Source organism: Alosa pseudoharengus, unplaced genomic scaffold, assembly GCF_046254945.1.
Source record: "Alosa pseudoharengus isolate Yale_2024_CS ecotype anadromous, Long Island Sound unplaced genomic scaffold, YU_APseudo_1.1 YU_APseudo_1.1_scf_2, whole genome shotgun sequence".
Classification (NCBI taxonomy): Eukaryota; Metazoa; Chordata; class Actinopteri; order Clupeiformes; family Clupeidae; genus Alosa; species Alosa pseudoharengus.
Window position 1 is genome coordinate 42,464,326 of NW_027468663.1, and position 63,399 is coordinate 42,527,724.

The 63,399-nt window shown below is 42.4% G+C and overlaps 3 protein-coding genes across 12 annotated transcripts; 2 read left to right on the plus strand and 1 right to left on the minus strand.

Moving 5' to 3' along the window:
• Window positions 1–7,525: 7,525 nt before the first annotated feature.
• LOC143134562 (forkhead box protein L2-like) lies at window positions 7,526–9,483 on the plus strand. 2 transcript variants are annotated; one of them, XM_076295030.1, is made up of 2 exons: window positions 7,526–7,738; window positions 7,891–9,483. In XM_076295030.1, the coding sequence occupies exon 2, from the start codon at window positions 7,893–7,895 to the stop codon at window positions 8,784–8,786; it is 894 nt and encodes a 297-aa protein (XP_076151145.1). In that variant the 5' UTR covers window positions 7,526–7,738; window positions 7,891–7,892; the 3' UTR covers window positions 8,787–9,483. The 2 variants fall into 2 exon arrangements, with proteins under 2 accessions (XP_076151145.1, XP_076151144.1); XM_076295029.1 differs by having other exon boundaries at window positions 7,527–7,738; window positions 7,888–9,483.
• Window positions 9,484–27,628: 18,145 nt separating this feature from the next.
• per2 (period circadian clock 2) lies at window positions 27,629–53,006 on the plus strand. 9 transcript variants are annotated; one of them, XM_076295031.1, is made up of 24 exons: window positions 27,629–27,782; window positions 34,384–34,868; window positions 38,827–38,925; window positions 39,297–39,454; window positions 39,872–39,993; window positions 40,107–40,308; window positions 40,734–40,785; window positions 41,609–41,751; window positions 41,856–41,934; window positions 42,079–42,185; window positions 42,430–42,583; window positions 42,772–42,880; window positions 43,188–43,337; window positions 43,798–43,891; window positions 44,007–44,181; window positions 44,512–44,636; window positions 44,950–45,153; window positions 45,272–45,529; window positions 46,007–47,058; window positions 48,084–48,245; window positions 49,354–49,546; window positions 49,868–50,096; window positions 51,216–51,366; window positions 51,508–53,006. In XM_076295031.1, exons 2-24 carry the CDS (start codon window positions 34,501–34,503, stop codon window positions 51,673–51,675), a joined length of 4,554 nt encoding a protein of 1,517 aa, XP_076151146.1. In that variant the 5' UTR covers window positions 27,629–27,782; window positions 34,384–34,500; the 3' UTR covers window positions 51,676–53,006. The 9 variants fall into 9 exon arrangements, with proteins under 9 accessions (XP_076151146.1, XP_076151151.1, XP_076151148.1 ...); XM_076295036.1 differs by having other exon boundaries at window positions 49,868–50,015; XM_076295033.1 differs by having other exon boundaries at window positions 44,953–45,153.
• A 1,488-nt stretch (window positions 53,007–54,494) lies between these two features.
• hes6 (hes family bHLH transcription factor 6) lies at window positions 54,495–56,773 on the minus strand. The gene is made up of 4 exons (XM_076296009.1): window positions 55,863–56,773; window positions 55,687–55,773; window positions 55,470–55,551; window positions 54,495–55,378 (listed from the first exon to the last, which is right to left on the minus strand). The coding sequence occupies exons 1-4, from the start codon at window positions 55,932–55,934 to the stop codon at window positions 54,945–54,947; spliced, it is 675 nt and encodes a 224-aa protein (XP_076152124.1). The 5' UTR covers window positions 55,935–56,773; the 3' UTR covers window positions 54,495–54,944.
• Between the last annotated feature and the right edge of the window lie 6,626 nt (window positions 56,774–63,399).

The following is a 63,399-nucleotide window of genomic DNA, read 5'->3' on the forward strand; positions in this document are numbered from 1 at the left end:
ACACGAGGAGCCCCTTAGCTCTGCCACAGAAAGGCCGGACACAGGAAGCCTCCCGCCTCTGCTGCATGGAGCTTCTCTCTCATGTTACACTCCCCTGTGATCCCCAAATCCTCACACAAAAAACACTGCTGAAGCAAGGGTGACAGAGGGGAGTTTTTCATTCAATCTTGCCTATCAACAGCATCTATCGATCTATTGATCTATCTATCGATCTATTGATCTATCTTTCAGTCTAACTATCAGTCTATCTATCGGACTGTCTAATGGTCTGTTGGCCGGTCTGTCGGTTTCTCTCTCTGCCTGTCTGTCTGCCTACCTGTCTGTTCGCCTGCGTATCTGCCCAACAGTCTGTTTATTTACTCACTGTGTAAATATGGTTGATATACCTCATCAATATGTATGAAAGAGTTTTCATCCAATCATGAGGTGATTTAATTGAAGTGTGTGAGCATACCGCTCTGTTCCTCGTCAGTTCTGCTTTGAGCAGAAGCAGCGAGGTGACAGCTAATGGTCACGACTGAGAACGAGGAGTGCTGAATGTTACTCTAAAACCCTTAAAAGAGACGTTAACCGTTGACGAATCAGATGAAGTTCTCCCCACTGTTTTACTATCTATTCATATTCGCCACTGGTTGGCATGAGGTTAAGTCCCCCTGCATAAATGCAAATTACAATTGTCTGTTCCACTGAATTGAGACACTTATTACCGCTGGGCACTGAAAAAGCTTCAAAAGTATACAGAATTAATACTCACTACTATTAGTGTACAGAACCTGTCATGTTAATAATAATCTTTACCTTTGTATGCTGTTGCAGTCTGATATCAAGGACCAATGCAAATCCAGGGAATCTTTTGGTAGAAAAGACTAAACCAATAAGATGAGACATATTCTGCCTTATAGTGTAGTGTGGCATGATGTAATGTATAAGAAAATGTCAGTTTCTTCTTCAGTTTCTACTGATACATTTTCTACTGATACATTTTCAGCTCCTCAGGGCCATATGTTCACATATTTTTCATTAAAATATGCATGATACTTACATGTGATATTTCAAAAGCTGGAGTCAGGTGTTTTAGGTGCTCAAAGTTTGAGGTTTGATAAAAAATAAAAAAAACCTACTTCTGGGAAAGTTAGAGAATTGTCTGTTGACTCTGTTGTTGAAACTTCTATATTTTAAATCAGAAATGTCATACTTCCTGTTATTTCAATACTTTTGGAAAATAACACAACTCTCATGAAGGTTCTGTGTTAAGTACAGTAATTGTCTTTAAATGTACTCAATTAGACTTATTTTCTACAAACTTTATTATTATCGTTTTTGTATGACAAGTGTTTTCTTTTGTACATGTTCTTAAGTACTAACATTGATTAGATATTAATCAGATTGAGGTTTTTTTTATTTACTTTAAGGTCATTACTGTTATTATATATTTTTACATTTATTTAAATATATTTAATTAAATGTACACTGTAAAAAATAACACTGCATCTTACTGCAGTAACACAAGTATACTTTACTTACTATAGGCTGACCTATTGTTCTTACTAGAGTAACATTAGTAATGTGCCGAACTAGCATCAATGGGGTCTAAAACTTCAGATACACGAGTAAGCTTCACAACTCAGACCTGAGTAAACTGGACTCACGCAGTGCACACGCGCACAGTCAGCACAGGGAGCATTCTGGATTCCACAGCCAACGGTCGGCAGTGTTACGGTGTGGCTGACTTTTGGGATGGGAGTGTAACGCAGCTTCACCAGTGACTGACTTGCTCTGTCTGGTAAGTTTACAGTATGTATTAATGTGTCAAATATTTACAGTATAGGTTGAACTAACAGCATTTGTGCAAAACTGTACATTCGGTTTCATTAACAGCTGGGGTAATGTTAAGTTCAACTTGCTAAGTGGCCGATATATGCGCTAACGTTAGCTGCTAACAGTTTGCAGTTAACTGATAGCAGCTATGCGAGTTAACACTGCCTCAGACCATGCAGAGCAGAAAACAAATATTCTAGGTATTCAAGCCCTTTGATATTTTTTTGTTATCGAAGTTATGAGGAAGTGGTGGCGCCTGGGGTCTAGAACTAGGCTGTATAAATTTGCCAATAGCAGTTGTCTTCATGAGCTCTCTTAATGAAGTGTAGTTCTAACGTTAGCCATTTCTCATGAGAAACGCTTGCTAGCATGCTAAGTTGATTCAAAACGTGTAAAGATTAAACTGTGAACTGTTATGGTTTACGTCGATATTCCTACAGTATTGATAAAACAATTAGGATAGTTGGACTCATAACCTTACTGACTGAGAAAATTAGCCATGGTCTTTATCTAAAATCTTTCGTTGTGATTTAGCAAGAGGACTTAGGTTGCAGTGTGTGGAATTTGAACGAATGTGCCGTTATTGAGGTGCAAAATGGCGTCATATAATTCCAACGTATGATCAGAGAATGTCTGGTATGATTGACATTTTAAATTATATTGTGATAAATGTACTAGGCCTGAAGCAATAGAGAAAATTAAGTTGCCAAATCATAATATTTTTAGCTTAACAGTATTAATTAGGTCTCTGGAGAAATAATTTAAATTAACATTTAATGTGATAAACTGAATCAGCTGTTTTAGTTAAACATGGCCAATAGATGCATATTGATAATAATTTTGCCCTTTTTTTCTTTTTGCAGTTGGAAAACTGAAAATGCAGAGCAATGAACTGGACATGTAAGTTGTGCTTGTTTGGATGTGAAGTCAAAGGTCAGTTGCTCAAACACTACAGATTGAAACATGGAGGTTACACCAGAATACGACCGAAAAAAACTGCATAGGGTGGTGAAAACTGGCCAACGCATCACCGGTTCCTCACTCCCCTCCATCAAGGCCATCCAGGGCAAGTGATGCTTGCGTAAGGCGCGCAGCATCATCATCAAAGTCTGTTCTCACCTCAACCAGAGACTGTTCACCCCACTCCCCTCTGGGAGGCGTTACAGGTCTCTCTGCACCCGAACCAGCAGGTTCAGAGGAAGCTTCTTCCCTGCGGCTGTCACCCTACTGAACTCTAGCTCTGCATCCTGGTGACAACCAACCAACTAAGCCCCCGCCCGATGCCTCCTTGCCTGTGCCTGTTGAGGTGTCCACCATGACCATGGAAACCTTGACGGGGGGCACCCACCCCCCGCGGACAATTGCACTACCCTATCCCACCCATAGTGTTCTATTTATTTACAAATGTACATACTGTAATTACACTTATACATGGCATTTTCTACTGCTCTTCATACTATTCATCCTGCACATACACGTATTCTTACTACTGTTATAATGTTACTGTTTCTGCACTACAGTACTGTTACCACACTGCACATAGCTGTATACTGTACATATATGTCTATATGGTTTATATATCTATATGGTTTATTCTGCTAATACACTGCACATATTTATACCTAATTTATATTACTCTAAACCACCTTCTGTAAACCAACTGTATACTACTGTTTACACCGCATATTTCTTATCCTATCTATGCACCACCTGTCTTTGTTTATCACATTGCATTTTTCTGCTTTTTTTGCACTTCTAGTTAGACGCAAACTGCATTCTGTTGTCTTTGTACTTGTACTCTGCAAAATGACAATAAAGTTATCTAATCTAATAGTGGCAACTATTTGTGTATATTCTGCAAGTAAACTTTACAATCCAACATAAAGTACCCTTTACAACTCAAAGTAAGGGTAACTCATTTAACAGTAGTTAATACAACTTTGTTTCAAGTAAGCTTTATTCGAGGGCATGAAGTAAACTTTACTAGTTGGAAGTAAGTAACCAGAACTTTAAAGTCTTAAGTAAGGATAACTTCTTCTAAGTAAGCATTACTTGTAGATATCAAGTAAACATAACTTGGAAGAGAAAAGTTTTGTTTACTTAACTTATTTAAGGCAACGAGTTTCCACCCTTTTTTCAAGTAACCATTACTTATTATTTTTTACAGTGTAATATTTATAATAATGGTGCAATCAATTTAATTTAATTACAATCTGTGCACTTTTTGTTAGTAACATTACAAATATTTTGGTTATTAAAATGACTGGTTATTGTGTGTTTTGATTTACTTTCATCACACACACAAACGTCTGTAAATGTGTAGTCTATGGTAGAGCCTAACCGGCCCTGTGACTGCTGCCTCCAGCCTGGCGTCCCGTGTGATGCAGTGACAGGGTAGTGAGCGGTGACGCGGGGCTCCTCCTCATCAAAGGCTGCGGTGTCCACCGTAGAGCTTCACCTGCTCCTCTCGCGAAACAAAAGAGTGCAGGCTAGCCAAAAATAGCCGTGGTGAGAACACTTCCTCCACAGCTCCAATAGTGGCCATCAAAGGCTTGTTTGTACGGCCCCAGATCCCTTGGTTGCTGGTCTCTGATAAGGATCACACCTTACACCCCCCCTCGCATCTCTGCTGCTCTTGTGCTCTTGGAAATTCATTAAATCGCCAAACACTATTTCTCATTCTGCTTCTCCATGACCGACCTCACTTCCTGCCTTTTTTGAATAAAATAACTGACACTGTCGTTGCTTCTCCATTTTCCTGCAGCTCCAGAACACGACAAGGTGTGCTGGTCTCTGAGCAGGCAAACTTGTTTTGATCCCTTTCAAACGCCAAATTCCATTTATTGGGTTCATCAATAGGTCTTCCATTACCTCACGGTAAACACTTCATCCCACATCACAGATATCAGGTGGGTTCCACAGTACTCTATCAGGAAAAAAAACGAATCGTATTCGCCAAATGTAACAGTGTTATATAATGGACATGACATGAGCACAAAAGCCTAAATAACACCTCCCTGACTACCAAAAGAGATGCCGCATATAGCACTACTGATTCCACCCGATGGTTGTGCTGCAACGCTCACTGGGTCTGGGTGCAATGCATTATAATAATTTGACAGGGGAGTTGTTAGGAAAATGCCTTAGAACTTCCCATAAGTTTCCTCAAGGTGATAAGAAAAGTAAACACGGCCTCTGTGCTTTAGACAAAAAGCCCGGCCACCTTCAGGAAGAGCTGTGGGGCTCTGCGGGCTTTGTAATTTAAGGCAGGGGTCAGCGTGGGGCTTACAAAGTGAGGAAGCCCCCCCACCCCCAGCCCGCACCCCCACCCCACTCTTTCAGCAGAGGGGGACAGGTCAGCTCCTACTTAAATAAAGGTTGAGTCAGGAGGCCTCGCTCCTAAGCACGCCGACCGGCCCATGTGGACATGCATGACCTGCTCGAGGGTGAAAGTTTAACTGTTTGATGATTTCAATCTCCTGTACAAGCACCTGAAGGCTGATGATGCCTGATGTGATGCTTAAGAGATTGACTTCATCACAGGCAAACAACAGGGCCACCGTCAAGTTCAGATGAACTGTTAGAGTAGGGCTTTAGGAGTAGCCTAACAGTTTGAAGGTATTTGTGTTTTTATTTTAAATGATCTTTTTTCAGTCTTGATGCTTAGTTTTATGCTGCAAACGTAGATACTGTAAGCCTATGGATTGCCCAAACAGTATCATTCCATTTGCTGATAAAATCTATGATTTTATCTGGAATCATGTTTTAAGGCTTGGTGGCAAAGGTCATATCTGGACTGAATCTCGTCCGTCTTACTTTAAGATCCCCTTTTAAATATTAAGGCAAGTCAGTGTGGAAGCGCTCACCAAATAATTGAAGGCTACTTGTTTGGTTTTACATGAAATACTGACCAGTTAACCAACAGGCATGGTGCGGAATCTAAATAAATTTAAAGAAAAACGAAATAAAATTGAAACGGATTTGCTTGCGGTAAGCCACAATATATCCTGAGACTTGATGTTTTGTAAAAGTAATTTAGCTTTATGGATAATAGGCTATTGTAAGGTGCAACAACGTGTATAATTGGAGTGCGTGGAGAGCTGGTATAAACAGGCTACATATGCAAGTCATGCCAGATCAACAGGTTGTAATGTAGGCTAATGACACTCATAAAACAAATCTGCATATTGTTGCCTATGTGCGTGTAGAGTGTCTTGACTAGTCCTGCTCCAAATAAAGCGCATATTCGCGGTCCTGGTGACCTGGTGCGCGGATCCCTCCGCATTCTTACCCTTCAAACCATAAACATCCTCATTTCAAAGTGGAAGGCAGGAAGTTTGTAAAGACAGGAATTTAAATCTGTGATGCCCGCGTTCATTTGAGAACATTCTGAGCCCCAATATTCGTCTAATGTTTATCCGGCGTATAGAGAGTATTTTTCCAGCTTTTTATTTTAAAATTACTTCATACTACACATTTCTGTGCCTTTATATGGCTAGTATAATTACAAAATGTATCGCATCTCAAAGCCTATTCCTTACTGAGCGCATAAGCCATATCTGTAGGCTATGTCCTAATTAATCAGATGATCCAATAATTTAGCGTAAAACCTTTTCAAAATATACTGTTGCAAATGACTTATCATACAAATTAAATTTAACGGAGAACTAACACGGACTGCCACCGAGTTAAATGCAGAAGTAAAATGTTGAATTATTAATATATGTTTTTCTATTTCCTATTATTTTTGTTTTTATTGTTGTTGTTATTACTGTTATAATTATATGTGTGAACAACTCGTGAGGCATTCCATTAATTTCATTTTCAATCGACTAATTCTCAAATAATAATTATCAATTTGCCCTCACTGAACCGAACCTTACCTAGCTTAATATTAGGTACACAAATAAAAAGGTCATTAAAACTAAAAGTGCGATTCTTTTAAAGACTCCCAGTGATGGAATTTTAAGTAGTGGTTCCTTATCCTTGCCTTATACAGTTTTCTGGAGCAGCTGGGTAATAGCTTGGACGCGCGCGGCAGGTCGGCGGTGAGGCGTTGACACACATAACAATGCTGTTGCACCTGCGTGGGCTGGGGAAAAATGCCCTGCTGAAAACCCGGGGGGACAGCATGGGTGGCCAACGAAACTCTACTCCTTCGTACCTTTCTGTTTCTAATGGCACTGTAGGTTATGGAATTGCAATTAATCTGTCTGGCGAAAAAAACAAGAACAGCTTTAATGAAGGCATTCACAACAACAATTAAGAGCCCATGCAACGTTGAGCCATTCGTGTAAATGTTTACACTCTGGCGCAGCGATAATTTCAATGTTTTAGTCGAACTGCAATTGTTGTTTATTAAATAAAACGTCTAAACCATATCGCCCATTTAAAAAATGGCTTGTCTGCTGACGTTTTCAGTCTATCACCTTGGTTGTTGCAATAAATGCCAAGATAGGCTATTTTGTCCATAAATATCACCAAACGTTAAAACACACCTACCTCAGAGTGAACTCCGAAATGACAAGGAAAATTATATTTTGTATTGAGAAGTAATTGCTGAAATATTTCGGGGCAATTTCACATTGGTCTGGGGAACTACTCTACCCTCTCCTCGCAGAGCGACAGAAATGACGAAAGCGGAACAAAGCATCACACAAATTAGTGCGCATATATCCACTGGATACTTGAGCGAAGCTGACGAAGGCGTCAGAGTGCCTCGGGAGAGGATAACTAAGTCGGACCTTAAAACTGGGAACTTTATGGACAACGTGCATTTCGGAGTTGCTAAAGACAGTCGAATGAGGGTCTTTTTTGGAGAGTACAGTGGGATCGTTGTTATATGCGTCTGTTTATGGTGGCGCACATAACCAGTTCGTAGAAAGGCATGCAAAAAGGAGACAAAAGCTCAAAATATAAGGTAGGTTGAGTAGATGTCTTCCTCCGCCACGCATTTTTGCTCACACATCCTCTGTCTTCACAACCACCTTATAGCTGTTACTTAACAGCTTGATGTATGTTTTTCTTTTTTGTTTGATGTTTTGTTTTGTATTGTTTGTTTTGTTTCAGAAGCGATGGCATCTTACCATAACCTAGAAGATGACGCAATGGCTTTGATGGTCCATGACACCAGCACGGTTAAAACCGAGGAGTTTATCAAAGAAGAACCGGCTCAAGAACAGAGTTCGGAGAAAGTGGACCCGTCCCAGAAGCCCCCATATTCCTACGTCGCCCTCATTGCAATGGCAATTCGGGACAGCTCGGAGAAACGGCTCACCTTATCTGGCATTTATCAGTACATCATAAACAAGTTCCCGTTTTATGAGAAGAACAAGAAAGGCTGGCAGAACAGCATTCGACACAACTTGAGCTTGAACGAGTGTTTCATCAAAGTGCCCCGGGAAGGCGGGGGCGAAAGAAAGGGGAATTACTGGACCCTAGACCCAGCTTGCGAGGACATGTTCGAGAAAGGAAATTACCGAAGGAGGCGACGGATGAAGCGGCCATTCAGGCCCCCTGCGGCTCACTTTCAACCTGGAAAATCTCTCTTTGGCGGGGATGGATACAGCTACCTGTCCCCTCCGAAGTACATCCAGTCTAGTTTCATGAACAACTCCTGGCCGCTCAGTCAGCCGCCTGCACCAATGTCCTACGCGTCTTGCCAGATGACAAGTGGCAATGTGAGTCCCATCAATGTCAAAGGGCTGTCAGCCCCTTCGTACAACCCTTATTCCCGAATGCAGGCTATGGGTTTACCAAACATGATGAACTCATACAACACAATGAGTCACCACCAGCATCCCCACCAAGCCCAGCAATTGAGCGCCGCCACTGGTGCGCCCTCTCCGGTCCCTTCCAACAACCCAGCGGGCCTGCAGTTTGCCTGTGCCCGTCAGCCTAGCGAGCTCTACTCGTACTGGGACCATGAGGCTAAGCACTCGTCGCTGCACTCTCGGATTGACATATAAACGGAGCCTCTTCGATGTAAATGAAATGCAAGAGGTGATGCTGGCGTGTTGAATCTTGATTTAAGTATTTATATGTGACCTCTGAAGTTGATCGATTTCTGAGGTTGGAAAAGCAATACTTGTCGAAATCAACATAGAACACAGTGGAAGTCTTAAGAAATGTACAACTTGCCAAGAAGAGTTCAAGTACAGGCTGAACGACAGAGAAGGCCCTTCTCGTCGGGTTGTCCTGCATTTGACAAAGGTCTGTTTTGTATCCTAATTACCCCCAAAAGCGAACAAAGGATCGATTTACCAGTCGCCAAAGCCAAAACTTTTACAGTTTTACGCAAACAGGGTACAAAACCTGAAACCGCACACCTTTGTAGAATTATCCCATGAGCAAATTGGTTTACACGAAGACGTTATGGTAATTGTCTGAATGTCAGTCTACCTCTAGGTTGTGTTTATAAAATTGCATATGTCTGGTCTGTAGCCGAATCCAGATCATTTGAGATTTTTGCCTGTTTGTTTAAAGTCAAGTTTGATGATAGAATACTTTTCAGTTTTGTTTTGTTAGAACCCTTTAGTTCGCGACTTACGTATTGATTTGCTTTTTTGTCAAGTCGAGTGTTGCTTTCTAAATTGTTGGGACCATGTTAAACCAGCACTTATTTTATAATTCGAAGTTCTTAATAAATGCGATTTTCAATCGGAATTCCTGTGGTATCCTTTTCCATTTACTTCACAAAATATTATTTTTAAATGCAGTGCTGTAGGACTGCAATTTTCATCTGTTGCGTAAAAATATTATTATTAGGCTATTGTTATTATTATTATTATTATTATTATTATTATTATTATGCTATTTTTATTATTGGTGTGTTTTGTTCTGTTTGTAACCCAGATATATTTTGAATAGACCGATAGCCATAGGCCTATTCGGCAAGCCTACAATTGCACAACACATATTACATTTTAAATTGAGATGTTTTAAAAGATAGGCTTTTTTATTTTTAAAACTTGGACCCATCTTCCAATTCACTGCTTATCGGCATTCTGCTCCAAAGTCAGCCATCATTATGTTGACCAATAACATCGGTCTTAGTAAATGTCACAGTTATCATACCACATACATTGGGCAGCCATGGCTTACTGGTTAGCACTTCGGACTTGTAACCGGAGGGTTGCCGGTTCGAACCCAGTAGGCACGGTTGATGTGCCTTCAAGGCACCCCCGAGCGTGCCAAGGCACCCCGAGCGTCGCCGTTGTTGCAGGCAGCTCACTGCGCCGGGATTAGTGTGTGCTGAGTGTGTTTCATTAATTCACGGATTGGGAGAAATGTAGAGACCAAATTTCCCTCACGGGATCAAAAGAGTATATGTACTTATATTTACAGAAATGCGCTTGCAGCTTAAAAAGTACATATGCTAGTCTGTGAATAAAAAATAAGACGTAGGCCTACGCGTGATTTGAAAGGTAGTGTGACCTGATTAGGTTTGTGAAATAATTTTAATCATAGCCTCAAATATTGATGAAACAGTAGAACCGACGTTTTGAGAAGTATCCTTTTCTAATGGGTTTTTGGCTTAAAGCTGGCTACCTATTTGCGCAGCCGTCGTCGTCCCTTGTCCAGGAAGTTGCTCTTCGAAGCTATAGAGGTGTTTTGACATGTTCAACTGGGTAATACGAAAATATACAATCAATCAATCAGTCTATTAGCTTTGGTTTGACTATCTAAATCTCTGTATTCCTGACGGTTTACTGAAAACAGAAAATAGTAGATTGACAGGTGAGCAACACGTAGACTAGTCACCTTTGGTTATTTTCAGTTCTGTTTTAGCGGCATGTATGCATGTTAGTCCAGCCTACACCTGATAAACACTGAATGGTAGGCCTACATTTTTTTGTACATCAAACACCTGATAACCCTTTCAACTCCAACGCAACTTAAACCACTTTTTAAAGATTCGAGATGTCCCCATGATAAAGGTTCATATTTTCTCATAAATCGTAGAGAATGGCTGAGTTGAAAATCTCACTGTTTTTCTTGTCTACGCAAGGAGTAAAATAAATAGGCTCGTAGCCTACTTTTTACACCATTTTTAAATCCAATAATTTTGTGTTCCGTAGGCTTATATAAACTACTGTCAACATCATGGCCGCGCATATAGCAAATATCGAGATGACACGTTTTGGCTTCTGTAAATGGTAAATGTGCTTAAAAAGGTGACTGCAAACTTAACCTGATGTGTGATAATGCCATACTGTTTTCCAAAAAAGACAGTCCTTCTAATAGCCTACTGAATTTCAAGTATCCTACAGCGTCATATTTCTGATCCTTTTTTTGAAATATTAATTGGCTAACTGTTTTTAGGGTGGCCCAGGGACTCGATTATTAATTACGTATTACATAACACTATATTATTTGAATATAACGGACTGAATCTAGTGTTAAAATGTCGATGCGCTCTAAAAAAATAGATACATTCTCAATTTCAGGAGTGTTTAATCTATCAACACATTTTCTACAGTGTTTCACCGTCCGACATAGATTTGGCACTGATAATGTGTAATACTACTTCTCTCTAACAACAAGAAAGTGCTCAGAGGAGAACAACTGTATTGTGGTAATCTACACTGAATGTAGCCCACAAATGAACCCAGTTAAAACAAACATTGTATTGAGAAAAGTTAAACAAAAAGAACATAACAAAAACAATAGTCTAAGAGGCTTACTTTACAATACATTGTTGACTAGTTTGATAAAAGAAAAAGTAACTTATGGATGATCTAGTTGTTTTTCCTTATATATGATAATATTCCATACACACATAGGCTATTATACTATATAAATCAGTATATTGTAGGTCTTTGTATTCCGCCACATTTATTGGAATAACTAAATCCTATATATATAAGCAAATATATTGGAGTTGATTTGAGAAACTCTTTGAAAATTGTATGCTCATAATTGAAAAATTGCATGTCATTTTTACATGTAATTTATGGAATAAATATGATTATACAATTATAATAATAATAATAATAATAATAATAATAATAATAATAATAAATGTATTATGTTTTATAGAAGAAGCAAATAAAGCTCATAGCCTGCCTCATGAAAATATGTGGGCTTATTCAGCGTGCTTGCTTACAAACATGGTGACACACAACATCTTTGTCACCTCTCGCTCTTTGTCTCTCTGTTCAAAACCTTGCTGTTTTTACCATTCATTGCATAGAGAAAAATGAAGAGGGAAAAATATGACCGTGTATAAGAGCATGTAGGACTATGCGAGCGTGTCAGTTGTGTGTCAGGAGCAGATAGCGGGTCCCTTGGGAGCCAGGCTGTGTTTATGGACTCAGACATTCTCAGCCAGTGCATGAGGTCTAAGCTAGACTGATGTGTCTCCACTTATGAAAGATGATGACTAGGTACTTTGGAGGTAAGGGCATGCTCCTCTCTTGCTGCCCAGCTCCTCTTGCCAGTCTGAGAGATTATTTACGTGTCATTTATTTTACTCTTGCAACACATGTTCACGCCAACCAAATGTTATGTTCACAGGAAGTAGGCCTTCTGTTTGAAAGTTTTCTGTCTTGGACTTATTCAACTTTTTTAGTACTTTTTGAGACACATTCTGGACTGTTTACTGCTGCGTTACCACTGAGCCTGGGTAGAACAGTAGGATTTCAGGTTTTATGGTAGCTAATGCAATAACCACAGCTTGCATCCATTATTCTTCACATATTGCAAAAATAGGTTTCATAACGGAAGGATAACAAGTAATTTTCTTGTGCTTGACAAACTAACAATGGTTAGGTCCCTGGTGCACATCTCCTCCATGATGAGCCTCTGATAATGGGGCCATCTCATGTCCATGATCATCTGGCTTTGCTTCAAGTTGATGCGCCACATTCAGCATGCGTGTGCAGGCTACAACAATGCAGACAATGGTGCGTGATATAACTGTTCTGTCTAGCTATTTAAATGCAGTGTGTTTGGTTAATACCATTGCCTCTTACAATTGAATTCTTGACATTTTTGTACTTGTTTCTAATTTGACATTCCCAGGAGCTTCGAGCCGGACTCGACCCTCTCCTCGTTCTCAGCGTGCTGTTTGAGTTGGACTTTGCACATTTCACCTCAGTCCCATTCAAATGAAAGAATAGGGGTCATCATTATTTATAACACAGTAAACACCAGTGGGGGCACGGGAGAAAGGCTGAGTTTTGAGAAATCCGGCCATTGTTGAGAACTTGCAAAGACATATACAAAAAAATCTCATTCAAATCAAACACGCTTGTTTCAACCAAAGAAATCAAGTCCACTAGCTCTGTGAAGCTGTAATCTTCTCTCTCTGTGGCAGAAGGCAGTACAGCCTTGTGCTAGGCGTATGTGTGTCTGCATACAAACATGTATCGTTTAAGACAAAGTTGAGAACCAGAAATCAGTTCTCTCCTTTAGACAATGAAAGATAGGAATATTCCAATGAGCATCCACCAGACAAACAAGCTGCACATAGGGAAGCAGAAATTATACATGCTGTCAATCAATCAATGATTCAACCAATCAGTCAAACAATCTGTCAATCTGTCTGTCAGTTAGTCAATCAATCAATCAATGCCAAGACCTGGGACCTGGTAATCTCCCCCTATCACTGTCCACTCTCTTTATCTCTCTGAGTTCTGCAACGGATTACTGCTGAGGCCGCTCCATATTTTGAGTTTACACTTCCTTATCCTCTTGCTGACTGCACCGTGCACATGGCTATGATTTGCATCCTCTTAACCTCCTCAGCCTCCCTCTCTTCTCGTCCTCCCTCCTCCTGCCCCCTCACGGTCCCGCCGCCAGGGGTAGCCCCGTGCGGCTCCAGATGAATGGCCGGGGTGAACAGCCAATGACAAGTGTCAGAAAGCATGTGCGGTGGGGCCGGGGCAGGCCGCGGGGCAGCGGGCAGCGGGAGGGTGAGCGTGAGCTAGCGCTGCGCGGTGTGCCGGAGCCAGGCTGTCTCTCTCTCATTTCAGCAGTGGGGTTCGGCCCCACAGCGGTGCTCTCGCTCTCTCTTGCACGCCACGCAGTGTACATTCTGTCCCCGTATTCCAGTGTCTCGATCTGACGGCAATTTGTCACAGATTCAGGCGACTCTTTAAGTTTGTTTCTTTTCTCTCTCGCTGTCTTTTTTTCCAAAACAAGTCAAATAACTTTGCGCGTCTGTCTTTTGACCTCACTTTGATGAAAAACAAAAATTCCAAGGATGCTAGTTCCCTCTGAAGTGCTGATTGCTTGTGGGGGTAATGGTTTGAATGTTAACACACACACACACACACACACACTAATATTGCATAACTGGGTGTGTGCTTCCATGTTTGTGTGAATGAAAAAGGGATGAGAGAGAGAGAGAGAGAGAGAGAGACTACAAACACAGTGCCTGAACACAGTGCAACTCGTCTAAAGAGCAACAGACAATGCGGAGAAAGTCTACATTAAAAATGTGGGGGAAAATCTATTTCACCTTAAAAGCTAAGTTGGACATATCAATGTTCATATTTAGATCTCCACTACAGATAAAGCCAAGCTACGCATGGGAAAACATTACTGCCTAACTTTAGGTAAATGTGGTTGGCATTAAATATTGAGAAAGGAGATGTAAGCACCCATTACTGGTCCCAATCACTGAGTAGGCTTTGCCAGAACAACCATGACATTTTCTAATGCCCCCAAGCAATGACCATGCCTGTGTTTATAACTATTATTACTTTTTTCATCTCTAACATTCACCCCCCGCACTCATCCATTTCCAATATCGGAGTCCAAATGTGACAAGCCATATCCTTGAGCCACACACGAGCAGTCTGGGATTCATCTCTCTTGAGCCTAATCAGTTCCAGAAAGCATCAGTCGCACGCTAATTCGCGGGACATTGTCAATACTACGGGTGCCATCTACTGGCAGAAATGGGTACTAGTACTCGCTGTGACGTTTGCGCAAAATTCTTTGCCACAATCAAGTCCAGAGGCGTACCCTCACTGTTAGCCTATATGCAAGCCAGGGGTACTTCAACTGTTTCAGGCAGGGCCGTAGTCACCATAGACATTGAGGGGGACGTGTCCCCCCCAATATTCAAATATGACCAAAATGTCCCCCCCAATATTCGGACATAGAAAAATAAAGAAAGAATAAAGCGCTATACTAGGCCTACAGGAAACCAACACGTATCTGAAATGTAATCAAACGTAAATAACGCACAAATTAGTGACAGAGTAGCCTACACACCTGAGTGGTTTGTCCTGGTGATTTTCCGTTTTTCGTTAGTGGCGTGTGCGCTATCAAAAAAAAGCTTCCATTTACTGCACCCTACTGCGGTGAGGTAGGGCTGTCAACAATATCGCAAAAGCTACCGGTACAATTTTCACAAAACTTCTTGGAAAGGTGTAGCACAGGCTGAGGAAATCCCATACATGTCTGGAGCCGATCAGACTGAAAGGGAACATTTTCCATATTGTAGCCTATTCTCGCAATGATAGAGAAAGTGAAACGTTTTATTTTAAATTATGAATTTGTGCAAGCCTGTGTCATTTCTTTCACGTCTTTCAACATAAATAATGCATTCATATGCTAGTAGTAATGCCAGAAATTACCGTTTATAGGCCTCTTAGAAATTATTGTTGCATCTTGCATATTATTTAGATGCGCACTCAATCGCGCATCCATGCAGGCAAAACGTGATCAAATGTGGCGACGTTTACAATACGTGATAGCCTACAGTTAATGTGAATCGCGAACAATAACCAAAGAAAGGAATTTGCACCTCCATTCACCAATTAAAGACTGTAGTAGGCCTAGTGTTTCAACATGTTGGCACAAAACGTCATTTCTGTCAGAAGCCAGTCTATAATGCATACAGGGGTAACATGAGGTGAGTCAGACAGAAGAGGGGCCTGTCTTAGTAGCCTATTCCTGAATCCTGTCCCTTTCAAACTACGTTAAAATTGTGTGATTAGCCGCCAGCATAATAAAATCTAAATTAAAAGACACAATCTTATTAGGCTCCAAACCTATGAGTCTAAGCCTTAGTTTAAAAAAATCTTCAGGTGTAAGTAATAAGTCAAAGAACCACTTGGAGTCACAGGTCCAGGGATGGACCAGTGAAGTTGCTTCTTCTCCACCCTTCTCTTTTCACAAAACTCACCAGAGGGGGGGGGGGGGGGGGGGTGCATCTGTGTCCAGGGGTTCATAATCCATCCATGCCATGCCTATGTCCGTCAAAAGTTTGGAATAACCTAATTGACTGACCTAACTAACGACTTGTTTGTGATTTTTAATAATATTTTTCCATGTTAGGAAATGTATTGAGATTCTGTTTGGGGGTCCCTCAGACCCCACCACAGATTTGGTCCCCCCCAATGTTGACATCATGACTACGGCCTTGGTTTCAGGCCTAGACTTTTTTGTGAAATCCAAGAGGCGTCTACTTACTTCCTTATGCGAAAAGCGTGACTGGTTTCTCAAACCTTAAAACATAAATGAAGATAATTTTATTTTAATTGAATTGAATTGAATTGAATTGAATTGAAATGTAGGCTAATAATCAAGCATTTATGTGTGCCTTTAGGGTATTAGGGTAACAGCCCCATATTCGTCACACATATTTTGTGACTCCGTTATGGACATATGCTGCTATCCATTTGGCTCGCAGAGGCATTTTGTAACCCAAGGTCACTGAATTATCGCTGTAAACATAAGCATCGACCAGACGGATATATTTGACTTTATGCCGTGTACAAATCTACCACTAGGTGGCAGACATATTCCACAAATGACAAAATAGCTCCTGAGAGTTACTATGCTGTGGATTGGAGAGGGAAATTAGACCTTACATTCTCTTTGCGTCTGCATGCAACGGTACACTGCCGTTTTAATATAAGATCCTCAACTCTGATAAACACATTTGATTTGTTTTAGTTCAGGCTAATTGAAGATGGGATAACTAAAAAGTCTTTCTAATCATTTACATTCAACCTACTTCCAGGCATAGGCTATGAAACAACATTCAGGAGAATGCTGCTCTTTAAACATACCGTTTCATGGCTTTGATAGATTAACAGGATACTCATAACTCATAACAAGCCACAGTGACTAAAGAAAAGTCAGTGTAGGCTACCAGTATTTAGCCTAACTGTCAATGAATTGGTTAATTACCTAATTGGGCCAAGCCAATTAGATCAACAGTGCTCCAAGCCTCAACCAGTTTACTGAATACCACTTAATGAACATCACCAGGACTTATTTTTTCCCCTTTTTTTATGATTTCTCTGATAGATGCCAATTATCAGTTTGTCAGAGAATCACTTTGGCGAAACATAAATAAAAAAACTTCTAAAAAAATCAGAAGGCTGATGAAAAATTATATTACAGATTTTTTTTAATTTCCTTTTTTTAAATGTGCCACAGTAATTATCCTGTTCAAAAATAGCTGGGCCTCTGACGCAGTTCACAACATACTCGCTAACTTGGTGGGCGAACGTCAGAAATTTCAGAAGCTGCCAAACACAACGTGTCACCATTTGCGTCAGATGGCACCACGCAATTCTCTTATGGATGGATGGATGGATGGATGGATGGATGGATGGATAGAGATAGATAGATAGATAGATAGATAGATAGATAGATAGATAGATAGATAGATAGATAGATAGATAGATACTTTATTGATCCCCAAGGGGAAATTCAAGAAGGATATGGCTTGTCAAATTTGGACTCCGATATTGGAAATGGATGAGTGCGGGGGGTGAATGTTAGAGATGAAAAAAGTAATAATAGTTATAAACACAGGCATGGTCATTGCTTGGGGGCAATTAGAAAATGTCATGGTTGTTCTGGCAAACTCAGTGATTGGGACCAGTAATGGGTGCTTACATGTCCTTTCTCAATATTTAATGCCATATTATTCACCCATTTTCTGTGCCAGGGTGGAACACATCACCTTTGAGGTGTGTGGCAGCTGGCAGTTTTGGGGCAGGATTAGTATGGTTACACTTACATGATGACGGTTATTGTCTCCCTGTGGCATTGCGCACTAACCTTCCAAATGCCAAGATCATATTTGGCATATTTATTGGTGCTAATTGGGTTGGTTTAATTTTACCATGTTTACCCAAGCTCTGTCCAATAACAACAAATACACGTGCGCGCACACACACAAAATAGAACCTATGAGATCACCCCATTTACACTTCCTGTCAGTGCATTTTCATTAGCCCATGTGCGACACAAGAGGTGGAAAGTGTTTTGCTGAGCACCTGTATGCATGCTAATCAATGACTGCTGAATGACTTGTCCAGGCAGGTGGAAAGGAACCCCCCTGAAGTGGCCAGGGTTCTGTGTGCATCCAAACAGGAGCAAAAGGCTGCTGGATGCGGGGGACAGCAGGTTGAATCACTTCCGATTGCTCACCACCTGTGGGAGTCACGAAGAGCGTTGTTTAGAAGCGTGTAATGATTGCCCTATGGGGGAAATACCGTCTAGCCAGTCATATGGCGTATCAGATATACTCTTAGTGCGCTCTGTGAATAACTGGCACAATGGTTAACCATAATGGTTAACAATTGTTCAGATTAAATTGTAAAATAGTGAAAGAGAAGGTGAGATATAGCTGCTTTTAGTATTCTGTTTAATGTATTAGGCACATTCAATTTAGCTGTACAAGAGATTATAATGTGACCAGACCAAAAACAGCATTAATAAAGGCACATGCAAGCACAAAAGATAATTACCAAATGTGCATTCTTTGTGTGTGTGTGTGTGTGTGTGTTTGTGTGTGATGAGAGAGATGTTTAGATATTTTGAACTGCCTTGTCTATGGAAATGCAACTGCAGCTCAATACTGAATATACCAGCAAGGCTCAAAGCTAAGTTTTCATTCCCATCTATCGTTCCAGGCCAAATTCACCAAAACAACCCAAAGAATGAATCACACTTTCTGTTTCCAGGCAACCCATGAGAGTCGTCCGTACAGTCCATCAACAACAAGTCAAGGTCTGACACAATTTTGTGTAAAAGAAAATAAGCAAACATGGCACTCCATCAGTGGCAGGCAAATGGCTTCTTCGCAATTGTATGGCAGTGACGTAAATTGGTGTAATCCATTTTCATTTCACAGAAATGTTCACTCTCACAGACAGCAGGTATTTGAAGGCTAACATATGTAAATGTCTCCTTTTGAAAAGACAAGTAGACACTTGTGAGATATGGGCTCTGTTATGATAAACAGAGTGGGAAAGGCTTACCAACTGGCCAGCCACCAGGATGCGTGTGGCTTCATGGCCTTGGCACTAATGTGACTCTTCTAAACAGGTTCTATTCACGCGCAGAGGTAGTGCCCCCCAACTATCCAGCCGTGGAGAGAGCAAAGCGGGCAGCAAAGTGAATACCTGTGATTAGGACAACAGAAAGAGGAAATGGAGCACTCACACCCAATGGTTCCTTCCTGACTAGGCAAGGCCAGCTGTGGCAGCGATGACGCTTCACTATAGTTGTCCTTGAGAGAGTTTTGAGCACAGGAAAAATATCTGGATGTGTTGGGGCAGTAGGACACATGTGCACCAACATACATATCGTCAACCCCTTTGGTCCACCTTGACACTCTTGGTACACTTTAGCTTGAATCTTCTTTAAAGGTGCTCTAAGCGATGTTACACAGTTTCTAAGCTAAAACATTTTTTGTCACATACAGCAAGCATCACCTCACCATCTGCTAGCTGCCTCTGCCCTGAGTACACTGTAAAAACAACACAGTCTCTGTGGACAGCCCAGGCTCCAGAAACGGCAACAAAAACAACCTGGTCCAGCCTGGACCATAAAAACATAACAAACTGTTCCAGCCTATCACCGATGAGATGCGCGTTTAGGAGAGTTTCAATTGCACGGGAAGGAGGAGGAGGGAGTAGCAAGCTAGCTCTCTGTTTTGTTTGAACATCAAAGTGACGTTACCCAACATAGAGCACCTTTAACCTTCAATAAGTGTATTTCTCAAAGAAGACCACACAAATGCTTATATCACTCAAAAGAAAATGATTACGTCAATTAATATTTCTGTCCGTGTCATCATTAAATTATATCCTGGAAGTATTGTCTTCTGAATTTTTTTTTATTGCATATTGTAAATATTGTAAGTAAAATATACATTCTTTTGAGTCTACCAAAACATTGACTAATGTGTTTTTTGTGGAGATTGTTTACAATTCTACCAATAGTCACTTACAATAGCACTCAAAACTAATGTGTTGAAAACAACTTGCGTTGTTTAACACATATCTGTGTCCAGATAGGAACATCACATCCGTTGTAATAGTGTGTGATTTGGCACGCTGCCTCTTATGAAACTCCTCATAGAGATCTCTGAGGATGATTTTACATAAGGTTGGTAAGCTTGTAAAGTCCAATGGTGAAAATAGATTGAGCACATTGTCCAGTTGTTCCTGATTTTTCCCTCACACACATCCATGCTGGAATGATGGCCTATGGTAGAGTGCTCATTGACTTTGTAAAGATATGAGGGTCTTGTGGCCTTTCAATCTCTTAAACTAATAGCAAAGATTAAGACCACTTTTAAATATACCCATGAGTCACAACAACTTTGCTTTCACAAAACGTTAAGGACAATGTACATCTTGATCTTCAACAATAAGCCAACCACTGATATATAATGGATAATTGAGGGAAGTAACAGGCTACTTTGGTCATGACTAAAGCAATGTGTTTTGCCATACAAATAAATCAGATCACTTTTACAACATTCACAGACACTTGTAATATACGTAGCTATACTAACTGTGCTATTAGATGTTTTAGCATCTGACTGAATTGAACATTGAAAATAACTGAATATTGTAGTATTAGACGTTCTCTGTAGACTTTAATTGAAAACAGTGAGTAGACACACTACAGTCCTAAGGAACTGGTTAGAATCAGAAACTCCTGTGTAAGACAATCCTCTGAGACAAAAAAAAAAATCCAATTAAGAAAGAAGAAGAAATGTAATCAAAGAAATCAAGACCTCTAGTTAAACACTGTCCCTCATGTGCGTGAGTTTTTACATGAGTGTGCACATGTGTTAAAAAGAACGAGAGGACAGAGAGAAAAAAGAGAGGGGGGAAAGCTGCTCCAAAGGATTTAAGGGTCAGTAACGTCATGCAGACGTCTGGGAACATGGGATTAATTACTATTGTTTGGTTGCGTGCTATCCTGCTCTACTCTTCTCTGCAAGTCATCTCATTTAATCTAAATGTAACTCATGATTTGTCGGGTTTACTTTCCATCACGAAACATCCTCTAGCCATTTTCCTAACACACTCTCTGGACAGAGACGGCCTGTCAAAGACATGTGAGAGACCGTCTGTAGGCCTCCTGTGTCTCTGATGGACAGCTGACTATTACACTGTACCGTAAACTAATCACATTTGAAGAAAAACATTCTAAATGTATAATGCTGAGGCAGCATCTAGTATTTTGAAGAGAGATTGTGCATTTATAACTTTTTAATTATTTATTTTTTCATACATAGAAGAAAGAACACTCCAGATATAGGTATGAGTCATTATGCCTTAGGCTATATGTATTGCCTTTGAAAGAGAAAGTCCAACAATAGGAAATGCATTGTCGCTCTAGCACATCAGGATGCGTGCCAAAGAGCGAGAGGAACACACCGCTCCTCTTTAAAGAGTAGTTAGCCTCAGCCCTCAGACATAACTCACTCCGGGCCCAACTCCAGTTAGTTTCCTCATGTCTACTTCTGTAAAAGCGTTCAATGATGTAATCCTGGATGTCCGACTGGAATTTGTGTCCCACCCTCTAGTCCAGCCCAGCCCATTATGACGTTTATAAACGCCTTTTAACCACTGATGTGACAGAAAGCACCGCCACTGAATACAAGAAGAGTCAGCATGAATGGCTGAGTATCTCTTAGCATAGCATAATCATGGTGATTCGAGACCGTTTGATTATTTGATTCTGATTATTGAAAACAGTCCAACAATTTGTAAAAAGATGTGTAGGCCTATGGAAGAGGACATATACTCAACTCTATGAAATGAGGAAATTGGTCTCTGTGCAGATAAAACACTAATGAAGACTACTGAAAGGATTTGAAAAGTAAGCAAGAAACATGTCAGGTGACTAGTACTTCATGAAGCTGGTTGTGATGATGCCAGTATAGTGCATAAAGCAGTCAATGGAGGCTATTTTAAAGAATCTAATAACACATATTTAGATTTTTAATAGAATAGTACAAAGCATGTGTCATGAATCCGATTTTTCAAATGACCATCCATCCATTGACTGTATACACTACTGGCATCATCATCACTTCCTGAGATGCTCATCTTGAATGCTTCCTAATTGAAATTGATAAATGAAAAGCAGCCAACAAGTGCATTGGAACTCTTTTAGGACTGCTAGGAAATGGTTGGTTGAGAGAATGACAAGAGTGGTAAATGCGGTCATCAAAACAGAAGTTGGCTGCTTTGAAGAGTCTAAAATATAACACTTAGATTTGTGTACACCTTTTCTGTTTACATGTAAACCCACGTGTTATTTCATAGTTCTGGGTTTTTAGTTTTGTTCAACAATGTAAAAATAGTCAGATAAAGAAAGAAGCCATAAATGATAAGGTGTGTCCAAACTTCTGACTGGCAAAAATATTCACCTATACTCATTTCTGCCCGAATGCATTTTCCCTTATCATGGCAGTTTGATATCAACATTTTCCTTCTCATTTTCTCTTCACAATGTAGGTCAACTATTCTCACTGTGTTTGCATGTGTGTGTCATTCCATTCAAGTCAGACATTGTTTATTCATGGATTTTATTGATGTGCTTCATACTATTCATTCATTAATCTTCACTCATTCTTATTCTGAATGTTGTGTATGAATATGTATGATTTGGAGTAATAACCCTTACCTATAATTGCCCTCGTCCTTGCTGAGTGTGATATTGTGATGACAGCCTAAATAGGCCAAATCAGTTGGGCTCTCAAGTGGCCAATGGCGCTTCCCACAGTCATAGAAAACAAAAAAGACTGTAAGTGTGTGGAGGTAGAGAGGGAGAGTGTCCATGAAACTCCATAAGCCCAGGGCCAGCTGGAGTAATGTTTGCACTGATGACGCGTCAGACTCTGGGGAAAGTACTCATCGCTGGCCAGTCCTATTTATGATGCGTCGCATATCAAACAGTAGTGGATGATCCCACTTAATTCAGTGAGTCATAAGGATTTCTGCCACGGCGAATTCGCCGGAGTGCTTCCGCCAGGTGGCTGCAACACGCCCACGTCCCCCTGGCTGTTTGTATGAAGCTGTAAGCATTTCCGGCCCAGTGAAGAGAGCCTGTGATCATAAGAAGATGCAACATCTCCTGCCACACATTTCCTCAGGAATAGAAGCAATGATCTCTCAGCTGAATACCTCAAGCAGAAACATAGTTGTCCCTGATTGTTTAACTTGCAAAAAACTCCATGAGCCATGAGTTACAATCACAGGATACAGAGCAATAAAATCATATATTGAAGTTAAAAGTGACACAGCATTGTAAATCCCTGTTGAGTTGTCCATTGTGCTTGCACATATACTGTCACCATATTTTGTGACAAATGTGTCACTATCTGTCTGTCTGACAAGGAAGAAACCTAACAATGTCTTCATTCAAATGAAAAAGCAGTGAAGATGGCAACAGTTATGACCATCTGCTATTGTGAAAAGGATTTTTTTGTGTCTGTAAGTGTGTGTGTGTGTGTGTGTGTAAGTGCATGCCTCTGACTTGATACTGCCAATTCCTACCCATCTGTCGCCTAGAAATGCAGAAATGAATGTGTCCTATGAAAATATTTCAGCTTGTTATCTGCCTATGCTGTTCTTCATTTGATTCTATCTTAACATTTTGGTCTTTAGATGTAAGTATGAGACAGTGGTGGAAACAATATTAGTGTGTTAGACATGACAAGAGAGTGAGTGACCAAAATGATCACTACTACATTGGCCATGTTGAGGTACTACGGATCTGATTTGTATTGCATTGTATTTGCACAAAGACATACAGTAGCATTTTGGATAAAGGAAGTCAGTCACATTTTATTCAACAAGAAATGTAGCCATATATGCTCATCAAATTCCGATATGACGATAGAATCCTTTTGTCTGTTTGCTATTTGTCATTCTCTACAAATGATTATGTCATGTTTTGGATGGTTTTGAATGATATAGGGTTAATCTACGTCAATTGAACCAGGGCCCATGCACTTAGGTCTCCAAAAAATCTGAAAAAATTACCAGGTGTACCTATGTTACCCAGGAGACACTATTAAAGCTATTAAGCTTGCATATTAGGCTATTAAGCTTGCATATGAACTGCAATAATGAAACTCACAGAAGAACCACTTGCCTTCAGTAAACTAGACGGTATTTCCAAAACATTTAAGGTAGGATCTTTTGCTAGTTGAAGTTGTAATCCTTGATGCTGATGAAAGACTTTTGATATTTGAACTCAACAGCCCATAATACACCTCTCCTGTCAGCACTCCGGAAGCAATGTTGGCACAAGTGCCTCTAGATGTTGATTGGTTGAAATGTTGTATTGCTTGCTCTGGGCCACTTTTGCAAAACTTACTGTCTGAGTTTTTTGAGAGCAGGGCACGTATACTGGACAGACAGCTGAATTTTTTACTGACATTCATGAAAGTGTATGGGACTATACCTTGAGGTCACATGTAAAGTGTATGGGACTATACCTTGAGGTCAGGTGTAAAGTGTATGGGACTATACCTTGAGGTCACATGTAAAGTGTATGGGACTATACCTTGAGGTCATGTGTAAAGTGTATGGGACTATACCTTGAGGTCACATGCAAAGTGTATGGGACTATACCTTGAGGTCACATGTAAAGTGTATGGGACTATACCTTGAGGTCATGTGTAAAGTGTATGGGACTATACCTTGAGGTCACATGTAAAGTGTATGGGACTATACCTTGAGGTCATGTGTAAAGTGTATGGGACTATACCTTGAGGTCATGTGTAAAGTGTATGGGACTATACCTTGAGGTCACATGTAAAGTGTATGGGACTATACCTTGAGGTCGGTATGGGACTACCTTGAGGTCACATGTAAAGTGAATGGGACTATACCTTGAGGTCAGGTGTAAAGTGTATGGGACTATACCTTGAGGTCATGTGTAAAGTGTATGGGACTATACCTTGAGGTCAGGTGTAAAGTGTATGGGACTATACCTTGAGGTCACATGTAAAGTGTATGGGACTATACCTTGAGGTCAGGTGTAAAGTGTATGGGACTATACCTTGGTAAAGTGTATGGGACTATACCTTGAGGTCAGGTGTAAAGTGTATGGGACTATACCTTGAGGTCATGTGTAAAGTGTATGGGACTATACCTTGAGGTCAGGTGTAAAGTGTATGGGACTATACCTTGAGGTCACATGTAAAGTGTATGGGACTATACCTTGAGGTCACGTGTATCCAAAGTTACTAGGTTATTAACAAACAACATTAGTGGGACAATATTTTTGTCCTAGTCTTCAGACCCTATTCTGCTGGCACTGAAATATAACTTTTAGTAATTCTCATGACAGGCAGACACAAGTCTTCTGATGTCACTGTAAAAATTGAAAAGGCTATTAATGTTGTTTTAATAGTTTTAATGTAATGGCAAGTGTAGCCCTCAGCCTCGTTATTCGCCTTATTCACCCGGCTGCCATAACGAGGCTGAGGGGTACACTTGCCATTACACCTCAGTCCAGCAGATGGTGGTGGTAATGCACTCTGTTTGCTAACTGCCAAAAAAAGCTCACCGATTAAAGAAGAAGGGTTCACTGGCCTGTTCTTCTTCAGTGAATTGTTTTTTAGCAGTTTGCAAACGGAGTGCATTACCACCACCATCTGCTGGACTGAGGTGTAATGGCAAGTGTACCCCTCAGACTCGTAATGGCCGCCGGGTGAATAGCCAGGTGAATAAGGCGAATAGCAGACACTTTCTAATGAGGAGACACAGCACTCAAAAAATCCTCCATAGAAATGCATGGGGTTAGTTTGTAACGCCAATATGGCAGTTGTCTACACATATCCCGCCCCTTCAGCGGCAAAAAAGTCGACATGTGAATACATAGTGCCAATCATGTGGTGTATTGTGAATACATCGTGCCAGTCATGTGTTGTGATCTCGCCGCTGGAGCAAGGTTGGTGTCGTGATGCCTTGCACGCGCGTATTTCTGCCGAAATAGATGCCCAATAAGTGGCCAAAAACCGTTACAATATGGCCGCCAAGTGGAGGGACTTGCCTAAAAGGGCTTTGCCTATTAATCTGTGAACGCTAGGGAGGCCTCTAACCTCATCTTCGTAGAACTTGACTCGCAAGGAAGCATTCTATCAAGGAAGCATGCTCGACTTTGGGAAATAGTCAAGGTGTTCCAGTAGGCTAGGTCTATCTCCCTGAAGGTGTGCGTGGCAAGGCTAAGTATTCCTCAAATCGCTAAAAAGGACACACATAAGGTTGATAAGGCCTACTTACATTACAGGAAAGGGCGGGATCTGCAGACAACTGCCACTTTTGCATTTTGAACTCACAGGAAGGGGCAGGATGTGCCAAATTGGTGTTTTGAACTAACCCCATACATTTTTATGGAGGCATCTTTGAGTGCTGTCTCTCTTCATAAGTCTATGGTAAAAGGCCCACCCCATTTGTTACCAACCATTCACAGCTCCAGGTGATTCTAATTAACACGACTTCAAGGTATTCATGGGTTTCATCCAGAGTGGTAGGTTACATCCCGTACCTTTCCACAGGTGTACAAAATCATGCACCTATTATGAATGCAGAGGTGCTTGGTTAATACACCTGTGGGGACCTGAAATGGCTAAATTAGTGATCATCTCACGTGTCAGTGGTAGGCCTACGCCACGACTTTCTGAAAACGGCCACCCACCTCGGCCTACAGTATCCTAACATGATCACAAATTAGAAAATGTTCAGCCACTAACGTCTTAGTTTCGTCTGCAATTCTAATTACATTTTTGGTCAAGCAAATCGTGTTCATATAGACTAGGTAGTCTGGCTTTGTACAATGATGTCGTGGCTTAGACCAACTTCACGTGATCCACTCACATTGACTGAGCTAAATAGCCTAACAATCTTTCAGCAACTTGTAATCGTGTCAGCTACCTTCAATAGTCTCTGGCAGTCTAGCCTGCAATTTTAGTTCATTCTGAAATGACGCAGTTTGAGTTGCTTGTTGTCTTCACAAGCCTATCTCCCACATTACATTAGGCTATGGTTTCAAATAGTGGTTTCTGCGCTAAATTACAGTGTCCGAAATATTCTGATAAAAAGCACAACAGTTAGTCCGTTGACCTGTAGCAAAGAAAATAGGAAATGTTCTACAGTAGGCTATGCCACCGATATTAGAGAACTTATTTGGCGCAGTCATCATACACATTGACTACACACACACTTGTATAACTGTTTAGATAACACTCGTTCGTATTTCGCCTCCCTGAACCAACCACCGTCCTCCACAGCCACGGTTTCATTCACTCGCAGCGGTCGCTACTACTGATTTGCCCACACGTCTCGCATGTCGTCACTGGACGTGGTTTTCCACGTGAGGCGTTTGACATACTTATGTAAAACGATTGACGGGTCTATAGACCAATAGTCTTTCAAATTGTCCATTCCCGCATATAATCTACCACTCTTAACCAATGAACACACTCTTAAGGAGGAGCGGTAGGCGGAGTTTGAATTGAGGTCATGCAGACCGCTTAGGATTCAGGGCAGAACCGTGAGTGAACATTGCACGTAGCCTACTGAGCGAGTGCAGTGTGTCAGTAGCCAAAGCCGACAACTGGATCGAGGAAATTCGGAAAGATATTGACTTTTTGAAGTTTTTGAATATCCTACTACAAGAGGAATCTTTTCAAGACACATAGGAAAACCTACGTGTTTGTTAAGGTAGGCCTATGTTTTTGCTCCTTATGCGTCTTGAAACCAGTTAAGTTCTCAGGATGATGATGTTGTATAACCTATTGACATCCATTCAGTGCAATGTGACTGTTATGAAATCATTGCTGCCTCGGAAAGAATCCATTCATATCTAGATCAACTTGACCTGTTATACTAGATCATATTCATGAAGAAGACGCGTGGAAATATTTTCTCGTTTCGTTTAATTTCAATTTGAAATCTGCGTTGCATAACTGTGCCACGGCTCAGGTCAAAGCCGGTCACTGGAGTAGAGCTAGTCATGCCCATGTTTTCGTCTAAAATTACTGTTGAGTTGACTAGGATGTCTCTTTAGTCGAGTGATGTGGACTTTACCATGAAGAGAGTTGTGACAGTGTCTTGTTTTCCAGTTTTTTGAGAATTCATGTGTACAAGGAACTCTATTGCACTGCCCCCTATTGTTGCAACATTTTATTGAAGGAGGTCAGAAAACAGCGAATCAATTAGGTTACAATGTGTCTTATGAATTCTTTCTCTCTCGTGATGGCATCTCACCTTGGTAGCCTACATTTTTCCTCTTCTTGAAGTAGGCCTAGAACGTCTTAGCCTTTATTATGGGCGAGCGAGGTAATAGACCTAGGCGTTGGCCAAACTCAGACAAAATGTATTAGCCTTCTACAGGTGAAAGGCCTCAGATATAGATAGATAGATAGATAGATACTTTATTGATCCCCAAGGGGAAATTCAAGGTCTCAGTAGCATACAGACATCACACACACACTAACAGCAGAAAAAAATAATTAAAAGTATATAATAAAAAATACAACTAAGCAATAAGGACAGTAGAAGATAAAGAATATACTAAAATACTAAATAACACTTAATCTAAATCAAATCTAAAAACAGTATCCACATAGTGGGTGATTAATCAAGAGGCGCTTGCAATGACTGAGGCAGGGACCGAGCCTGTGATTCTCTGTACATAGTAAGGTAAGGTGCACTGTGTGACTGAGTGTCATGGTGATGGTGCAAATGAGTAAGTCCAACAGTGCAACTATATGTATATCTAAAGATATGCATTTGTCTGCAATCCCCTTGAGTGGAGGTTTGTTGTATTCATATTTTGTTTTTGAGATTTTTCACATTTTCCCTTTGAAAAGGTCTTCTAAGTGACTAGCCTACTTCTCACATTTGCTATCATGCCGTTGGCCTACATTGGTTTTATGTTTGAGTATCTTCATCGCTTTTTATTGATTCTCTGGTTGTTAGTGCAGGCAAATTGTTGTTTGCTTCTATATGCCATGGGTCTACTCTAATCAGCCTCAATAGTAGCAGGTTATTAAAAGTGACCTAGAGGTGCTCCAAATACCTTAATCTGGTGTTAAGGCACTGAGAACACACCTCTGCTTGGACATTGTTCATTACATCCATTCTAAAACCTATGATATTTTAACTGAGACATCCAACATGACAGTTAACTTGTAAGGGCCTTACAGGAGGTATTGTTCTCGTTGCAGTAGGTCTTCAGATTTAATTATGTTATCTTTATCTTTAGTAGTTTGATTAGCAGTAGTGGAGGTTTACTACTTTAATAAATTAAAGAAAGCCATTAGAGTTTATCTAATAGCCCATGTTCCTCAGTTTAAGTGATCATAGTTGTAAATATTCAGGCTGTATTGACAGTGTTGAGCTGAACCATTTATTTATCACAACCAGCATCTGGAAGTATTCTATTTTGTATACTAATTTGCACTCATTTGACCGGATGCTATTGTTAGCTGCCTGGTTCAACTTTAGAGTTGAGTGTGTTTTAAAGACTTGCAAAGATGTATACTTATTTATAGTTTATTTACTGGTTGCTATGTGATGTGGGTGTTCTCAGAACATTCCATTCGACTGCATGGAGTGTAGGATGACGCACAATGGGCTGTCCTTAGGGAAATTGTTCTCTTTTTCTTTTTTTTCTTTTTTGGCTGAGCAGTCTCACCCGTTTTACTGGTGCATGACATCGCCTCTCATGAATGGGTGTTTTACAATAATGATTTCATAAAGCATGTTATATTCCAAAGGCATTGTGAGCTGGCGCTTCTTGCTAGTTCTAGTCTTACTTCCCGTCTGGCCGAGATTATTCATTTCAAACGTTTCTTTTTGCTACCACTGAGGTTAGCTTACAACAGTATGTGGAGAGGCTTCCCCCCAATGGAAATTAGACCTAAACGAGGAAGGGGATCCTGCAGATACACTATAGCCTTGGTTGGCATCTGGTGTTATTTGGGAAGTTTCCTATCAGCATGAATATTATCTCCATAAACCTGTCCACAAATGGAGTGTTCCATAGATGCAGAGCCACTGAGTTTCCTGGATAAAGGAGGTGAGAGATATATCTCTTCCACTTATCCACCTGCTAGTGCTCCACACCTTTCCAACCTGTTAGCCGACAGGAAAGTAGCAGTGTAGATAATGATGTTAAACACCTATGACATGGAAGACTATTATCTGATGTTTTTGTGTTATGGATTGCTTTTCTCCTCAGGGTCTCTGAAAGTGTTGTTGACTAGTTCTGTGGTGTCGTAATCACTGTCATAGTGATTAGTGCCGTAATCATGGCAAAAATGTCAATTGTTGTCGCTATATGAGACATAATAAACGGTAATGGTGCCTCATATATGGTAGGAAGTATGTGAATGGTCCAAACAATGGATACGCCAGCATAGCTGAATTAGCGTATTAGTTGTAGCTTACAGACTACTACTGTATATAGGCTATCAACAGGCCATGAAGTTGTATATCATGATATAAAAATTCCTGGTACTGAATGAATTGTTCATGATCTGGTGATGGGTCGCTGTCACTGTGAGATGGTTAATATGGGTCAGTTCAGTTGACTGTATTTACTGAATTTGAACCGAATTTTAAAAATGTGACTTAAATGTGAATAGAAAGAGAGCGGGTTTAGTAGGATTTGCTATTGTCTGGGAAACCCAAACAATCTGCAGATTGTGGGTGAAGAATCTGTGAAATGTTTCTCTAAAAAGACAAGTTCATGATGTATAATGAGGATTAAACAGTTGCTCAGCATGTTCTCCAGTATGTCCAAAATATTTGTACATATTTGCTTTAAACTTTCCTTCATTTGACACCCCTCTACTAGTTTCAAATTATGTAAGCCCTTACATAAAATCAGCCAGTGGTGAACAGTATTGCTCCGCATTCAATTACATAAATGCCTCCAACTTGATGCTGGGTTATAAAACAGCTTCAAGGGATGGTCTAACACATTACTTAATTCATACCAAACTGAACCCTAATTAATAGGCTTGTGTAAGTTAATTTGTTATTGTAATTTAGTCCGTTGTGGCACAGCTTGAGTCTTTGGGTGCTCACAGGGGCTCAAGTCTGACTTTATGTAACAACGGCAATTTAGTGTGGATGACACTTATAACACCAAGTGAGATGAACCATCTTGAAAGTTTAATATCTTGTTGTATATGTTCACTGTTAAATATACTATATAGCCTACTTTCTGTGTGCTGTTTCTTCGATTGGCTTTGAACTTTCCCTAGATCACATATTACTTTGCTTGCTGAGTGTGCCTACCTGCGACATTGTGCTTAGTCAGTGGTTTCCAGTGTGACTTTTGGCAGACTGCCATGATGTGGTCCCTTGAAAGACATTGACCTTGACTCACCACTCCACCTGTGCAATTCACTGCCTGTCTTGGTCAGAGGTCTTACCAGTGAAAATGCACCTGTGACCAGGATGTTTCTCAGTATGGCTCATTGAGTTTGTGCCAGACGAATGCATAGCCAGTGTCCCCAAAATACTATTTCACGGAAGTGTTTGTTTGTGTCTATTGAGAAAATGTCACCCCTACTTGCGTACAAGTATAACCTCTGATTGAGTTATGACAAGATGTTCTCATTTAACTTCTTAGTCACAATCATATTACCAAGTCATTATCACTCACAGCATCCCTGAAGGGACACATTTGGTCATGCTTGGCACCTGGCTCTGCATTTAAGGTTCCAGGATGGGTCCATTCAGATTTCACAAAGCAGAGAAGGCCAGGCTGACAGAACAGGAAGGACGTGTCTGTTGTCTCTGTCAGTGTGCCAATCCGTCTAAGATCTTTTTTTCCATCTCTGTGGCCAAGCAGGAGGTCTGGCTGGTGGCTCAAGGAGCTTGGGGAGAATGCGGTATTCTCTCTGCCTCTGCTACAATCTACATGACTTAAACATATGAAGGAAATTTGACAATGACAAGATAACAGAGATAAAATAGAAAATATCATTTGGCACAAGATCCCGTGTCAGTAGGTCACTATTAAGTCTAGTTCTGTCTGACTTTTTGTCAGTGTTAGTTTAGTTAGTGTTATTTATTTTTTTCTATTCATGTGTTATACTGTAGGCTATTTTAAGTGTTCTGTTGTCAAACATCAGGGCTGACCCATGGTAGGATACATCCTCAGTGATTATCCAACTGCACACTGAGCTGAGATCCTCTTTCCAAGTAGGCCTATATGTAGGCTGTGTGAAAGCAGTACCTGGCATACCGTGTGAGCATCCAGTGGTGCTGTAATCAATCAGCTTTGGTTTTCACTGCATTTGTCACTACCGTATACTATTTCTGAGCTATTGTCAGCTTTGACATGTCTTTATATATTAATAGGTCTATACATCCATAAGTACTTTATAAGTAATATGTATTTTTAATATTGATAATAAGTATGATCTTTCATATATCAAAAGAAGATGAAGAGCTTCTCCCAAATATAAACCACTGGTGGACACAAGCATGTGTGGACATTTTTTTTTTTTTTAAAGCACTAGAAAGAAAAATCTAAAATAATTGAGAATATATGAGAATAATCTTGTAACTATTTGTCCCATTGTTGTTTCTTGTAAAGCATTAAGAAATTAAATCTTACTATCCTGGGAATCTTCCATCAGACTCACCGAACTATCTTCACATTTGCACTGACTATGAACCATGAATACAGACAATGTTGTAAAACACTGGGGGAAAAAAAACGGTAAAATGACAAGACATTGCCCGAGAAATGAACTTTGTCATCTGTCCATATCAAACCAAAAGCCAGTTTTGCATGCCTTGGCAGGTTGATTGCATGAAGGCATTTAAATATGACGCAAATGAGGGGTAGGATTGTCACTTCTAAGACACGTGTGCATTCATGCCGATGTGCCTGGTTGAGGTGCACCCGCAGTAGGCGTGGGTTCAGGAGAGCATGTCTGCCACTCCCACTGCTCTGTGGGTTACTGGGTTACACTGGCCTAGCGCCAGACAGGCATTCTCGTCACTGTCAGATAGGCTGGCGCAGTCTGGAGTGGGATGGAGCAAAGTTCAGAATGAAGTCGCACAAATTGCAACGTGAGTTATGTGGTTCTCACATGCACCAGGGTCAAGAGGCTACTACTTAAGCAAAAATTTGGGCAAACTCCTGCAACAGAAAAACATATATTTTGGCATTTCCAAACCAGTGAATCTGGTTAATCTTTTTTTTTAACCAGTTTGAAAGTTACCTCAAAGACAATATTATGATATTTTCCTTTGACAAGCTTTAAAGAGAAGGGGAATATCACCTATTTTCCTTGCATTCAAATATTTGACTTCTAGGCCACAAGTGTAGGCCTGTCATACAGCAGTACAGTCTGGACTCTGAATGTCAGCCATAGATAAAAGTGAATGCTTAATCAGCCCTGCAGACATCATACTCTTAAACATCCAAGGTGTTGTACTCTCGAGCACTCCACACTCTTACCTAACACTGAAGGAGCCTCTATTGATGTATTTCTGCATGTGTACCTAACAATGGTGATGGAGAGATCAGGTTATATTTGCCTACTGTACACAGACAAAAGTCCAAGAGGCCACAGTGCAAACGATCAATGGAGTCTTTTATACATATTACATAAAATATCTTGGAACTTGCTCTCAGATGGGTTTGTGCAGTATATATTAACTAATGTTTACCTCTCAAAGCTGACCATTGTCAGTATCAATCATGACCTCATTTAAGGGACTCCCCAGGTGAATGATAAAAAAAAGTCTGCCATACATGTCTGTCTGTCTGTCTAGACCACTGCTAGTCATCTTTCATGTCTATGGGACAGGAACGCTACACATGGTGCATCCAAATGCCACCTATGTCTGCGCTGGTGCAGACACTTTAAAAGTGGGACTGTTCCCTCTCCTCTAAGCCACAGGCAAAGGGCAGCCCAGAGGCCTCCTCGACGGGGCTCTTTTGAAGGCAAGGACAGGGGTCTGGGCCTGGCAAGGCCTCTGGGTTGCACACTGCGGTAGAGAGCTCAGACATTGGCGCCTCAAGCTTTGATGTGAGGCTAGCCTCTGCTGTGAGAAGGGCAAGCGACTCGAGACCTTTCTAACCCAGCTCATAGCAAATATAGAAGAGGTGATCAAAGAGTGTTGTAATGGCTGTCTGACTTTCCCCAGAAACAACTGGGGAGACTTTAAATCCAAAGAGGAAAAAACATGGTTTGTGTTTATCTGTTGTCTTTGTCACAGCCTTTGATTGTGTGTTTGCATAGGCCTCACTCATATTCTCAATTCCTTTTTTTTTTTACATTCACAGGTCTTGGGATCCCGCGGCATCACTATTTCAAAAGCAAACCTTTGTGTGATGATGGGGTGATTGGGTTTGCCCCACTTTCTCACCAGAACCTCCACACCACCTCCACTAGCCCGTGTCATGTCTGAGGATTCCGACTCCAAGCCGTACCTGTTCTCCCCGCTGGAGGGCCAGGACAGCGGCGCCACCGCGTGCAGCTCCATGGCTCAGCTTCACCGGATGGGCGGCCTGCCCTCCGAGGGCAGCGACAGCAGCAGCCAGGACCCGCCGGCCTCCCCGCACAGCAACAGGAAGATGGCGCGTTCCATGCACGAGGACGTGGAGATGAAGAGCAGCGGCTCCAGCGGCAGCGGGACGGAGTCGCACGGCAACGAGTCCCATGGCAACGAGTCTCACGGCAACGAGTCCCATGGCAATGAGTCGACGGGCAGCTCAAACGGCCACAGCAAGGACTCCGCTCTGCTGGAGTCATCTGGGAGCAACAAGAGGTCAGTCTAAGCAGGAGCCTTTAAGGAGAGTTCTTTAAAAAAAGAAGTGGACAAAAATTATTTGTAAATGTGCAAAAATCACATCAAAAACTATACAAGAAACTGCAAGTTTTAACAATAGTTGATGCCTTTCTGCAAATACCTAATGTTTATATTCAAGGAATAGTGACACGTTCTTTGTGAGCGTCTGAGAATGAGTGAACTTGTTGAAGAGAATCGTACTTTTTTTTTTTTATCAAAGTTGTCTGTAAAACAATCCCACTAATACACAGTGTTGACATGTGAGAGATTAATTATTTTTATACTGTATAATGTGCTGATTTCTGATGGGTTGGCGGTTGTCTGGTATCTTTATGCACAGACACTTAAACAAATCCCTGCCCACTCCCCGTTCTATATCAGTATACTTTAGAAACTAGGATGGAATCTTTGCAGAGGAAACTCCACACATGGAGTATTTGCCTCTTCCTAGTGAGTCATAAAGTAAGAAGGTGAGTATGATACAGTAGAGCTACACATCATTGCATTTGCATGAAAATTGCAGGGCTTTTCCTGCATGGAGAATTGCGAGGCGGCCACTTCCATCACATTTCATGCCGCCTCTGCCTCCAGACAAATGTCTAGTACTTGTTTACACAGAAAACATTATTTCCTAACAAGCATTGAAGTTGATATGAGAAGGCAGAGTATTCCACAGCCAGGGATTAGCAACAGCAACATGTAATAATTGCTGAGGTAAAAGCTTAATTTTCTTGTTGGGGCAGGTCTACCACAAAGGAAAGATGTTTGCACAACTAGCTTCCTATTCCTTAATCCTAATGTGTAACCTAGGAAACAGCCTATTAGCCAAAATCTGGAAGTTTCCATTAGGCTACAACACTGTTAATGTTGACCTAGGAAAAACAAAACTGGCAGGTAGTCCATTCTGTAAAATAACAGGTTTTTGTGCCCAAAGACTGTCAGAGAGAGAGAGAGAGAGATTACAATATTTTTTTTTTTCAGTAGAAATGAACATTTCTGCTAATTTCATTTTTGGATGATGTAGATTATTTTGCCATTACTGTGTTTCCATAAACTGCTGTATGGTGTATTTCTCTGTTTCTCACAGATGTTTGGAACAATAATGTTAGTGTAGAGTCAGTAAGCATTTTAACCTGCAGACCTGAAAGAGAGGTCTCACCCTGAGCCATTAGGTGAAAAAGATCATCCAAAACACCGCTAGCAGGTTGCAGTGCTCTGTCTTCTGCCTCTCATGATTATGATCCTGTCACCTGCCCCGCCACATGATGGAGGCTGATCTCGCTGCCAGCAACAGTTGTTGTTTTTGTCACTTCTCCATTCTGTGATGGGTTTTGATTAGGACAGGCTTTCCATTGAAACATGCACTTGCCAGTTTAATAGACCCAACTAGAGTGTGGGTGAAGAGTGGAAAGCATGTTTTTCTCCCTCTTCATAAAATGGGAAGCGCATAAGTGCTTGTCCACTCCGGAGGCTCTAATGCCCCTCTCCGTGGGATAGTTGCTTTGAGGCCTCTGAACGTCACATCACGTCACTGCCACCACATTGCTGAGCCACTCCCTCACTTGTTCTCCCTCAGTGTTTACTTTAAGTGAGAGCATGAGTCATATCATGGGCCAATGTCAAAGGAAAAATGGAGGTGGTTTACTTTACCCCAGATGGTACGCCAAAAGACCATCAGCAGCAGCAAGCTGGTTCCCAAGGGAACAAACTGCTGTTTACTGGAAAGATTGTTAAGCACTTTTGCGCTCTCTGTTCTCTCTTTCTGTCTATCCCGCCCTCTGTTTGTGCTCCCTCTCTCTCACTCTCTCTCCCTTTCTCTCTCTCCCTTTTTCTCTCCCTCTCTCTTTCTTTCTTTCTTTCATTCATTCATTCATTCATTCATTCATTCATTCATTCATTCATTCATTCTCTTTCTCTTTCTCTTTCTCTTTCTCTTTCTCTTTCTCTTTCTCTTTCTCTTTCTCTTTCTCTTTCTCTTTCTCTTTCTCTTTCTCTTTCTCTCTCTGTTATCTTATTACTTCATGCTGAGCGCCACTTTACCAAGGTTTTCACCCCAGGACATACCCATTCCCTACCTTTCCATCAGGGACAGACCTTTGTGAGGGAAAATGGGAGAGCAGAGGACATGAGTGGTCTGTCTCATTTCCTAAAGGGCCGGTGCCTGCTCCAGGGCCAGGCCCACACCTCTGACTCAGTCGCACCTCCTCGCCCCTTTCTTGACCTAACCAATCAGTGCTGTAATGCTCTCCCACGCGCACCATGCTGTGACTTCCCTGGGCGAGTGTGTGAAGAAGACCTTAGCCGAAGTCCAATCATAATGCAGTGCGTCTTTGTTCAGCGCCCAATAAAGTAGGTGTGAAAAACTACCCACACCAGGTGCCAAGCCATTAAGGTTGGGTTTGACAGGGCGAGTCACTGTGCTCACGTCGAAGAGGGAATGCTCTTCCACAGCTACCCACCACCTAATATTCTAGAAGATCCTTATCAGTCCAGCTGCTCATAGACATCTGCTTGCGCTAGCAGGACTCTCTGAGTGCAGAGGATTTCAGCTAACCCATGATATTAACCTACTACAGCCACCTACTAGTCCACTATCTTAGCACATATCTGGTTATATAATTAGCTCCAAGGTAACCGAAGTGAGCAGCTATTTGTAGGGCCGCTTTCCATATTAAGCGCCTTTGCTGGCTATATTGGTGCCCATGTGTACGATTCACGGTACTGCTGTGTTATCTGCGGCTGCTTATAGCCTTGCGGGTGTATTATCGGCCCTAATCCAAAGCCAGACGCTCAGCCCCTTCAGCAGGCTCAAGTTCGGCAGGCCTCCGCTGGCGTGGTTCTCCAGGCCTGGCTCAGGTCCTCTGCTGACACACAGGCCCAGAGAGAGAGAGAGAGAGAGCGGGGGGGGGGGGTACCTGGGAAAAGCTGGAAAGAGGTAGTTATTTGGTTGAAAGTGGGTGCTTGAAAAGTATGAATGATGAGTCAGAATGAGCTTCACAGTGGAGCACCTGGTGATGGGTGTGTGAGCAGTGGAGGGCCATAGCCAACCACAGTAGAGCTGTGTAGAGCATAGCCCCAGGCGGCGCTCTCTCTCTCCCCATCCTCCCCTCCACTTTTCTTTCATTTAACTCTCATTTTCTCAATTTTCTCTTCACTCTCTTGTACAGAGCTCTTTCCTAGTCCTCGCCTACTGAAATGAACACATTGAAATAATCAGCTGAAATGGAATGAATGGTCTTTTGCTCACAGTACCCTGTGCTTCAGGACTTTAAAAGAACATTTTGTTGTTCTTGTCTCAAATGAACACCTATTGTGGACACGGTTTATATGGTAGCACATTTCCTTCTCTACAAAAGGCCTCCAGATTTGACAAGTATGGTTTTAATGTTGTTGATGTCTTGTTCTCCACTTGTTGATTAAAACCACAGAGATGAACCATCTTTTATCAGGAATAGTACTTCAAGAATTCAGAATGTTATCACCAGCTACAATGTTAAGGTGCTTGCACACTGCCCCAACAAAGGACAACCAATGGCAACAGTTGGGTCAGTGTGCACCATCAGTCTGTGTTTGTTGGTGTCTGTTGGATGGAGTTGTTTGAGTGTGACACGTCTTTTCTATTTCTGTCTGGGACGTGTAGAATTGACCGTTCTACTAGTTCAACCACAAGTTGTTGAGCTGCGTTTTTGTTTTTCTCTCTCTGCATAGTGACACACATAGTTGCGCAGGGCAATCCACCAGAGCACAGCAGCACGGTTTTTTCCTAAAAAGGAAATACAGAAATAAATTGTTTGCACAGTACAGTTTTGTGGTCAGAGAAATTGACGCTGGTACGGACTCCCCATGTCACAAAGCAGCCATGTCATCATAGAACTCTTCACTATCCATTTAACAGCGTAGGGAACTAACGTGACAAATGTGCTTTATGTCTTCACAGCTCAAACTCTCACAGCCCTTCACCACCAAGCAGTTCCAATGCCTTCAGTTTACTGAGTGCCAGCTCTGAACAGGATAACCCCTCCACCAGTGGCTGCAGGTTAGCAGTAACACACACATACACACACACAGGAACACACATGCACGCACACACACGCACACACACCAGCAACCTTTCTCACAGAAATAAAGCTGTGTACTCTTTAGCTATTTCTAAATGTAAAAAGCACGAGAGCAGTATGGGGCTCTTAATGACAGCTTTATTGATCACAACAGCAGTATGTGCATTCATTATTGAGATCTGTGTTAGCGCTGACGGGCGAGCATCCTCAAAGCAGGCCCACGTGTCTGGGACTCCCTCGCTGCCAGGTTGACTTGGCACTTGCAAGAATCACACCTAGACATCTTGTTTGACATGAAGTCACTGCCGCTGACACACTTGTGCATCTGTGCATCTGTTACCCCTTGCAGCAGCGAAGAGTCTGCCAAGGCCAAGACACAGAAGGAGCTGCTCAAGACCCTCAAGGAGCTCAAGATGCACCTCCCTTCAGAGAAGAGAAAGAAAGGCAACAAGTCCACGACCCTCAACACCCTCAAATATGCCCTCCGCTGCGTCAAACAGGTGGAAGGTGAGGAGCCTTTGAGGAGTCACTTGTGTGTAGGTGAATGGGAACTTGAGCAAGAAGCTCCAGGGAAAGAACAGCCAGCTCTTTTCATGGGAGAACCATGAACTGAACCTGAACTGTCTGGGAGAATACTTAACTGACTGAGTGCAATGTGGCCTGTCTGTTTTTTCACTCAGTCAGATATGTGCTGTGTTGCATCAACGGGTAACAGTCTGTATTATGGTGCCCTTGTGATAGTATGTAGTGAGAGCCCTAGTTTTATGTAATAGCAAATTGTCAGTATAAGTCAGTATATTATTTTGAGCTACAAGAGAGGCCTAATATAGATTTGGAAAGCAGTCACTGTTTAGTGGGAAAAAAAAAGTCTTATCTGTCTCATGAGTTCTTATAAACTTAAACTTTTTTGTTCTCGTACTTCAGCCAATGAGGAATACTACCAACTGCTTATGATCAATGACAGCCAGCCGTCGGGTTTGGATGTGGCCTCTTACACCATTGAGGAGATAGACAGTATTACCTCTGAGTACACACTGAAAAACACTGTAAGTTGGTTTTAAAACCATTCTTATGTCTTTAACATCTCGGGGTTGAAATGTAAATGTGAAATATGAACTGCATGTAGTTTTTGACACATGATATTTGTGTTTGTGTGCAGGACATTTTTGCAGTTGCAGTGTCCCTCATCACGGGAAAGATAGTGTACATCTCTGACCAGGCAGCTACCATTCTGAACTGCAAGAGGGACGTGTTTAAGAATGCCAAGTTTGTGGAGTTTTTAACACCTCAGGATGTCAGTGTGTTCTACAGCTTCACAACGCCTTACCGCCTGCCCTCTTGGAGCATGTGCACTGGAGCAGGTAACACACACACACACACACACACAAACACACACACACCACACACACGCTTTATTTTTTCTAGAATGTTTCCAGACATGACTATTGAACAGTGACAGATTATGTCACAGGCTGCCACATATCCATATCCGTATGAGTATATGTACGCTTGTTATAGCTGGCCAACTGAACCCAAGCCCAATGATATTCATTACAACTATTTAGGATATTCTCTCAAAGGCAATTATTTTAAATGCCCCGGAAAACCTTTTATTCATTGATTTGCCTGTGTGCCACTTAATTCATGCATTGACACAGCTGTGGCTGGTCTTTAGCGGGCCATAAGTCACCTGATTGAATGGAGAGGGGAAAAACTGACGCATATGTCAGAGGTCAGCACTCATACACATTAATGACATCCCTTTTCCCCTCTTTTCCTTCAAAAGAGTCATCCCCCTCCGACTGCATGCAGGAAAAATCTTTCTTCTGCCGGATCAGGTGAGTGTATGTGTGTGTGTGTGTGTGTGTGTGTGTGTGTGTTTTGTCTGTTTCCCACTCACCATCTGCCCTGCATGGTTTTATTTAGTTGTTAGTCTCGCCTTCAATCAAAGGCAGGAGGCAAACAGGAAGCAGTGTGTCCAAGCTGACTGGTGCACCTGCCTTCACTGTAGTGACAAGCCCCAATACTGCCATCTAGAGGATGACAGACCGATTACACTTTGACACCATTATAATGGCCAAAAAAGTGTCACGGTGCTGATGGACTTTGTTGCTATGCCAACCGCAACCAGTTTAAACAAGCCTATCCAATGTACTCTTGTAGAGGGCACAGTCATTTCCTGACATTATAAATTACACTGTTATATGGCAGAAATTATGTTTTATAAAATTATGACTACAAACAAAAAAAGGAAAATGACAAGTATTTTAGCAAGGATTGATTATACAAAACTACTGAATCCACACCATAACTATTAGTCATGTGAATTTCAATAGTAACTTTAGAATAATCAACTGCATCACTAACTACCATTTTGCTGTAGCAAAATACTTAAGACTTTGAGACAAATGATAACTGAACTGAACTTCAGCTTCAAGTCTTCATAGCAGTGGCAGGGTGAACATCTGTGAATATTTTCCTACTGCCGTTACCACTCACATAGTCAGAGGTGCCCAGTGCCACAGAATGCCCAGTAGTCACCCTCCTGTAGAGCCCTGTTTTGGTGTGAATGAGAATGTGTGATTTGATGTGATGTGATGCCATGTGATGTGATGCCATGCCATGCCAACCTGCCCTATTCCCTTGTTGTTCTGACCTCAGTGGTGGTAAGGAGTGTGCGGGGGACCTCCAGTACTACCCCTTCCGCATGACGCCCTACCTGATGAAGGTGCAAGACTCTGTGCATGGAGAGGAGCAGTTCTGCTGCCTCCTGCTGGCTGAAAGGGTGCACTCAGGGTATGAAGGTAAGCAAACAACCAGCACGTTGGATCTCTGTCACATCATCCTGCACAATGTCTCGACTCCTTTCATTTCAAAAAATGAATTTGCTTTGGATTTGTGCTTCCAGCTCCCAGAATCCCCACTGACAAGCGGATCTTTACCACAACACATACCCCCAACTGTGCATTCCAGGATGTCGATGAGAGGTGAGATGAGTTTTTTTTTTTCAGTCTTGTCGTCTGTATAATACAGCGTGTTGTGTGCCATGCGTTTATGTCATTAACATTGAGTATTGGAGTCCTTTTTACTTAAGAGTTGTGTTGTAAAACTGTTGTTCCTGTCTACCTCAGGGCTGTTCCGTTGCTAGGATACCTTCCACAGGACCTGATTGGTACGTCGTTGCTCATGCACCTCCACCCCAGCGACTGGGCCGTCATGCTCAGCATCCACAGGAAGAGTGAGTCTCTGCGTTTCCTCTCTTAGACTATTATTATGGAAGAAGGTTTTGTTTATAGCATACACCAAAAGCCTTCTCCTGTTAAAATGTCACTCACTGAAGTGAATGACAGTATTTTTTCTCACTGAAAACACCACACACCACAATATAATGTCTTTGTCTGAGATGGACAGAACAGGACCATTGAATGCCAGTGTAGCGTGAGGAGCTTGCTTGTAACCCCGCTCGGTGTCTCTGTGCCCAGTCATGCAGCATGCCGGCCAGCCCTTTGACCACTCCTCCATTCGCTTCTGCACCCGCAATGGGGAGTACATCACCCTGGACACCAGCTGGTCCAGCTTCGTCAACCCCTGGAGCCGCAAAGTGTCCTTTGTCATTGGCCGTCACAAAGTCCGCATGTGAGTGCTGGGATGGTTTATGGAAGGGATGGATGGTTTATGGATGGTTTATCACACAGTTGCCTGAGGTTGTGACCTGTTAAATGGCAAACCTTCACCACGTCAAGTCAAATATATGCTTGTGTTGTTACCAAATCTTGTACATTGTGTTGTCTACCCACTAATTCGCTAAACTCTCCCTCCCACAGCGGCCCTGTGAATGAGGATGTGTTTGTGGCGCCAGGCGTAGCCGAAGGGAAGACCATGGACTCCGACATCCATGAAATCACAGAGCAGATCCACCGGCTCCTCCTGCAGGTGAGCCTGACCGAGAGGTTCAGTCACTCTGCCGTTGTTACAGTACACACAGTTTACACCTCACCAGGTATTGACATTTCCGTTTGTGAATAGAGACGCAGCACCTATTGCAAACCTGGTTTCAAGCAATTGGTGTGTGTGAGTGTGTGGGTGGGGGGGGGGGGGGGTGCTCAATTCTTCAATGTAATCATAAGGCAAAGAAAAGGGACAAAAGACATGTCGCTAGGTTAAGAGAGTAGGCATTGTAAGGATACTCAACCATTGACAAAGCTGTTGACCACTGCTGTGCCTGCTTGCCCCCCTGCAGCCGGTGCACGTCAATGGCTCCAGCGGCTACGGCAGCCTGGGCAGCAACGACCACCTGATGAGCGGCGTGGCCTCGTCGACCGACAGCACGGGGAACAGCGGGCCCCGTGCCGCTCGGCCAGAAGAGGACAAACCAGACAAGGCCAAGCCTGTGAGTCAGCACTCCGTCCGTCCGTCCGTCTGTCTGTCTGTCTGTCCCCCTATCCACACTCAAAACCCCACTTCTCACTCCTCTTTCCTGTGGCCTCCTATGACTCAGTTCAATTCAATTTCAATTTTATTTGTAAGGGACAAGGGACAAATTTCACAAGTGTGCAATTAAAACATAAATGTAACCTAACTAATGTAAACTAAAATAACTACCAATAGATCTTCTAGGTCCATCCACTTGCAGTGATGGCAGACGTGAACATTTTGTTGTTCCTAGTTACTGTTGATCAGGCCAAAAGAATAAACTTTCAAGACAAAGACTTTTTTTTAATCTTTTTTTTTTAAGAGGAAATAACTCACTTAAATCTCAATTTAAGCTCTGAAATAAACAGTCCACTTCAGTAGGAGTCCATTTGCAAGGCTCCATTGTTGGTGACATTGGTGTCCACTTTTCCCCACAGCGTTCATTCCAGGAGATCTGTAAAGGGGTGCACATGCAGAAGGGGGTTCACATGCAGAAGACCCAGGAGCTGCAGTCCAAGAGGAGCCAAAACAGTAAGTAGGGCCAGCAAAGAACATCAGCCCCTGAATGTTCCTTGTGTCGTGTTCCTGTTCTGGTGTCCTTGTGCTGCCTTTGCTGAGCCCAATAATCACCATGCTGTCTCCCCAGTAGCGCTGCAACAGAAGGGCCCGGCGGTCCGGCCCAAGGACACGGCGGTTCCGATGAGCTGGCGGGACTCTGGAGGCAGCCCTGAGGAGCGTGTGGCCATGCAGGAGGAGCTGGCCTTCAAGGACCAAACCGTCTACTCCTACCAGCAGATCAGCTGCCTGGACAGCGTCATCAGGTGGGCATGCACATGCTTCACCTCACCGGCCTCTGTGAACGTGTCCTGTTTGAGCGGTCAGAACATTGTGTGTTTGCTCACAGTCCCGGATCTGTAAATGGGTAACACACGGAGTTGCTCAGATTAAGTTGTTCACTGCTCCAACTAGTTAACACTTTGCTCTAGGAGCCCAGAAGAGACGGGTGATTGGCTGTTGAGCTGAAATATTTAAACATTTCTTTGCTAGATTTGTGGACTGTACCTATTTTGTCTAGCTTGTTGTAAAGAAGTATACAGGGATTTCCTTGTGTACCAATAGCATTGTTGGGGATTGTGTGTATTCTCATTCAGATATCTGGAGAGCTGTAACATCCCTATCACAGTGAAGAGGAAATGCCAGTCCTCCTCCAACACGACCTCCTCCAATTCAGATGAGGACAAACAGAAAGTAGAGCGCTCCATGCAAGCAGCAGAAGGTACTTCAGGCTTTTCTTTTTTCGCTGCTAGTCTTATGCAAGGCCTCTAAGGAAGTCAAGCAGTCTGAAACCCACTAGTGTGCCTGATTAAGGTCCCATCACAGTCTGAACCTCCAGTTGATATTCTTGTACAGTGACTGTTATTGGTAGATGGGTGGAAGGTATTCTACAGCAGTTTGAATGAAAGGACTGGTGGGTAAATTCTGTACTGTGTGCATGGTCAGCCTCTCACTCTTTCTCTCTCTCTCTCTCTCTCTCTCTCTCTCTCTCTCTCTCTCTCTCTCTCTCTCCCTCGCTGCCCTTCTCCTCTAAGCAGAGGCTCCGCTGTTGAAAACACCGCCCACTCTGGCCACTCTGAACGTGGCCAAGAAGAGCGCCGCCCCGGGGGTGGTGAGCACGTCGCTGGCCCCCCTGGCCCTGCCCAGTAAAGCCGAGAGCGTCGTGTCCATCCCCAGCCAGTGCAGTTACAGTAGCACCATCGTACACGTGGGGGACAAGAAACCTCAGCCTGAATCAGGTAGGCTACCTCTGCATGGCCTTCCATCTGGTGCATGGTCACCAGTATCTCTTGAGTCGTCATGACGCTCTTGACCTACGAGTTCTTTTTTATTTATTTATTTTTTTAATCTGTGCAGAGATCATCGAGGACGTCTCAGGCGGCGGAGAGGCAGTGGAGTGCCAGACCACCGTGCCCCCAAGTGCTGTTTCACCTCCCAGCCAGGAGAGGGAGGCGTACAAGAAGCTGGGCCTGACCAAGCAGGTGCTGGCGGCACACACGCAGAAGGAGGAGCACGCCTTCCTTAACCGCTTCCGGGAGCTGCGTGGTGTCCACGCCTTCAAGGCTGACTGCTCTCAGTACCTGGAGAGACAAAAGGGCCAGTTGGCTTCAGAAGGTGAGGGAGCCAGTGAGGGAAATGGCCACTTGCACAGGAAACCAGTGTGTCCAGTCAAAGCAAATTGGCAGTAAATGAATAGTGGGGAACATGTTGGGGCTTCACAGGAGAAATACACATATAACATCATTATGACATCATTTCATTTATTAGTATTGACTAAACACACGGTGCACGCGTTAGTTCTGTTGGAAACATACAAAAAAAAACAACAAACAAAAACATTTTGGTCAATTTTACATTTGGACCAGTTTATGTGACTTAAGTTTCCCACATTCCCACAGCTCGCTACTCCAGTTTACAAAATAAGTTCTGTAAACCAGGCTGGCCTTGGTTACATTTCCAGCTGTGTTTTGTGCTTGTGGTTATTTCACAAGCTGTGTGCTAAACAATATTTTCTGAAGAGAGAAAATGTGTCTCAGTATGTAATTTCACTGCTGGACTCTTCTGTCCTTTCCTCCTGTCGGTGCTCTGCAGCTATTCAAGCGGTGCGCTCCTGTAAGCAGGGAGGAAGTGGCGAGCCAGCCGCCCGCCGCAGCGGCCGCAACAAGAAGACCAAATCGAAACGCGTGAAGCAGAACGAGTCGTCGGACAGTACGGTGTCGCAACGAAAGCAGCAGCAGCCAAGGCCGCCGCTGCAGGGCCTGCAGCAGACGTCCTGGTCACCCTCGGACACCTCCCAGTCCACCTTCCCCATCGCCTACCCTGCCGTCATGCCCGCCTACCCACTCCAGATGTACCCCGGTGCCAGCGGCATGACCCCCCAAGTGGACCCCACACTGTCGCGCTTCAGCGACAGCCAGTGCAACCAGGACCCGCGCGTCCCCATGCAGCCCCCCACATACCCAGCGCCGCTGGTCACGCCCATGGTGGCCCTGGTGCTGCCCAACTACATGTTCCCACAGATGGGCAGTGCGCCGCGCCAGCCCTTCTACCCCGATCAGACTGCCTTCCCCACACAGCCCTCCGCCTTCCCCACACAGCCCACCGCCTTCCCCACACAGCCCTCCGTCTTCCCCACACAACCCGCCGCCTTCCAGGCGCAACCGGCGTTCCAGGGGCAACCGTCGTTCCAGGGGCAACCGTCGTTCCAGGGGCAACCGTCGTTCCAGGGGCAACCGTCGTTCCAGGGGCAACCGGCGTTCCAGGGGCAATCGGCGTTCCAGGGGCAGCTGCCGTTCCCAGGCCAGTCCACGTTCACGGTCCAGACGCAATTTGCCCCGCAGAACCCCTTCCCGCCGCCCAGCGGCTACGCGCCGCAGCCCTTCTCCTTCACACTGCCCACCGAGCCGCCCAAGGCGTCGGAGCCCGAGCAGCGAGAGGGCCAGTCGCGGTGCTCCACGCCGCAGTCGCTCGGCGCCCGGGACCAGCCCTCGCCGCCGCTCTTCCAGTCGCGCTGCAGCTCGCCGCTCCAGCTCAATCTGCTGCAGCTGGAGGAGAGGCAGGACAGCGCAGCCACCCCCGCCGCCACCACCGTGGAGAAGGGCCCCACCAGCGTGCCCACCAAACCCGACGCCGAGCTGCAGCAGGTAGGCACTGGTCTCTTTTCACCCCCCTCTCTCTGTCTCCCTAACCCCCCTCCTCCCCCATGCGCGCACACTCACGCACACACACTCACGCACGCACGTACGCACATACACACATATATACACACACACACACTCACGCACACACACACACTCACGCATGCACGCACATATACACACACGCAAGCACGCACGCACGCACACACACACACACAATCACACACGTACACAAACACACAAACGCACACACACACACACGCATACACTCTTTCTCTATTGCTCTTCCTCTCTTCCTTTCTCATTATAATACACATGATGGTGTCAACTTGCCAGTAGATGGCGCCGTCACACCTCAGTTGTGAGGGTAGGCTATTATCGTTGATCACAAGGAGGGAGAGTGGTGCACCAGTGTGGCGTGTGAGCAAAGAGCAAATGTCCTCATCGTGCTTCTCCCTTTGAGTCCCCTGCATTCTCTGCGCTAAACCGCTGCAGTGTGGCAATGCAAACCCACTGAAGTGCTCTTGGGCCAAGTGTCCTCATGACCAAGTTGTCACTGGCAGCTTGTTGCACAAACCCTAACGCCGAAGTTTGTCAGCTCTACAGTTATTGTCTTCAAGTGGCAGTAGCACTAACATTTTTTGTTGCTTCAATTTAAGCATGCTAGAAATCTTTTTGGAAACAAAAAGTAGTGCAATATGATAATCTGATGCTAGAATAATACAGAAAAATAAGTAGAATAATATATTAAATTGAAGTGAAATGCATTGTTAAATAAAGTGTGTAAAATAGCCCCTAATATGCAGTAATGTGACTAATATTTGATAGTATTGAAATTGATAAAAGACTACAATCCCAATGCATGAAATATCAAATGTTTTCGTGCATACAGTGTAAATGACCTATGCTAATGTGATTAAACTGCCATATTGAAGTACAATATGAAATCTTATCTACCATAGAGGAATGATTCAGAGCATGTAGTGTCCCAACAGATGGATGTTAATACATATGTCCCTTACACCCTTTAGCGCTCACTCAAACTGCCCGCTCTAGACAGGGCCTGCCCAGCCACCCCCCCGGGCCCTGGCCCTGCCCCTGGCCTCTGCGGCCTCAGGTCTGGGCACAGGCAGACTGATGGTGGGGGGTTGTCTTGGGAAAAGCTATTCCCTAAACTGTGTCGCAGCGAAGAGGTAGGCCAACATCACAGCCCGCCACCCTACCATCTTCCTTTCTCTCCCTTTCCCATGTTATGAGACCAATGAGACTGCATTTCCATTGGGCTTCACTGTTCTGCTGACATTGTACTTTTCCTTGGTTCATTTGATTTAATTGAGTGTGGCTGTTTTTGATTCTTTTTTTTTTTTGTAGCCTGGATTCTGCATGTCATTATTATGCCCATCACTTCTACATCAGTTAATAAATGATATGTTTTCTTTCTGGAAGCAACTAGTATTGACGACTGTGAGAATTACACAGTGTTGATGAATACCATCTGTTTACCCCCCCCCCCCCCCCAAAAGGGTAGACGGGCGTCATGACAGTCTCTTGTCATTGCACTTTGCCCATTTCTCACTCTGCCCCCACCCCCATTAGTCTGCATGGAGACTAATCACACACACTTACTTTCATTACATACTGTAAGTGTTTGTGTGTATGAAAGCACTCTTATTGTCACATTTACCCATGAAATACAATATTCACACAAGACTGAGGAGGGCCCTGCCCACCACTGAAATTAAGCTGTTGACTTTAGGACTTTACTAGTGACCACGTCTATTGGCCCTGAAACATGGCTTTTGTACTTTGTGCTATGTGTTGGTGGGTACAGTGTGCGCCCATATATTGAGACTGAGGTTAAAGTAGAAACATTTCCATAGGATTTGCTCACAGTACCTCTCATTATCCCCCATAATGAGACTGATATGTGTGAATGCTGTATAAATCTGCAAGTGTCATAATAAGCCTACAGAGATTAAGACACTCACCATATTTACTTTCATAAATGATTGTGAAGTACCTACAGTATGTTTGTGCTGGTGGTCAGTCTGTAACAAAAGTTTGAAAAGTGTAATTGGATTTAAGTGGAACCACTAATATAAATCTTAGTGGCACCACTGATACATTATTGTGTAAAGCGATGATTGATTTATTTGGTGAAGCAGAATGGTGATTGAGTAGAATGAGGCCTGTAAGTCATAGCACTCCCGTGGGCCGCCAGCAAGAGACCTAGAGACGGCAGTATTGCAGTGTTCCGAGTCTGAGCTAATGTACCTGACCAATCTGTTCTCTCGCTTCCAGGAGGTGGGGTCTCCAGATGACAGTCACCACAGCGATGGCAACTCCTCCTCCAGTGACATGTTGGACATCCTGCTTCTGGACTCGCGCTCAGGCACGAGCTCGGCCACTTCGGGCTCCATGGGTTCTGGTTCTAATGGCTGCGGAACCTCTGCCTACGGAACTTCAACTAGTGGTGCATCTGCTAGTGGAACAGGTACTTAAGCATAGCAACATAGCACTATTGTGGAACAGGATTGATGTTCTTCAGAGCCAATTTACTGTAGTGCAGACCAAGTTGTCCTTTTATGTCGATTAGAAGTTCAACCTTAGCCAAGTGTTGCCAGTCGTTTATGTTTGGGCATAAAGGAGTTTTGTAGATGTTTCCTCTGTTAGCAAACACGGAAACATACCAAATATGGACCAGTAAAAAAACTACATTTAACTCTATGAATATGAATCAATATTGGAAAAGTGTTGTGCTCACAGTGACCCAATGATAACTCGAGCTGCCTGCATTTATTCCACCACCTTACAGGGAGCAGCCATGTAAGCAACAACAGCAGCAACTACTTTGGCAGCGTGGACTCGTCTCAGAAGAGCCATAAGGCCAAGGAGCCTGAAGCAGCCATGACAGTAGGACAAGGCGGGGAGATGGAGGTGGAGGAGAACCAGCACTTCTCCAAGTACGTACCCCAGGACCCACTGTGGCTCCACACGGCTAACGTAGACGGGGCCAGCATGCTGACCTACCAGATGCCCTCACGGTGAGTTGGAGGAGAGAGAGTAGGAGCCCCTACCCCCTGCCACTCCATCCCTGCTCCCCCTGGACTTGGGCAACACCAGCATGATTAGACTAGACATATGTGAGCATGTTGCCCTACTCGCTCCCCACATTCTGACACCTCAGGCAGTTTCCTATTTAGCTACACAGAGCTTCTGTATTTGATCAAATGGCCCACCCCCCGTAACTACATCAATGTGGTGGGACCAATGTGGTGTCATATTAATTTCACCTCATTTTAGTCTAAACTTCTCTGAGTTTGACTTAATTAATAAAATAGATTTTAAAAAGATGTGTGTTTCATGTGACAGTGAGCCTTGACAAGTTTTTCCCCCCTCAAAAATCAATCTAATTTTGAAAGTCTCTATGTGTGTTTTTTCCTATTTTGATTGCTATTCTAATGGAAGCTCTAAGAAACCAACTTGTTCTGTGGTGCGTCAAATAGATGTCCAATATTAGCCATGTATTTGCACTCATTTAGGTATGAGTGCAAAGGAGCATTTTGTAAGTGTTTCCCCTACCTACCTATCCAAATGCGCCTGTCAGCCTAGACAATGTTCACACCTCTGTGGACGACCTGATTTCCTCTTAGCAGTGAAGTGTGAACTGCCCTTTTATAAAAACAACTCCTTTTATCTTGCTCCATTGAAAGACTTCAGTTAACCAGAAATCAAATGAAGAGTTTGGTTCCAAAACTCTATATCCTCCATTTTAATGAATTTTCATAAATCTTTATTTTTTTTATTTGGTTTTTCAAGTAATTTCAGTTGAACTGTAATTGGGTATTGTTTATTTGATTTGTCTTTAATCAATCAAAACAACACAACTGCAACTTCATATGATATTACCTGAAATACACAATTAAATAACATGACTTTTTAATGTTTTTCAAAATGGAGATATAGCGTTGTGGAACCAAATGAAACGTTGGAATGAAACGTTGGAAATAATGCCATACTGCTGGCGCATACTGATGAGGTTACACCCCTCTAGTCTTCCTCCACGAAGAGGCTGTACAAGAGGACCAGCTTGTGATTGTTTGTGTCCCACCACAGGAGTAATGTGCTGAGTGTCTGCGCCTGTTTGTGTCTCTCTCCCTCAGTGACATGCAAAAGGTTCTGAGGGACGACCGCGAAAAGCTCCGTCAGATGCAGAAAAACCAACCACGCTTCAGCAAGGACCAGAGGAGGGAGTTGGTGGAGGTGCACCCCTGGATGAAAAGGGGGGGTCTGCCCAAAGCCATTGATGTCAAGGTGACTCCCCTCGACCAGCTCCACTTTTGAGCTTTGAGCTTTCATTGTCATTCAGAACTTGTGCTGTGCAACATACAGTACACCTTCAAATGGTGATGAGTGACTGTTTGGTGATTTTTATGTCTCCTGTCTCCTGAACAGGCATGTATGGGCTGTGAGGATCTCTCCGAAAGTCTCATTGAGGAAGAGACGCCTGACTTGCACATGGGTGAGACGGAAGCCAGTGAGGAGGCTTCTGCAGACAAGACTAGTGCGCAGCTGCAGCAGCCAGGCTCTTCCCGATGTCTGGCCACAGGGACTGGGACCTAGGACTACTACTGCCTACTGTAAAGAATTAATTTGACTGAATATGGAATAACACATACACACACACACCTCCATCCACCCACATACACACAGAATATTCTGGCAAGAAAAACTGAACATTCTATTTTGTAACTGTGTGTGTGTGTGTGTATGTGTGCGTCTATATGCGAGTGTCTGGGTGAATGATATTGTAAATATGTGAATGTGAGCAAATGTGGGTGTTGGTGTGCATATGCACATGCATGTGCACACAGTTGTGTAGGCCGTTATTTTGAGTGTAGTATTAAGTTCCCCCTTTTGTATTTTGTATTGCTCTGCAATTCTGGAACCAAGTTACCAGATGAAGATCTGTCAACTAAATGTGATAAATGTCAACTTTTTTATTTAATGTCTTTCAAAATGTTTGTCCACAGATTTCTCTATATGTTTAATTATACTGAGGTTTTTTTTTTCATCCTTCAAATGATTCTTTGGCTTCAGACAAATTCCTCTGGACTGCTTGCCTTTTGTCCATGGTATGCGTGAATCTTTGGTAGTTGAAATATGTATTTATTTTTATACAGAGATAAATGGTGACAAAACACAACAGCACGTGCACATTTATATCTTACAAGAGAAGGTAAGCTGAGAATGGGCAGTAGGTAGCAGCACATGAGCCGGAGTGGAGCAGGGTATTTGGGTGTTGTAACACCTTTGATGATTATTTGTTAACTGAAAGCTAGTTTTATAAGATTTCTGGTGGATGATTGCCTGGCCTATGGTTAACAATGGTGCTAATTCCTTTCATCTCTTTCTTTTGTCTGGAGTCATGTATACATGGTATCTAAATTATCTTCAGGAATAGGCCTTTAGCTAAACCTGAAGATAAAGCAAAAATCTTTTGATCAAAAGATTTGACCAAACAGTGCACATAATTTAAGTGTAGCTTTTAACAGTAGGCTACATGGGTTTGCTGTTGGAAACTGTTGGATTGACAAATCCTACACACCTCTTAACTGCAGTTTTCATGGAGATGTACATATCTTCATAATAAACCATGTGGTAGGCCCTCTTCTAGTTTTTTTGTTAAGGCAGCATCCTTAAAGACCTGGGCTTAATCAGACTGGTATTGTCACTGGTGGATAATTTTAAGGCAATTTTAACTACACTGCCATCTACTAAAAAAAAGAAGAGATGTTCGTTTTTCCCTGTTCATGTGTGAAGTAGCAAGTATGTATTTATTTCAGAGGAAATGGACAAGAGAATGTGTGCACTCTTAACATATGTCTCTGCATTTTTTTGTTAAATAGTGGTCTATTTGTTAAATAAATAATAAAAAAGGATATGTATGCCTATTTCCTAAGCTGCATTAGGCTATTTATTACACTATTGTTTCTTTCAAATGTATTACCTACATTGGCTAGGCCTATAGCCTTTAGGCAAGTTCGGCTCAACCACTGGTGATTTTTTTTTTTTTTTTGTAAATGATACCATCCATGACATTGTCTGTTTCATTATTGTTAAAATATGGGTCTAAAACGTGTAGCTTATGAAATCAATCTCTTTCCGCAAAGTGACCGATGGCCGTTATGCCATCTGTTCGGAACTGAGCAGACAGCGGTCCTCTTTTACAACACATCCTTCAGAGAGAGCCTGAATCTGGACGCTCGTGTAATTTGGGCTTCAGATGTAGCCGATGTGACACTTGACTCCGGCAGCAGCTTTGATGAAAGAGGTCTAGGTCATTTACACTTCCCGCCGTTCACACCTCACATTTAGTGGCGAAGTGCGAATGTAACGGACCTCCCGCCAGCACCACTACTGTAGTTGCTGATCCGGACTTGGCAACTGTCTGTGCACAGTTAAAACTGGCGACAGGGTGTGATATTCTCTGGAGTAGCCTACAATGTGTAGGCCTATTTAGAAAATTAATACATCGAGTAGCTAGGCCACTCGATTGCGTGTTAAAAGGATACAGGCTCTTTTTTAAATCGCACTCTATAAATGTACGTGGGACACTGCCTAATGTGAAGCTCCAGTGGGTGCGGCTCTTCCCCAAACTAATGAATGTCAGTGAAACTACGGGAATGGCAAGCTGTAGGGTCCTGTGATCAAAATTTGATGTGGATTTAGTGTGTTGCCCTCACATTGCCTAATACAGTCTATACTACAGAAGTCTGAAAAATAAAAAAAATGTCCCACATTAGGGCAATACGCCCTATTCAAAGCGTAGACCTACGCCTATTGGCCTACGTAAGACTTGGCCAACACCTCTATAGCCGACCTAGCCCTAGGCCTATAGCCTAAACCTATGCTATAGTCAAGGTTTAACTAAGAAAGCAGGATGTTTTATAGGCTAGGCTATAAGCTATGTCTCAGGTCGATATGAAGTGCTGTAGGCCTATCAATAGGAAGAAAAACAAGACTTGTTTGATTTTCAACATGCACAAACTAGGCCTATTTGTTCTGTCTGTCCTGGATCTAGACAATCTCTTTTGATTCTAGACTATGCCATCTGCGTAGGGCTGCAGTTCCGAATCTGTGCTCCTGGTGTCTTGTTTAACACGTCTCCGAGATCAAACGCGAGGGAACGGACATTGCACTTCATAAAGATCTTTCAAGAGATGTGGATAGGTTGGGACTATTTGTCCCGTCATGTTGGCAGAAACTATAATAGGTTTTTAGTTGAGTGAATAATTAGGCCTAAGCTACATGTTGGCCTATGAATGTGCATAACTCTACTAGCCCTACTGTGGCATGCTAATGGAATGCCTGTTAACCTTATGTGGTGCTGGTTTATGAATTACATGATGAAAGGAAACAACGTCAGTGTGAGACGTGGGTTAGGGAAATGCATTTAATGAAAGTCAAAATTGAATCTCTTGTCAGGGAAATTAAGTTATCTTTATGTGGTCATGGGCGAGCAAGCACTTAATTGATACAATGTGATAAAACAGTTGTAATGTAGTAGCCCGGTCCACTTACTATTCCCCACTGCCTACTTAGGAAAGCCTCACAATTAAATATTTACATCGGTGCGCAGCAATCATACAAAAAGACCAAACAAATGCTAATACATAGGCTAGGTAAAACATTAAATACAAACGATTATTCGAATGCATACAAAGTTTTCACATGGAAGAAAAGAGCTTTTAAGAACCCACTAGGCAAATTAGTAGTGAACGTGTCCAGATATGGCCTAATGCCTTTAACTGCCTAGGCTAATTTATTATATTCCATTTCATAAATTAATGATCTCTTGCTCTAAGACAATTAAAGTCGTCACACTTTGGCTACCAAGGCCTCCACATGGACTTAGAATAATACATGGTTGCAGTGCTAGGGGTGTCTTGGTGTTCCACATCTGTAGAGATGTGACTCTGCTCACTGTCCGTCTCATCCAGGTCGGAGCTGAGGTCATCGGAGGTAGTAGAGGGAGACGGTGAGAGGGCAGAGGTGCTTCCACTGGAACCACTTCTTCCCCCAGGTGACAGCATTGCTTCACTTGAAGTGCTGTTCGGTGAGTCTGACATCAAATCCGACAGAAGATCTTGGAAACAATCTTCATCATTCAAAGGCATGCATTCTAAAAGATGGTTTAAGAGGTCTGCTGCTATCGTGGCGTCGATCCCTGGGCAGTTGGACACGAAAGTGTGGACTTCGTGCATGCACTGAATGTACCCAGCTGCAAACCTTTCACTTGCCTCCCGGTTAACATTCTCCGTCTCTGTTGAAATCAAAACAAGAGTGTCAAGCGAATACAACCCCGCTCTAAATGACCGGAACTAGCCTATGTTTTATTTGCTTAGGTCACAAACCTTTCGCACGATTTTGAAGAATGGTCTCCACACGTTTAACAGTCATCTCTAAAACCTCAGCATTCTCCATTTTTGATGGTGCCTAAGGATAAAAAGGTTGAGAAAAAAATAAACACCAGAGGTTTGTGTTTTGCGCCTCGGCTGAGGTTAACGCTTTATAAACTGACCTAGGCTACTTGAAAATGTGTAGGCTACTATACTGAGAAGAATAACTTACATCTATGTCTGCCAGCAGTGTTCTGAGCTCTTGCAAACTTTCATTGATGCGTGCCCTTCTCTTTTTCTCCACCAATGGCTTTCTCGTCTGTTAAATGATTTCAGCAGATGGACACTATTAGACTCAAACCACTTGTGAACACGGTATTCCTATTCTAACGCATTTTTTATTCTTACCTTTCGGTCTCCTTTAATGCCGTAATATTCGTCTTCACTCCGACTGAGTTCCGATTTAGAGGCAGGGGCCATGTTGCTATCCCGTACAGAGGAATGGAGTCGAGAACAGAATGCAGGCTACCGTTACGATCTTGAATGGTGCAGATGGCAGATGGTAGGCGAGCACCGTTAGAGACAAAGATCCACACACTGCGCGCTAACAAGCACTACATATACTGTGCAAAGTGGGCAATTGTAGAAGGCATTTATGAGGCCCCATTTACATGTGAATGGAAGGCTTGGCTGCTTGCGCTACGAGGTGACTGCGGACGTGGAGAGACCAACCAATCAACGACTGAGCCTTTGTCTCCCTATCCAAGCCTAGAGTGCAAGGACTTTTCAGCCAACAGTCCTGTCCCGTTGATATCGAGAACTTCAGCTCTCGAGGGCAGATCTTAATTCGTGACATCAAATTTCATTCATAGCCTACCTTGCACACTTCTAATGATTCTAACAACAAACCACCGTTTATGTGTTTGCATCAAAGAGACTGCTTATTAGGCCTAATAAGAAAGTCGGTTTCTGTAGAGGTTTCTAAATAAATACAATCGCAGAGCATTTACGCAGGCCTATCCTTCCTAGCTCTTTTTTGAGCGCAGCATCTGCCTAACCCGTACCCTTACACAGACCACCAATTTAACAGCTTGCAAATTTACCCTTATTTACTAATACACGGAATAAGATAACCAGACCAACTTCCATTCGCGACGCACGAATAAAAATGCCCAAGCCTTTCAAAAATTCGGTTCAACTGTTTTCAGGCTAGACTATCACAAATTGTTCGTCGCAGTTTGGTCTTGTACAACAAAACCCATCTTATTAGCCTAATTAGAGATTATGGCCATAGAACAAAAAACACCTAACATTGGCACTGTCTGGTTACTTCCGGTTTCTGGACTGGTTGCAGTTCCTCCTCAGATTCCACTTGAGGGCGCTCGCAGGCGAGCTCAGAATGCATGGAGGTCTATGGAGCTTTACCCCTCAATTAGTCAGGGGGCCTATGTGGTTTCTGTGGGTTTAAAATGTTAATTTTTGGAGAGTGGTTGGGCTGTCTTTAGAGGTCATTGAACATGGAGAAAAATTATGTTTCCATTTTTTTTACCTGTTTCACCCTATTTTTTTAAATTGTATATTTCATTGTAATTAACACCATACATTTCACCTAAATAACTGGCTATGTTGAATAAAGTTCACAAAACAGTTATTTTCAACAGTATGATTGTATGTCAGTATTATGATTGTATGTCAAACAATTAGAGATAAGATCAATAACCAATCAGTTTCACCAAATGCACACTCCATTGCTGAAAGATAGCAAAAACATAACAGAATCACAGATGAGACCTCGAACAACGTTTAATTCATTTACATATACACAACATATTAGATCTCACCTCCACAATTTTCTCATCAAAATCTACAACTAGTCTACTAGACCCTATTCCTACTCACCTTCTTAAGACTGCTCTCCTCTTTCTGGATAATGTTTTGCTCTAGATTATAAATAATTCAATGCTATCTGGGCACCGCAGTCGTTTCAGACATCAGTTATTAAAGGTCCAGTATGTAGGAAATAATGGAAAATAAACTGTAACCATTCCAAAAATGATCACCATATGTTGTCAGAGTGTAAGGAAACACGATGAATTGAAGTAATGGCTTATTTGACAACATTACTCTAACCCGTAAAACCCCGTAAAACCCATGAAAAAAATGAGTTACGGGGCGGAATCTCTTGGAATTTTCGTTTATGTTTTGAACGATTAATTCTAGAATAGCGTATTAATAATGGGCTAGCGCATCCTCCTATTTGGGTTGCCAAATTAGCAAAGGCCAACTGTCAACAGCTGTCAGTTGTAGTCATGAACGCCAATGAGAGGCAGGAAAATTTCCAAAATTAAAACAAGAAACAAATTAAGTGGACATCAGAGGAGCTTCCTGAGATGGTGACGTCTTCGTCGAACGAAGAATATCAAGTCTGACGCAGAGCTAGCAATATCTCTCCACAACAGGTAGCCTAGGCTAAACTTCATCTGCATCGCTAACTTCAGCGAAATATGTTACGTTGGTTAAGAGGTATTTTTTGTTTTCACTGTTTCCGTAATGTGTAGCTGGGTCATGGTTGGAGAAACGTTAAAGCAGATGCAGGTCAACTAATGTTAGCTAAGTCTTCATTACATCTGGCAACCCAGAAGAGGCTCGCGTCTGGTAGTCTTGAGAATGTCCTACAAATCGCACCTTTAAGCCCTCCCTCAAAAAACCTAACCTTGTATCAATACTGGTCCTCCTGGACCTCAGCGCTGCCTTTGACACCATAGACCATGACATACTAGGCTTGAAAATTTGATAGGCATCGACTCAGCATTCTTTTGGTTTAGATCATACCTTCCAGTGTTGCGCGGTCTGCCCGAAATTAAGCGGTCGCCCGCGGATGACCGCGGTCACCCGCGGTTATGAGTCATAAACAAAATATTTTAATGATATTCGGGTCATTTGCGGGCGGGTCAGTTAAAATTAATTAAATATATATTTTCTACAAATAGGCCTACTTAAAATATCACGAGAAAGCTAGCATCAATACAGTAAAGCATCAATACAGTAAAGTCAACAGTAAAGAAGCAAGACGCGAGTTAAAATAATAAAGACACCCCTTCAGGAAAAGCGATATAGGCTATGGTTATGGTCTAGGCCTACTTCTTGTGAAGCCATTTAAAAGTATGACAGCCAAAACGGGCAGCCTGCAGGAATAAATGTTATGGCACAGACTACACAGCCATATCTACCGTTATGTATAGGTTCGCGCATGCATAAAAGTTACCTTAGTTCGTTGTGTTTGTGACTTTAAACAGTGGATGTGCTTTAGTAAAGCTTTGTGTTTCATTCAGCATTATAAACCAGTTCTTACGCTAACGTTTTGACCAGCAATGTATCTCTCTTGCCTACCTCGCCTCACCATTTCTGTTTTCGAAAGAAAGATGTATGTCCATGGCCTTCAAATCTTATCCTAGTGTTCTTATCCTTTGTGCGTTGCGTGCGTGCTTGCGCTCTTATTCTCATTCTTTCTCCTGCGCAAACATTATGTCCTGCATGCTTACTGCGTGTAGTTCTACTGCATCAAGTTTCGTAAATAAATTAGTTTGTTTTTACAGAAATGGCCTACTGTCACACTGCATGCAGCCTATAACCAAAAGCACACATTTTGTAAATAAGCGGGTTGAATTCGCGGGTCGGGTATAATTTTGTCCTAATTAATATTCGCGGTCCGAGTTGCGGTCGGGTTGATTAAAATATCGGGCGACCGCGGGCCGCTTGTGACCAAACCCGCGCAACACTGATACCTTCCTAACCATCAACAATTTGTACAAGTCCATAATAAACCATCTACCCAGATTATGGTAAAATATGGAGTGCCTCAAGGCTCAATACTGGGGCCCCTGTTGTTTAGCAGATGATACACAACTATACCTCTCCATAAAACCTAATGAATTAACCCTTTTAGCCAAACTTGACACATGTAAGAGATATAAAGACATGGATGACGAATAATTTCCTGCTTTTGAAGTCAGATAAAACAGAAGTCATGGTTTTAGGTTCTAAAAAGATGAGGGATATCCTATCCACATCACAGGCTACATATAGTGATCTTTCAATAAGGAAGTCCTTATTCTTACCAGATGCCAAGAAATAAATCCATGCTTTTGTCACCTCAAGGATATTGCAATGCTGTGGCAATGCTATTACGCTGTCTGTAATAATACCTGTCTAAAGAGCTTACAGCTTATACAAAATGCAGCTGCTCACACACACAAAAAATATGAACATATTTCCCCCATCCTAGCATCTTTACACTGGCTACCTGTTAAAAGTCATTGACTTCAAAATATTACTTATATCTCTTGGTTGATTGCCTGCATTGAAAGAGGACAGCTTTTTCATGTTAGAACTATCTATGTTTTTTTTCAATGATTATGTATTTGTAAACATTATAAAATCGAAATAAATAATAGAAGAGATGTATACTAAATCTTTGGGATAGTGGAAAGTATTATTGATCCCTATCCTGAGTGAGAGTGGTGGCGCTAGCCAGGCTAGAGTGAGAATGTATTGTGCCAAACTTCATAACGTAGCCTAATTTAGCAACAGTGCCGTCAGCTGAGCTAGCTGCAAGTTACCAGTGAACGGTAACTTGCAGCTTGGAGCTTGAGCTCCAAGCGGATTTGTACACACAGCCTTAGGCCTACAGCACTGTTTACAGCTCTTCGAGTCATGGTAAAATGTATTTTTTGGTACAGCTAATTTAGATAAACTTATGGTGTGGGTGCTTGCATTTCTTTTGGTTTGTATAGAAATTAATATTAAGTGACAGATACACGTAAGAGGTTGGACATACCTGACGGTAATACATGTGACATTCCGATAGCTAACTTAAAATGGACAGATTTGTCACATTTTATCGGTGCATGGCTCGAGCCTCATATGGGCAACAAAGCCAAACGTCGAAAATATGATGAAAACTCATTGCATTGCATAGCACCGATTTAAGTGGCTTCCCGACAAACACATCCCCGGACCTATGCGGACATTCACAACGTCCCCGATTGGTCCCGAACATCATGTTCTCTAGCGGACGTTCGGGTGACCTTATTGACGTCCGGAGCAAGTTATCCTTTGGTTATTGCGTGACGTCCGGTGCAGGACTTTCTGGAGACGTCACCGTCAGGTCCCTCGGATGACATTTGCATTTGGTCATTTCAAAGACGTCCTAAGGACCCGACAATAACGTTATACCGGGGACATCAAGGGGACGTTTGTTTATTCACACATGGCAACGGAGTTGAGAGCGCTCTGGCTACAGCCTGCAGGATGGAGACATCATATCCATGCGCGACCTCACGTTACACGTCATTACTAGCAACATTGAGGTCAGTTAGGGTCAACTCCACAGCATTCGGAAGAAATGCACCATTCCTTTTCACCGATGAAAGTAAGTAACATTTTTGGCTGTGTATGTAGCTGATAAAGTTTTCAACAGAGCCCGTCTACGGAGAGCCTGGCCACTCCCATTGTACCGAATTTTGGTTGCAGTTCCACCAGAGTTCCACTGGGGCCGATCGCCATGAGTGCAGAATGAATGGGAGTCAATGGAGCTAGACGGCTAAATGTGTCTCTTTCACCTGATTGTCGTTGACAAATCTCAGATTTGATTGTAGTTTGTATAACTTCAACATGGGTTATAGGTCAAAAGTTAAATGAACGAGTACTTATGTCCTTTTGATTTCTTACAGGTTGGGTCGTTGTTGTCCTTTTTTCCCAAAGGAAAAAAGCTCTAACAAGGAAGGTAATTAAAGAAACCAAGAAAGAAGCATGGAGACAATTTTGTTCAACAATTGGAAGAGAAACAACTTTGGATAAGATGTGGATGATGGTGAAGAAAATGACAGGTAAGTATAAACCATCGCAAATGCCAGTGTTAAATGATGGAAGAAATAAAGCTATGTTTAGGAAACTACCTGATGGATTATTGGTTAAGGTATTAGAATTGTTCAATAACATATGGAATAAGGGCAACCTACCAAAGATATGGAAAAAAGCAATTATTCTTCCTTTCCCTAAGCCAGGAAAAGAGCCAAGCAATCCAGGGAACTACACGCCTATAGCATTGACGTTACATTTAGGAAAGTTAATGGAGAAATTGATAGTGGCAAGATTCAATTATTTTCTGGAGAAGAAATGTGCTCTTAAAGATTATCAAACTGGATTTAGAAAGGGTAGATCTACGGCAGATGCTTTGGTGAAGTTGTGTAATGAAGTGGAGAAAACACTGATTATGAAGGAGGTAATGGTCAGTGCCGGTTCAGACCTCCACGGGGCCCCAAGCAAAATCCTGCTAAGGGGCCCTCCAACCTGAACTCTGAGGGCCAAATTGTAACCATTTTTTTAACAGTCGCATCTGACACCTCAGTGCTCCCAATACAATCATCCCACCCCATTTAGGATTTCTACGGAAATTACCAAATATAGTGTTTTTCCCCTTAAAGGACTAGGAGAAAGAAAAATAATTGTGTGTGAATCACCTTCACAGCTATAAATGCCCAGTTTTAGGTTCTGGGCTGCTTGCTTTTGATGCTTGCTGTACATATCCCATTACAAAAAATAACAATAACAGTTTTGATACTCAGAAATCTGCAGTTTGACACTTGAAGGAAACTAATGTAGTTATTTTTTTTGAAAGGGTCTGGTTGCTTGTAGCCTACTGGCTGAGGCTGACTGTTCTTCACCTGTGTCTGTAGTAGGCTACTTGCCAAAGACATAGGATAGGCTACTGAGCTGGCTCCCCCTGATTCCCTTCAATATTTTTTCAAACGTAGACTATTTTAAATAATCATTTTAATACTTCATGTAGGCCTAATTTACGTTGTGCATCTATTGTCCAGTATGCACAGCAAATCAATACATTAGGCTACTTTCCATTTGGCATAGGCTGCGATCAGTTGTAGGCTATCTAAACCAACTAAAGCTTGACTGAAATTATGGTAAAACCATTTACTTTTTTAAAAATGTATTGGAAGAGTGAAATCACCGATTAGTTTCGACGGGTCCTGTGTTTCTGCTGAAAAACCGCTAGTTTCATCCCCAGTTGCACGTTATTATGAACGCATTTAAAGACGCGGTTATATATAAATGTAGCCAGTCGCCCGCATTTAAAAAAACGGAATATGCGATTATATTTCACAACTTTGCGATGTACTGTGACTCAGGCTCAGAAAATTCAGATGAATTTACAGTGGAGAATGGAATTTCTCAAGGAAGTGTAATCAGTCCCATCTTATTTAATTTAATGATTAATGATATATTTATAAAACTAGGAAAAGGAAGTGATGAATTACTGTATGCAGATGATGCGGTAATATGGAAAAGAGGCAGAAATATTCCATATATAACAACAATCATGCAAAAGAAAATTCAAATATTAGAGCAATGGGGAGTGGATTGGGGATTCAAATCAGATTAACAATCTTTAATGGATATTTATATAGCATTAATAAGGTCAATTATAGATTATGGAAGTCTAGTATATAGCACAGCATGTAAAACTAATTTAACAAAGTTGGACAGAATTCAGTTTAGAGCATTAAGAATCATGGCCATAGGTGCTATCAAAACAACTCCAACAAGTGCTATTCTGGTAGAGACAGAGGAAGCCCCACTTACTTTAAGATACACTAAGCTGGCTTTAACATAGGGTACGACTGATGGGGGATAGTAATAATCCAGCAGCATCAGTACTGAATGATTGTTGGGAGTATCAAACAAAGGCTAAAGGGTTTGGATGGAACATAAATAAATTAGCAGAGCAGTATGACATTAAAGATTTAGAATATAGTCCTGCAATAGCTCTGAGTGAAGTCCCTCCCTGGATGCTACCAATTCCAGAGGTTAATATAGAAATACTGAAAGAAAAGAGGGAATGCCCTGATGATCAGAGTTTTGCAAATTA

Excerpts from the sequence above, each read along its gene's own strand:
- LOC143134562 (XM_076295030.1), top strand. The coding sequence starts at position 7,893 with ATGGCATCTTACCATAACCTAGAAGATGACGCAATGGCTTTGATGGTC.
- per2 (XM_076295031.1), top strand. The coding sequence starts at position 34,501 with ATGTCTGAGGATTCCGACTCCAAGCCGTACCTGTTCTCCCCGCTGGAG. Across the intron at positions 38,926-39,296 it reads CCCTCCACCAGTGGCTGCAG|CAGCGAAGAGTCTGCCAAGG; the intron begins GTTAGCAGTAAC and ends TACCCCTTGCAG. Across the intron at positions 43,338-43,797 it reads AACCAGACAAGGCCAAGCCT|CGTTCATTCCAGGAGATCTG; the intron begins GTGAGTCAGCAC and ends TTTTCCCCACAG.
- hes6 (XM_076296009.1), bottom strand. The coding sequence starts at position 55,934 with ATGGCCCCTGCCTCTAAATCGGAACTCAGTCGGAGTGAAGACGAATAT. Across the intron at positions 55,774-55,862 it reads GCATTAAAGGAGACCGAAAG|ACGAGAAAGCCATTGGTGGA; the intron begins GTAAGAATAAAA and ends ATCATTTAACAG. Across the intron at positions 55,552-55,686 it reads CACTGCTGGCAGACATAGAT|GCACCATCAAAAATGGAGAA; the intron begins GTAAGTTATTCT and ends TTTTATCCTTAG.